We start from the raw sequence: 72,089 nt of genomic DNA on the forward strand, positions 1-72,089 counted from the left end.
GTAACACTGGTGCTTCATTCATCATCTCCTGAATCAAAAGTAATTACTTACACCACACAAACACATAAACCATCATCAATTAGTATCGATCGGTAACTGAAAATAAATAATGTATAGTTTTGAGGAGCTCGGTGGCGCAGCGGTAAACGCGCTCGGTCTGCGATTGTTGAAATTAAGCAACTTTCGCAAAGGCCGGTCATAGGATGGGTGACCACAAAAAAAAAGTTTTCATCTCGAGCTCCTCCGTGCTTCGGAAGGCACATTAAGCCGTTGGTCCCGGCTGCATTAGCAGTCGTTAATAACCACCAATCCGCACTGGGCCCGCGTGGTGGTTTATGGCCCGATCTCCCTATCCATCCATAGGGAAGGCCCGTGCCCCAGCAGTGGGGACGTTAATGGGCTGATGATGATGATGATGATGATGATGATGATGATGAGTTTTAATAAACGATATATAACAAAAGTAAAGAGAGAAGGAAGAATTCTAATGTATTGCCGTGCTGCGTTCAGTACTGTGCTGTGCGTGCAGTGTGCAGGGACCATTTTACGAGACACGTTCTAATTGTTGTCTGTAATACCACCACATATAACGTAACAACACAAATAGCATCACACCTGAATCATTGGGGTAGGCAGATGTGTATAGTATACATAGCCAGCAAAGTCAAATAACACCTTGTTAAACATTCTTATTGAACCTAAGCCCGACTACTACTACTGATGTCAGGGGCCTTTGGCTAAAAAATAACCCAGACACCAGAGTTGATGAGGATGGTAATTTATTTATTATTTACATTTACCTCACAACCCACACGACAGAAGAAGAAAACGATTGCACCGAACATCACAAATTATAACAATGCCTACGACATAATTAAAGCATACCTAATCAACCCATACACTGGGTAACGCGAGTGATCTCTTCACAAATAAATTAAAACTTTACTCCTTGTTATGCAAACAAACAATAAGCGTATGAATTCATAACTTGTATCGTGCGGCGCCGCGAAAGAGATTCTTCATTGATTACAACATTATGAAACAGCTTCACAAAATGAAATTGATGCGAGCAATTTGCCGGAGGTTGTGCATGCCTCTCGCCGCTTCTCGTTCGGGGATTGTCATTTTCATGGTTAATGAAACTCGCTCCGTGCTCCCTCGCGTCACCCCCTCGCGGGCTATGGGGGGCGCGGGCGGGGGCCAGGGGGGCACTTCATTTCACGAATAAATTCATCACGCGCCACCCGCCGCCGCGGCCGCGCCCGCGCCTCCCCGGCCCGCCCTTGCCTTCTTACAAAGCTTGATGGCGTGAATAATTGAAGAATAAACAGTATATTTTAAAAGCACCTAAATAGATTAATGGTCTGTTACTAAAAATACAAATTGAATTAACAATACGTGACCGAGAGGTGAGCCGGGATTAACACGCGCTGTGTCGTCGGCGACGGGAACGTCGCAGTGTTTATCTAGCTAATGCCCGTCGTGGGGCTGCTGTAACGCGCCGTGATCCGGGGACACGGCCTGCCCCGGATTAACCCGGCTCAACAGCTCAACACGCCAACACTTCACTTTTCAAGAAATGGGGCTACGGAGACATTCTGAGTTCTTGTTCCAAATAATGAACACAGCGCACATCGTCTCGTCTGTACATAATATAATACAAAGTTGCTTCCCACTCTCGGTATGGTACTTTCAAATTACGCAACGGATTTTAATGCGGTTTTTATCAGTAAGTAGATGAAGTGATTCAAGGAAATAGTTTTAGTGTATACTTAATTCATTAATGAATTTGTATAAATTGGTTTAAATAATATGACGAAATCTGTTGAACATGTTTTAGCGAAGACTTTATGCGTATATCCTTTGGAGATACAACAACAGAATGTACTTACCAACTTGTGGTAAATTATTCTTCTTCAGTTCTATACAAAAGTCTGAGGATACCCGTGTACACACAAACCTCGGGCTAGGGAGTTGTCTTAGAGCATTGATATCCAACGATCTAGAGAGACGTTTGAGAGAAGCGGCTCGGATTGGGTCGATAGTGATGAACGATGAAAGAGGGAAAACGTCCACCACGCCGGCGGAGTCAAAACCGGGCCCGATTTATTTGCTGTCGCGAGCTGATTGGTCGCCTATATGGCCCGACTAGAATAATACACATACATTACGACAGAAAAAATAATGTAGGCATAGGTATTAGGTTACACCTAGTATCACCAGCCTGCAGCCGGCGGCGCGGCGGGGCGGAGTCGCAGTCACACACAACACGTTAGTATTTTAATATTTCTTTAATTATTCTCTACAAAACTGAGATTTCTTATAAAAATGTGTGAAATGAATTGATTGTTAGAAACAAATCGGCGTTATATTCGCGTCGGCAATATCACCTCGAGCATCCGTCGGTTTTTGCGCCCCCGCGGGGCGGGCGGCGGCGGCGGCGGGGCGGGCGGGGACACGGGACGACCTGGAATGCATTTTATGACAACCATTTTACCATTATAACAGCTTTGATAAGTTTGACTCGTTATGAAAGGGAATCTCTACCATCAAAGCATTTTTCATGAAGACGGAGCTACATTGTCACAGCGACTTAGATGTCGGTACATCATCTGGGTTGTTGGTAATTTATTAGCCGAGGCTAAATATAGTGTTGTGAGAGCACACCGGAGTGTAATCCGGCGGCGAGTGTTGCCGCTACAAATAACGCTCGATAAATCCCTGAAGAATGCGCTGTTGTCCCCCGCGCTCCCCCCGCGGCGGGCCCGCGCCCCTCTTAATCTCCGGAGAACAATTGAACGCATTTGGTTATCCATTACTCGCGGGAGATCGTTAACGTCGCGCTCGCCGTCCATCACGGCAGGCAACGTTTATATTACACCACACCTCGCGGCAATAACTCCTCAAACAAATGTCCTTTACGGAATTTACTTATTTGTAAAAATCTTACAGGCTAAATTTAGTTAACAGTTAATTTCCAATACAGCAGATGGCTTGATGACTCGTCACCACCTTGTCACGTCACCCGCAGTACAAGCGCGGGCTATGCACTCCCCGAGCCACCTCTAAGTACAATACTTGCGCGTCACATGTTTTATCAAACTGACCTTTGTGTTTTAATAACCATTTAAGAAGACTGATAATGATAATGATTTTAATGTTAAGTTATTGGGTATTTGTTTTTGTTATTTTTATAATTAAATTATTTAGAATAAGTAAATAAATAAAATATATACCATAGTCAAATTAAATATCTACACCAAAATACGCTAACACATACAAATACAAAGTAAATTAATTAATAAATAAACTTTTAATTAACAATTTCATTCTATTCTATTCTATTTACATATTTCTATCTCATACATTTTGCTCTTCATAAATTTGTTATTAATATACAAAATATTTGGTAGTCATAAAAATAAAAAAGCAACATTTGTGTTTGTTTGTAAGTAGGAAGTAATATCCGGTACAACTAATCCGATTTAAAAATGCTTTCAACTATTTTAGAATAAAAATGCGACTTCACTGATTATTAAATTGCAACTAGAAATAAGATGCTACCAGACAGAGACAAGTGTAGGTTAGGTTAGAAGTGTGACTAGAAACTAATTTCTAGAATTAAATTGTTGATAGATTATAGTATAAATACATTAAAAAACATACCAGGTTAAAGACAAATAAATTACTGTGTTATCGAGCTCCTCCAAAATAATATTTCGGAACTAAAATATAATAAAAATAAAAATATGTATTAAGAGTATTCTGAGTAAAAACTTTATGACGAGTAATTTTATAAAGAATGTAGGATATGAATAACAAAATTAGGAAAATAATTTTATGACAAAAAAAATATGAACAAATTTTTTATGGTGATGATTATGAAGAAAAAATATAGGAGGAACAATTTTATGCGAGCCAATATGGACCCATAAACAATGCATAAAACGGAATTACAAGCAACGTGTAGGCATACTTGTAGTCTTAACGTTCAGATATATTGTTCCTCGGAATAATACCTACTTTATAACAAGTAGAATGTTTAGTGTGTGTCCTGCCTTGTAGGACGCATTTACGGCATTTACACTACTTTTGCTCATGGCTTTCAAAATAGTTTTCGATACACGTGTAAAGACATTTATGTTTTTATGTCGCATAAATACAAATTGTAATTGTAAATGTTATTCAAAAGAAATGTTGTACGCAGTACACGATTATAATAAATAAATAAAAAAATAGCGACATTGCGAAAAAAAGCGTTGTAAAAGTATCTGTGGAATTTATGATTTTATTACTAGGTACTCCATAGTACCTACCTAACTAAGACACAGAACTGTTTTGCTCGCTTTGTTAGATGCTCCATCGAGATTCGGTAGCGACGCGGCGTCGATCACCTGTCTGATGCGGGTTTTAGTGGCGCCGATACGGTCCCGCGGGCAATTAGCGGCCGATAGAGTGAGACTGATGTATGCGGACCAGTGTGCGCTGACAGGGGCGCATGAAACACATATGGTTACACGAGTACGAACAAATGCACATTCATTTATACACGGGGACCGTTGTCGTCTGTCCAGGGATTTATCGGATGATCGCTGGTATCGTCGGCGTAACTGCGTGTTGCTGTCATAACTTGATAATAATTGTGCCGCGCCAATAATGCACGCTGTGGGCCACAGCCACAGCTGCGCAGCCGCAGTCACTACTACTTGCGAATCGTTAGTATCAATGTTAACAACGGGAACAATACAAGACCAAATATAAATGTGTACTAGTTTCGTAATACAACAGCTCGGCGGTCGCGGCGCGCGCGGCATGTGGAGCTGAGCTTCGATCTTGGTCTTGCACACGGTGCGGCGCCGGCACCATCCCGGCCCCAACGCTGATTACTCTGTTGTAATGAGCAGGGTAGTAGGTGCTTTTATCAAATGCTTGGTGTGATATATGGATGCATTTTTCATGTGAAGGTGTGCTCGTTACGGGTGCAGCACGTGCGCGATAAATCTCGTACCGTCGCGCGCGCGCATAAATTACAACCCCGCCCCGTCCCGCCCAGCCACCCCGCGGGTAAATATAAACTAAGTATTGTGGTGTCGGTGGCGGACGTCTTCATAAACGCATTATGAATGAGCCGTGTCGTCCGCCGCCACCGCCGGCCTGTACGATACACTTGAAATAATCTGTGTTTGTCCTGCAATCACGTCCTAAAAACATTTTGATCGCACGATCATACCTAACTGCTCATGACAAATTTAAGAGCCACGCTCTTGTCGGTGTAGCATACCACTTCATGATACTTTAAGGGAAAAATAGGGCAGTAGTTTCTCTCTTGCCTTCTGCCCCAACCTTAACCTAGCTGGCTAGAAGTTAAGCCAGAAAAAAACATCTTGAGACTAAACAGAGATTCCATTGTGGAAAAGGTCCAGTTTGTGGATGTCCTACACGTTTGTGACACTGTGAGGGATGAATAAAGTTTGCGACTATTGTCTATGTTAGGTGTATTACAAAACAAATATTGTAATTGAGCGAGCCTGGCGCGGGCGCAGCCGGCCGAGATTTATGGCGGCAGTTCCGCGGCGCGGGCGCAGCGCGGTCCATTCCTGCGCCGCGCGCCGCTATGCGCTCGGTCTACAAAACGACCGCCAGATAATGGCACAGGACACCAGCAGCACTCACCGACACGGCTCGATGATGATGTACTTGTGGCACGTACTCACTACATTAACAATAAATAATACTACATTTTACCTAACAAATTTTATGAAAATTATGACAAGTTCGAAGTTAGGATAATATTGTTTTTGTGTTCCATATCAATTTGAGGTGTAAAGTTCTCAACAAGCATTTCCACTGTACAGTTTCGACTGCGGTTACAACTGTGGGTGTTTACAAGACCGCTTCACTCCCACGAGTATTAATAGTAAACATATTGACTAGTTTCATGTTCGGTAACAGGGATATCAACTCACATACATATTCTATACTAGGGTTGCTATTGCAACAATAATTATTACAAGCCCGTCGAGGTACACCGGCACAGACCCCAACCACGGTCAACAGGCGCACTAATCATCATGATAAATGTATTCTCGTTGGATATGTAGGTACCTACTTACTACCTACATTTTGAAATTTCCCCTCCTAATAATGGATACGGTGAAATGAATTTCACAAATGTACCGAGTGGATGGATAGCTTGCTCATATCATAACGATGGATTCGTTATCGTTATTACAGGAAAAAATACAAACTTAATAAAGGTAAATAAAAAGGTAATAAGTGAGTGTGCAGTGGAGCGTGAGCCGCGGCGGGGGCGCAGCCGGCGGCGGCGGCGGGGGCGGCGGCGGTGGCGGCGGCGTCTTTGAGCGTCTGTCGACAATTTTCATAGTTTCTTTCATTAATTACCCGCGATTCCAGCTCATGAAAAGAGATAATTGTTATTTATATTGATTGCGGTTCATTCTGTTAATACGATAATGAGAATGCTTCGAAGTCTCTATGCAATGTGGAACTAGGTATTATCTAGTCCTTATTTAGGTACTTACATAGTGTTCATCTTTTAAATTTAAAGAATAGATACCTATCTACCTAATATGATTAATACCAAGGCGAGAGCGAAAGCACCGGTAAGGGTAGGTACCTATCTAAGGAGTAGTATGACTTCCTTCTTTTAAAGCGATTTGTATTTTTTTTATTTGAATAAAAACAACCGAGTTACTTGACCCACCTACTTGGGCACTTCCTTTTCATAAACCTATTATAAAATGAAGCCACTAGGCTTAAATAATTACCATTTTAACGACATGTAAGTATGAACTTTGAATGATAGTACCTACATAATATGAGACTTGGGTTGGGAGGAATAGGTACATTCGGCTCTTCATATACCTACCTAACTTTTCAAAACAGGTAACTTCCCACGAGTTGAACTGAATTATTTTATAGAATGCATCGGGGAAACAGTAGTACTATAGAAGACATGATTTTACATTATTTTTTGGGTTTGAATTTAATCTCGTCATTGTTTGCCGTGTGTTGTACAGTGCCTGTGAGTGCCGCGCCGCCACGCTCGCTAACGAGTGCAATTAGCCGCAGTTATTACAGTATAACCGCCCTCCGCCACGCCGCACCACTCCACTCTACTCTATCACACAACCGCTCATTATACTAGATTTATGGCCGCACTTTTTGAACACATTTTTGATACGTTTCTACAGTTTTAGTCGGAAAGCAAAACACCGAGTGAAATTAAAAGTAAGTATTATGATCGCGATGATTAATTCTGTGAATAGCTGGCGTGCAGCAGCCGGCGGGCGGGCGTTCTCTAATTACCCGCATGGTGCATGGCGGCCGCTTTCCCCGCGGCTCTCTGTATCCGTTTTTTCCCGAAGTTTCCCGCTTTGTGCCGCCGCCGCCCGCGCACACGCCGCCCCACGTCCGCGCTGCGCCTGCGCCGCCGCGCCGGCTGATTACACACCATGAATAACATTTACAAGAATTGAGTATTTCTATTGAAGTTTTTATTTGCGAACAAAAACTATGATAAGTAGTTGTGAACAAGGCGGCTTGGTTTCACGTTATTATCAATGGCGGGGGTGTGATAGCGTGGGGAAAGTGTGACAGTGCGAATTAGCATCCCGCTTGAAATCTGCATATCGCCCGCATGTCTCACCTGAACTCCTGCGCAGATAACCGCGCTGCTGACACGAATGCTTCACATGTCGGCTATATTTAGCGCACGTGAGATATGGATGCGCCGCGACACTGCACGCAACAATCTCGCCACTCTTGGCTAACAAATACTCTACAATTTTATGAAGTTACAAGTTTGCTGAGAACGGAAGGAGTTTCGTATATACTTACTTGCTTTATTACGTTAACGGCTTGTGCCTATGTGTAGACTTCCGTTAATTAAAAATATGTTATTGTAATATTTACCGATATCAAGTAGATTGAAGGCCTTTTATGTGGTGGGTATGTTAAGATTTTGATATTATTTCTTCTTTATAGTTAGGTAAGACTCTGAAATGAAGCTAGCGAGCTAGCTTGAACAGTCGGTTTGGATCGATGATGGACACATGGGCAGTATAATGCGACATCTTTCTTATCACGTCATGTCACGTCACGAAGGTGAGCCAAAAATTAGTCGACGGTTGATCAGACGCGCCAAGGAATCCAATCACGTACCACACATTATTAGCATACTCGTAACAACATGGTCAATACGAATTACTATTAGAGTTTAGGGTTGGTACCTACTAGGGTGTGATTTATAGCAGGTAGACGTGTGAGCAGATAATAGTATAGTAACGCACACATGCGCGGTGTAGTGCAGTAGACGGGGCGAGGGGTGCGGCGCGGGGGCACGCGGGGCGGTGGGCGTGTCGCGGCCCCGCCCACCGCGATACCATCGCTCGACGCTCGCGTGCGCCGCGCACATAAATCCCGACTATAGGTACGCGCCGCCAGCCGCCGCATGCTACGCTCACTTACCCGGAGTTACTCGCTTCATACAAACCACTGTACTATACCTACTTACTTCCTACCGGGAACAACTACTTGCAAAACTCATTAAAAGTGTAATGCCGAGTGTTTAAGTTCCTAATAATCTTATTGAGAGCTGATGATCACGTAGGCACCCTATATCAATGCAACGTACGAAATATGACTTGGAAACCTTTAAAAATTCTGATAAAATATAATTAGATTAATATAATTAAAATTAATTAGATAAAATATAATTAATCGGCCGAATAAGTAAGTAAAACGTAAATTTTCATATCAGATTTTGAATTAATAAGGAATACGTGGTTCCATGAATGTTACCTACTTACTAATTTCATCTACTTTCACACCAACAACGTATGGCTTTATTATTTTGAATTTCGGCTTGTTTCACCATCAGGTTGCCTGCAATGTATATTTGGCAATAGACCACATTTTGTTTGTATTGTTTTGTACGTTGGCTGATACCGTAGAGTACTCTAGTTTTCGCTATTATAATCATACATGATAATGTGGTAGAGGTCTAAGAATGCAGGGGCTCCTCCCAGTGATGGCTCAACTACAATAAGACAAACTGTTTATTTTGAACCAAATGTTTACTCGGTGAACAATCACATCGAGGAGCTACCACAGCGAGGCGACGCAGCTCCGACTGAACTAATCGATCCTTATGATAATTATTATACCACATAAGCCATACTGACTTAAAATCACTGATTTAGGTAACTAAACTGCAATTATCTGTGAGTATTTGTCAAGCACTGTTCTAGGAACAGCGACGATTACTTACAGTGCGCGTAAAAAACACATGTAACGAAATGTTGGTCGCGTTCAGATGAAATATTTGTGTAATGCGTGTAAACACACATAGCTGCGCTTTGAGAGGCGGCCATTAATCGCGGCAGTACCAGTGGGCTGGGGGCTAATAAACAACATAGAACACGTTCAGCTCTGCTGCTCATCAGCCCCGGGCCTTTGGGAAAATGGAGGGATTGTGTCCTCTTTGACGTGATGGACCATTTATGGGCGACAAGCTAATCACCCGTCACAATTATGATTCATCCAATCACTTCGTGTCAAAACTTCTGCTCACTCCAATAGGGATTACGGGCGTGAGTTACCGTATGTGCGTCGTATCGAGCCAGCTGCTCACCGCTCCTAATGCATGAGTTCCTAGAAGCCTCCGCTCGCCGGTTACGCTAATTCACTCCATAAATCATTATTGGCCATTCCTAAACAGAACTAAACGCCGTCCAGCTACATTCATGTATGATGCAAGTATATTCCAGTAAATTCGTCGAAATGCTTGCACATACGTGGCTATAACCATTTACTTAAAATTAATTTAGTACTCTCATAAATGCATTTGCTACGTGAGCCTCTGTATAGAGCATAGAATTACCCAGCAAAGCTATATAATACGATTACAGGTGTGTTATGGACATTTGAGTAACTTTACGTCGTGGAATCTGAATTTTCAGATAAATGCGAATATATAAAGCTGGACTACACGAGCACAGGCGACCAGACTAGTAGAGGACCACTTTATAAGTTACTCGTTAGATGTAGCTGTGACTTATGTCTGCAAAATAATTCGTGTGCGCCGCCGCACAGCGGGCTGAAAATGAACGTTCATAGATATAGGTCATGAATATCAAGTATTCAATTTTGATCAGCGAAACACGTCTTCTAAATTAGGGAGTGCCGGTTTGAACTTCGGTACCGGACTTGCTCTAATGAGTTATTATTAGTTTTCACTACCTCAGTTGGTTCGATCATTATATACGATACGGCTCACCGCCTATTATGTTGCGCAAACAGAAAGCTCGGTGAGGTCTCGGTACTTAATTCATCTTGCGATGGATGTATCTTTGACTACCCTAATTAGGATATAGTCATGAGCTTATTGCACACTAGCACATGTAGGTACATGCGCAGCAGTTTATATGCAGGCCACTACGTCATGGAAACATTACTCAATGTTCCAATCCTAGTGGATCCTGTTCCGAGTTGTAGGAAAAGTGACGGCGCGGTTGTTCCGAGAAGCGCGACCCGCGCGGCGGGCGGCGGGCGGCCGCGGCGGCAGCGCGGCGCGGGCGCGGTGATCTATCACTATTGAGCTGGTGAACACAGCGATTGATGGTCAGACGTCGGATTGATGACAGCTGCATGCATCACGATCTAACTTCACTCTAATGGCGAAAAGAAGTTAAAGCTTCGATCGCCAAATGTTATAATGTCATTACTATAACACTATCATTCACTTGGACAAATGTGAGTTATTCTAAACTGATCAAATTCTCTCGGATTCTTCCCTGCTTAGATAGAGTGGCTTACCAAATGGATACTATGAATGAGGATAGAAGGCCCTGTTTGGAAGGTCCTGTTGTTAGAAGTGTATATGCGGCCGGGGGCAGTGGCGGCCATCGATCGACCACGGCCGGCCGCCGCCGCCGCCCGGCCTTTATTAAGAGCATTCCTTACACATCGATCCGCTCTCTATTGTGTACAGCAGTTTGTATGCCATACTGAAGGTAGCTACATGTATTTTGGTAGGTAGATGTGATATATGTAGACATGTTAACAGTAAAGTTGTTCTGTAAACGAATTTTTTTGTAAGGAAGTTTCCCGAACTTTTTCACGCATATGACGCATGACATGACACGTTAGCAGATGTCAATTACGATACTGAGCACAGGCTGTCCACGGTGTGTGCCGCTGCCGCAGTGCTGGACCGTGGTGCAGCCCGGCTGCAGCGCGGCGGGCACCTGTGGTGCGCCAGTATGGTGGCGTGGTGCGGGCGGGGCGGCCGCGTCTAATTGCGCGCTGCGTTTTTGCGTGGTCCGCGCCGCAATCTGTATGCGGCGGGCGCGGGCGGCGCGCGGCCGTTCCACGAACGCAATTACCGCATCCGCCGGCCATCTTGCAGCCCCATCGGCCCGCCGCGCCCCGCCCCGCCCGCACCGCGCCGCGCCGTGACTTATGTGCCCGCGCTGCAATTACCCGCAATTAACATAAAGCTCATTCAGCTCCATTGCCGGCAATTAACCCGCAACACTGGCCGACACCGCCGCCGCCGCACCGCCGCCCCGCGGTCGCAAACTCTCATCTCATAATTTCTTGCAATTGTCGCATTCATCTCATTTACGGATGTTGCGATCGTTGAAGTCGATGATCGTTTGTGATGCGACCTTTTCAAATATACAACACTGTGATCAATGACCTACTCTTCGGAATCCCTCTTATTGTGGACTCACTTCGAGTCGAATACAACTTATCCAGACAGTACAAATCTGTCTTTAAAATAAATGTTTCCTTGGGAGTCGAACACGAGACTTTTTGCCAGATCGGTATGTGCGTTACCGACTCAGCTAATCGCTCGTCATTATATTAAATGACTTTTGTTACTGGCCGGTTTATTATGGCGACAGTATCGGGGATTGTGGAAGAATATATTACAATGTGAATAAACTGAGAATAATCAGAGCGGAGGTTGCGGCGGCGCGGCGGGTGCGGGCGGGGCGGGCCGCGGAGACTAATTAGTCCAGCTTGTTGAGAGGACTGCGATAACGCTAAACGTTAATGTCGCATCGGGCGCGGGGTATCTCCGCGGCAGGCAGAACAACACCTTAATGTCTCCAACATAAGAATCGGTAGGTCAGGGCGCGCGCTTTTATGTCGCCGATAAGATAAGAGGTGGCGAGGAGCTGACACCGGCAGCTCAGCAGCCGCTTCACTCCTCGTTACAAGGAATTACTTCGATTCTTTTCTATGAATAGATAAAGAAAGATAAATATGCCGATAGAAGGTAATATTGAGAGTTTCCCGAACTCGTTGGAATGTTCGGGCGATGAGTCACGCGCACATTTGGGACTCGGTTTTTGTATCGCGGTTGCAGCTGTCAATGGAAATAAAACGGATATAGGTATATCGGCAATAGAATAAATGATTTCGATCGCAGTTCATTTCAATATGCACGTGCCTGCCGTCAATGTTGTCGTAATTATTCATTATCATCTATTATGGTGACGCGAGTTTTATAATGTTATCGGAGTGGCAGATCAAGTTCGTTTACCTGCGGCTATTTCAGACTTTGTAAGTGCTTTTAAAAGAGTAGGTATAGATATAGGAAACCTACAGTCGCGCTATGTTCGACTAGACTAGAATTGTAGGTTCGATTCCTATCCCGTTAACTCAGAATTGATTTTAGAAAAACAGAAAAAGGTCGTATTGAAGAGAAATGGAGATAAGTAACTACCTATGTAGGTGTGTAACCTGTAATTGTAATTGAAGTAATTTTCTTGATTCGGTAAAACAGCTGGTGCCTGTTCAAGTTACGAAAGCGGTTCCGGAATGGCAACAGGTACTCAAAACCTTATAATTATGTATTATTTATTTGTGATAATGTTTAGTTTGACCTATGGGTCTTCCTACCTACGTCTCGTGGCCCCGCTGCGTGCGCTGGCGCGGGGTGGACCGTAGATCACTGCATAGATTGGTATAGATCACATTATCGAGCAGTCATCGATAGCAGTAAATCAAGGCGACGAGGGTCGTGTCTGGTCCCGCCGCCGCCGCCGCCGCGCGGTGTGCCGCGTACTACAATCACTACCTACGAATACAGCGGCCTAATGGAGTATAGCAAACTGCTGTGTAAGTAGGTATTTGTATTTCATACATGCTAACTACGTGCACATTGCACGCATGCATTTACTAATATGCAAGTCTTACGCAATTATACATATTATATTAGTAACATACCAACGCAACTAGAATGCAATGAAAATAATGTGTATGATTAAGAAAGTAGATACCTATCTACTTTAAGTACCTACTTATGTATATTGTTAGTTTACAAGTTGTTGTCAATTTAGTTGGAGAATCCTTGTTCATTGGGTGTAAATGCTACAGATTAACGTTGCTCTTTAACGATTCCTCCTGCGAGACTCGTCGTTATAAATAACTCGTCGCAGTCACTGTCACGTGCCGCCCCTGGCAAGTACCAAGACAGATCAGTCCCCGGCGGCGGCGCGGTACTGTACAGATGCTCGCGGTCGATATCGTCTAAATCAATATAATTCGGTGGTATTGATGCTGCAGGCTCGACGTCGCGATAGCTGACCCGGCGCGGTTTTTGTGCGCCCTCCGCCGGGCCGCGGGCGACTCATTTAAATTAATTAGCGACTCATCTTTATAGCAGCGCAGCCCGGAATGCAGCGATAGCATCGGCCGCGGGGGCGCAGTGATTAATCAATTATTATATGTTATTATTTACGTGGCGGCGCCCGCGCACCGCCCGGCGGTGACCCGCGGGAGCCGACATCGCCGATGCCCGCGATAAAGACATAATTTACTTCCGCGCGGGAAGTCAGGTAACTCATAATAGATAGCAGCATTTGAAAGCATTATAAAAATGTCCTTTACAGATTAATAGAGATAGCCACAAAAAGTTTAGTGGCAGTATTTAATTTATTGCGGGTGCGCCGGCTTGCGCCGCGCGGCCAGGGTCCAGTACCTGGGCTTGTGTTTCTGCTTAGTATACCTATGTTGACATCACTTATTCACCAAATTCACCTTCTATACATTCTATCGCTACTATTGTCATTAGGTCAAGGAAATGAAATCCAAGCGTCCAATTCACGTTACTCTATTTGAAATATTGATATAATTATATACGGGGTGTTAGTGAAATCGTCACGAAAACTTTGTGGGATGATTTAAGCCATAATTCTGAGTTGATATCAAGTGGTATTTTCCGTAGCAAAAGTATGGAACGGAATATAATTTAAAAAAAAAAACACACAAAAAAATCCACTTGATATTAGCTCAATGAGCTGAATCATCCCCCTCAGTATTCATTACGATGTCACCACCCTGTATGTTATACGTCAGGCACTAGGTACCTAAATGTACTAATATACCTGTACCTACTCAGGTAAATGATAAAGCTTCCGTCAGTCAGTATATCAATAAATAATAATAAACATCAACAGAAGCTGCCACACAACAAAACAATCGGTTTCAACGGAACAGTAAATCAAATATGGGCTGCACATATAAAAGACATCAACGAGCACTCTTTCCCCGTAGCACTCGCGAGCAAAAACTAAGTATTTTAACGATTACATTAAGACTATCCACTCGATCCACGAGATTTATATGTGCGACCACCGCAGAATGAACTGCAATAGAATCACCCTCGCTAGCCGCGGAGTGCGTGCAAACAACGTACAAACAAACTTACAATCTATCATCTGAAACTACTAGTACATGTTAATCGAGCTCGTAATGGGACATCGCGATGCAAACTCGCAGACCTACATAGGAAAATATTGTTTTTGTCCAATTCTATTTAGGTACGTCGTAGTTTGAAGTGGGGCGGTGTACGGAGCTAATCAGTCGTATTGCTGTATCACATTAGGCCATATTGAATGTATGGAAAGCCGCAGGACACAAGTAACCGTCAGGAATTCCAGGAAGAACAAAAAATGCGAGTGAGTCAATAAAATTAGTGGTAATGTATGTAGGGCTCGCGGGCGACATCTGCCGGGCCACGCTACCGCGCCGCGCGCCACGCGGGGTGCGCAGCGTTATTGATGGCGGAGAGTATTCCTAGCGAAGCATTGTTTATGTTCGGCTATGAAGACGTCATTACCGGCGGCGCCCCGCGGCGCGGCCGGCCTGGCGGGCGCGGGGCGCGGGGCGCGGGGCGCGGGATAATGTTAGCTGAAAAACCTCGGTGATAGCGGCTGCGGGTCGCCATAATGATCGGCGACCTTGGACGGCGGCCACTTCATCGCAGGAAAAACCGCCGGTTCAATTATGCGCGGGACTAAACAAAAGGAGTGAGACGAGGACTACGGGCATAGCTCGACACAAAGTGTCCGCTTTTGAAACTCGGAGGCGACATTTTTTGCGAGGCGTGTGTTTGTGTCGGCCGCTTTGAGGCTCGCCGCGCCGCCGCCCTCCCCCGCGCCCCGCGCTCTTAATTGATGCCGGCCGCATCCCGCCGCCCCCGCCGCCCCCGCCGCCCCCGCCGCCCCGACGGACTCCGGGCACCGCAGCCGGCAGCGCGGGCTCCTACAAATTTGCCTGCCCCGCGCCCGCGCCGCGTTGTGCTCCGCCACTCCACTCGAGACATTTAATTAAATTTATCGAGCTTATCTGTGACATCTCGCGCGGAGCCCGATGAGAACCGGCCGACCCCGCGTTCGCAAAGATTTTTAGAATTCTGCGTTATCGTGGGAACAGTCGGCGCACCCCCGCCGCCGCGCCGCCGATGAAGCGGTACCATCCCGAGGGAACAGGTGAACAATTGAACAAATTGCTACAAAAACGCGAATGGAACATCAAAGGTGATTCAATTGGGCGTCGTGCGCCGCGAGCTCTCGATTGTTCCTGCCTCCCCCGCGCCCTCCCCCGCGCCCTCCCTCGCCTGCGACTCTCTCCTCTGCACTCAATTGGAACTTAATTAACCTTATCTGAGCTCAATTCTTATCCATCTGTACGGATATTGTACGGCAGATTAGACGCCGAGATCACGGCCCACGGCGCGACCCGCCGCAAGCAAAAAGAGTTCGAGTGTCCGTCATGCGAGCATCATTCTTTTGTGCTTCAATCATTTTTTAAAGGCGCAAGTGACAAATGGTGTAGTGTCGCGGTTGCCGGCGGTGGCTCGGACACGAAGATTGATGTCGCGGGCGGCGATACGGATCTAGGTGGTTTTTATCGCAGTGGATGCTGGGCTGGGTTCCCAGGCGGGTCGCGCCGGCGCGGCAGGGGGCGGCCGCGACACATTCGTCTTCGCTGTCACCACTCACCAGCCCGCACCAGCCTCCTGTGGGAACCTCTCCTCCGTCAACGTTCCTCATAACTTAACTGTTCGATGCTTACTCAGCAAATCTCATAAATAATGAACAATACCTGTTATCTATTATGCGGTTAGATTTTGTTTCCAAAGCCATGAACAATCGTGGCTGAAGGTTCGGAATTCAATCGAGTTGTCACTTGTGATGGAGATGTGAGGGATTACAATAAACATAACGATATTGCGAGTGTTAAAGTTGAGTATGTTTACATTTACACACCAGTAACATGGCGTGGAAGATCAGCTCCAAGATAATGTAACCTCAGCAATAAGGGCCATAATGTTTCCGTTCATTCATATTTTTAACCAATAAGTGTATCTTTTGTGCAATAAAAAATACCTGCAAGAGTGTGCATTTTTTTTTCTTTAATATGAAATTAAACTATAATAATAATAGCTATGCTAAGAAGGATTTTGTTAGACAAACATACTCGTTAGTCTAGACAAGGTGTAGAAATGTAAATTGAAAAAATACTACCTAGTAGTAGATGTGATGATTACGGTGCGTAGTAATGTGAGTACCTATTATTTGTCCCGGCATCAATAAAGCGGGGCTCCGCCGCCGCGCCGGGGTGCTCCGCCCCTTCACCATCGATTACCGCGCGTCGTATCCCTCAACGTTCAACCCTTACCTATACCTGCCGTGCTGTCGCCATTCAATTACAATTTACGTAATGTTCTACTACAACATTGTCTCCCTTATTTCAAAGTTCTTACAAAATTGTTATATTATTCTGTGTTTGTGGATTTTAATAAATAGTGCTTAATCTTTCGAACGCCGGAACGCGGATCTCGACCAGACACAATGTAAAATCTATTGTGTCTGGTATCTCGGCATATGAGAGGTTAAAGCAAAAAAAAATGTTAATTGATCTTTGATTTTTTAAATACTTTATACCTACGTTACGTACATAAAGTCCCGCTCATAGGTAATCCCTGAAGGGCAAAGCTACCGGTCATCAACAATACATCTCGCAGCTACTTACTAGATTTTTTTTTTCGTGGCTTATTGTAGATTTGCCGGAGATGGCATTAACTACTTGGCCGGACAAATGGGGAGCTCTGAAGGCTCTCACCCGATGACTACTTGTCAATGTCATGGATCATAACGGAACAGATTGTCAGTCTCTTCGCCCTTGTAGGTATTAGTAGGTAGGTACTTTATCTACATATTTATTATTACGGTTAATGATATAGAAATAAATAATAATAATTTTAGGCATAGGTCAACCTACGCCTATATGAAGCTGAAGGATGTAGGTAGGTGGCTCACTTATTTCTTTTTCAGTGCTAGTTATAGGTATAGGTACCTAGTTCACTATTATGAACCTCCATACAATTTAGTAAGGCTTTGCATGGAACAATCACCTAGTAATTTTACAACAAAATTGTTTATCAACATAAACCTAGTTTTATATAAGTACCCCTATAAATGAAAGACAAACCATTCAAATCCTTTTCTAAAATTACAAAGATTACAAATTGATGGTTGATAAATGAAGCTTGAAGTGCAAGCAGCACGGTGCCTGGCGGCAGGCGCACCCGCCGCCGCCGCTCCGGCGATATCGTGAAGACGCTTTTCATTAGTACAATCGCGGCGCGCGCTCCACTTCGCGCCTGAGCGACCCGCGAGACAATATACACCACGGAGACAACACGTCGATTATAATGCGCAATTCGAACTTATCGCTACTATGGGTGAAGAAGGGTTGACAAGCTATCACCAGTTCCTCATACTTACATCTTAACACAATACCTACCAAGAATGGCTGAAAGTTGTGTTATTATAACCTATAAGTAAGTAAGTTATTGAATATTGGGCATTGATTAAATTAGCAGCTGTAGTACGACTGGGATTACGCGCGGGAGCGTGTCTGTACACCTCACGCTCTGACCCTGCTAACGGACAAAGGCCTCCCCAATATCTCTACTAATCTAGTGCAAGTCATTAAGGTCATCATGGATCTTTTTATTACCTGTTCGCTTATTTATATTCTGAAACAATTAAGTTTTGGCCCGTACCTGACACAAAAAATACGGAATAAAATAAAATAAAACGTGATTCTATAATACGCACTGGAAAAGCAAACATTTTGATTCATTCAGTTTGCTCTTCCTTCTTGTTTGAATTTTCATTAAATGCAATATGTTTAAGAGGTCGGAAATATGAGGGCAATATTTAATACTTAATTGTTGTAAGAGCGATCAGATCTCTCTCATCCGTGTGATAGGGCCACGTGCGGGGGCACGGCGAATTAATTCGCGAGCGCGGGGTCCGGGCCCGGGGTCCACAATAGCACCAGCCACGCAAGTGTTCTAAAAAGATTAATACGTCGCTCGAGCTATTTGACAAATCGGCGGAGCGACGAGGGTGGCACGCGCGGGACAATATTAATTCGGTTTTATGACATGCGAAATTACTCTCAATAAATTGTGCATCGAGAGAGGGATGGGTCGACACACGTGCGGCCGTTATTAAACTTTTCATTACCCGCGGACCCGAGCTGACCCCAGCACTTGTTCGCCCGTGCCAGGGTTGAATAAGATACGCATTACACGCCACTTACTCGTATCATGTGCACTTCTCATGTTTGATGTTATGATGTGTAACTTACTGTTTGGGGAATTTATTTCATTTTATAAAGATACAAATAATGACTTTTTTACGCAATATGTCACATTGGTACCCACTTACCTATACGCAAAACGTAAACAAGATATGTGAAAGGTGGTGGGTATGGTTCCAACCATAAAAATGTTACACTCGTATCTAAATCATAATATTCATAAGCGAAAATTCATGACTTCAAAATGTATTTGTTTTCCCTATTTGGCTCACTTGAAATTTAAATAACGCACTTAATTGAAACGATCAACCCTACTGAAGCAGATGTGCAGGAGCAGACACGGATCACGCTCCTCTAATTCGCTATACACAACATTATTTGATTTTTAATTCGGCTCGGTGCAGACGGAATGCGCTTATTGACTCACTGGAGTGCACAGAGGGTGCCCCCACGGGCAGGGCCGGGGCCGGACGACGCGAACGGAACATCGCCGGAGAAAAGCATGAAGCAGTGGTACACTAGTGCAGATGATAAGTAAAGAATGCGTATGAGAGCAGGCCGTGGGGAATGCGTAGGAAGCGCGGGGCGGGGGGCGCGCACGGTGACACGAGGGTCGTGGGAGGGTTGCGCGCACCATATATTTGCGCGTGTAATATCGGCTTTTATTAGTTTTTTCGCGGCGACAGGGGCCCGCATATTTGCCCGGCGATCCGCATACTTGCTTTGATGCCGCGCGGAGGGCCGCGCCGCGCCCGCAGCCCGCCGCGCCTCTTGTCACCGCGGCCACGCTCGCTGCCTCTGACACTCATTCAACTTGTCATTCTGTTATTCTCTTTACATTACAAATGAAACTACAAATAAGCGAATAGCTGGTATACTAATCCGCGTGCGGCTTGCGTTCGTCAGAGGAATGTTTGAAATGGCATTCGGCGAATTCTCTCAATTAACGTCGTCGTTCGGCTGTTTGGCAAATTTCTAATTGAAACGGGAATGTTTGAGCCATGAGTGCGGTGACGTCACGTGATGTACGGCCCCCGCGGTTGGCGCCCCGCCAGCGTCCACTTACATCGGAAAAACGAGCCATGTGAAAACACGCCGGCCATTGTTGAGCACATTAATAATAAACGAGCTGTACAATTAACGGGCGCCGCGTCAGCGTCGCGCGGATAAATCTCCGCGCGTGGGAACTGTCGCGTTTAGAAATTCAAATTGTTTCTCAATACGCCGCCGCCGTCGGTTCCAAGAACGCGGCGCTCTATCGCGCGAGTATCGTGCCTCGTATAAGACACACAAAAACAAAACGATCCTAGTATCGGATTCCATCAAACTCCGCCCGTCCGCGCTGAGGTTCCGCGAACGGGATAACGTATCGCCGCTTCGATAGCTGTTTAACTATCAGTGCTCTATAAATCTGTCGCAAAACGAAATTAGAGTTGGTCGTTGTTGTGAGGAAGACGCGCGTCCAATAGAGTATCGGTAAGATACAATCGTGTTCGGGAAAGTGCCCGGTTCTGGGAATAGCCGCGCGAGCAACAAGACAATGACTCGTGTACTGCTAACGACGCCGTACATCACGCGGCGGCGGGCCCGCGCCGCGCCCGGCCCGCGCCCGCCAGGCTATTCTCGGCCACAACTAGAAGGAAACGCGCTGCGTGTGGCTTTAATTGTCACTCACAACGATCGTATTAACGACACTTACGACCACTTTCAATGTTCTTTAACTTCCATCGCGACGGAAGACTCGCGCATTGAGAAAACAACTAACGATAAAAGCTCCACTTGGGAACACATAAAATTACTTAAGATAAAGTCACGATAGTTTATATTGTTGACCGTCTCATGTTATTACACCACGGTAGCTTCTGTACTAAAAGATAAATATTGGTTTCATTCAGCTTTAGCTCGAGGTGATAGATGAAAAATGAAAAGCTTCAGGTAGAGCATTCGCAATAATGAAAACTTAATCATAATTCTTGGTTACATTGTAAACGTAAATTTCATTGTATTTTTAATAGAACTAGGTACATATAAGTTTTTTCATAAATAGAGAGTACATTATTAAGATCACATAGTCACGATAATAAAAATGTAGTCATTGTGGTCCTGTGTGCCGGAGTGTGGCGGCTTGCTTCTCCGATGGGGAGCGCCGCCGTCGCGTCGGTTCGATCCTCAGTATCGAACTTGCAGTAATGAGTTATTAAGTTATCTTAAACATGCAATTTTCAATATCGCAGTTGGCTTGACCTTTATAGACGGCGATACGACTATTCTTATTATTATTGCGTATGGCAAAAGTGTATCCTACAGCCCAGTTGGTAGAACGCTTAACTCTGAGGTAGCAGGTTCGAATCATAACTGATTATCACGTGCGGTAAAGAAAAACATCGTGAAGAAACCCACATTCCCGAGAAATGCATTTTCGGAGGTGTGGTTTTCCTTTCGCGGTTTGGAAGGTCAGACAGGCAGTCGCTTCTATAAAAAACCGGACCTGCCAAATCTTCAGGTTAAACGAGACAATGCTAGGGAGATGATGATGGCAAATATGTATCCTGCGCATCCTACCACGTATGACGTTGGTGTAACAGAAAACTCGGTGAGGCGCTGGTACTTAGTTCATATCAGGCGTTGAACGTACCTGTGACTACCCCAATTGGCAAAACAGTCGTGAGTTTATGTTTGTTGTATACCTAGTGATATTTTAGACAGGGGTAGCGTATCCTTACGATAAGGACCACTAGGACGATTAGGTTTTTGATTGAGTTTTTAACCGACTTTAAAAAAAGGAAGAGGTTCTTAATTAGTCGGGATCTTCTCATTTATATATATGTTCCCCGATTAGGTACTCCAAGACGCCTGAACCGAATTGGAAAATTCTTTTTGTTCCGATTAAGTATAGAGAGGTGCCTACATACACATAAGTATGTGATGTGCGCATTCATCTCAAGTGGGGTGGTGTTTTATGACGGCGAGGAATGCGCGGCGTATAGGAAATGTAGCAAGACAATGATCGAGCCGCGCTAGAATGCCAGCGACGCGCGTTTGAAGTCGCCTGACGTCCGTCAGTGCTGTCCATTGAGAGAGTGCGGGTAATTATAGCAGATGCACCGCGCCTGCGCACCGCTGCGCTGCCGCGCCTGCGCCGATTGATTTACAGCCGCTGGTAATTTATGCACGTTTAATTAAAGTATCAGCAGCCGGAAGACTGCGCCGCCGCCCCGCTCGCGCCCCTCGCCCCGCGCCTTTGCACGCGTCATCATACACCATATTGAATTTCTGTGAAGCAAGAAATACGCTAGTAAATCTATAGGAGACGGAAGGCCGGTGTGGTGAGACGTAAGCAGTCCCGTATTCGCGGCGGTGGCGGCGGCGGTGCGGCGCATTCCTCTCGCCGTAGCGGGCGCGGGAAGGAGAACCAGTAAGTCATAACAGCGTGTCGCTGCCCATGTACGACCACTGGCCGTATAAACGCCATATACGACCGTCATTAGTTAGGGTAATTGCCGGCCGCTGCGCGCTCGATATCTTATTTACATGGCCAGAGGTTGCCGGGAATATAGAAAACGTAATAATTCTAGATACTTTTTACATCGTTGCACAAGTTATCATAAATTGTGACGGATGTGGTTATAAACGAGACGGCCGCGGCATACCGAATAAGGAATAGTACCGTCAACAAATGGAAATTAGTTAAGTACAAATGAATCTTTACATACTTCATTCATACATAAGAAATATGCTACTGTTTTTATTCTAAAGATGTTACAGCTTTTTTGCTTTTTTGCAGGAAAATTGGAAAGCAGAACGAACTCTCGTTTAACATAATTTAGTTAATCTCACCAGAATCGATAGACGGATATGAAAAATGGAAGCCGCTCTGCTAACAGAGCAAATTGAGTGAAGTAACTGACGTAGTACGGCAGCTGTGTGTGCACCGCGGGGGCAGGGCGGCGGCTCCCCTCGCCATAGACTGCGGAACATGCGCGGCTCGCGGTGGAAAGCTGGGAAATCGAGATAGGTTCCCTAGGGGATGGAGATTAGCATGTGGCCCGGCGGGGTGGGGGCAGTGGGCGCGGCCAAATTGATCACTCATACTTCATAATCATTGGTGAGTCCCGCCGCGGCCGCCGCGCGCTTCTTCGTCGAACATTATTAATATGCGGGAAGCGACACCAGCGCCCCGCCGCCGGGGAATAAACACTGAAATATACAAAGAAAGTCTTGTGGCTGACAAACATCCAAAATGTAATTATTATAAATCCTATAATGGTCAGTGGACTGCTTTAAAATTTATTGTTATTGCATTACGTATCAGATTCATAGCACTGCGATTGTCATATAATTGCAATCGTTACGTTACATTAAAGGTGTAAGAATGCGGCAACGTCGGCAGGTGACGCGAATAGTAAGCGATATTATTTATTCAGTTTATTCATAGTGTTGCGGCGCGGTCGGCGACGACTATAAATTTTAATGCGGAGCAAAAAGCGGGCGCGGAGCGGCGGCAGCGGTCACCGCGCGAGTTACAATGCGCGGGTTGAGGACGACGGGTTGGTGTTTGATTTACAATTTGCAAATGGAATGGAAATGAGTATACCGGGGTTAGCTGGGGGAATGTTTAGGGCTAACATTGGAGTGCGCGGAAGCAGCAGTGAGTGTTTGGGCAGTTGTGGGCAGTTGCGGGCAGCGGCGGCGGGCAGCTGTCGTCATTGTGTGCTAATGCGGTGCGCACGCGGCGGCGGCTGATGAGTTGATTGCCAAATAAATACACAAAATGTCCGCTCATAATCTATTGTCCACACTGCATGTATTGTATGAGTGAAATGTCCCACAATAAACAAAACTTGACTGCAATGTGGCAATGTGGGGTGGTTGATAACAATATCTGTAAATGGTTGTAAAAACTTTTTGTTTGCAATAAAAATTGCCCATAGGTATGTATATTAGATTTCTTTGTTACTGTCAGCTACAAAAATTCCAACCGTAATTTTTTTAATGGCAGCATCGATAAGTTCAGCATTAGTAGATCCCTTTGAAATTATGTCTAAATCAATTATTTCATAATTTAAATACTTCAACACACAACAAACTGGCTTATTTCTCAAAATGGGATTCCCCCGGTTCGATTGCCGATTAGGTACGTGCAATTTTTACCAATACAGTTGGTTTGCCCATTATAGACAGCGATACGGTTCAACACCTATCTTTTTTGTTGGTCTAACAGAAAGCACGGTGCAGCGTGCGTACCTACTTAGTTCATCATGCATCACGTACCTCTCGACTACCCCAGTTGTTGGGAACATAGTCGTCTTCTTCTTCTATCGTGTGGGTTGTGAGATGGATTACCAACCCCATCAACCCTGGTGTCAGGGCCATAACATACCCGTGAGCTTATGTTATGTTGTGTGACGTTAATACGAGTACATCGCCATAGCTGCGCCTATGTCAGTGATGACCATGTTGATGCTTCGGGATCAGTAGGTAGATTTTTTAAGTTTAAAAGCAATTACAACTCTTTAACAATAGAATAAGGAATAATGCTACCTCACATTTTATATGTCTCTTACCTCACCTCCATTTGCTGGTGGTACGCTATAATAAGGGATAAAATCAACTTACTTAAACCGTAAGAATTATTGATTAAAAACGTAAGTTTTAGTTTCGCAGTACTAGTTAGAAACTAGGTATAGCAGCCCAGGTGTTGTTCACGAGGGCCGGCACCGGACACCGGCCCGGGCCCCGCCAGCGGCGGCAGCTGGGTGACGCGCGCCGCGTGCTGGACGGACAGTGCACGCGCTGACAGTCGCGGACGAGGCCGATTTAAAAACAATAGAGTTCCGGTTCCGGCCGCGGCAGACCCCGCGGCGCCGCACCTGCCCCGCGCCGCGCCCGCGCTGCTAACATATTCTATAGCCTACCTTTTTACCCGCGCACTTTCCCATGTCCGCGTTTCCCTTGTGACATATTGCAGTAACTTCTGTATAAGTTTAACATACCTGTGTTGCAATCATTTGCTTCAATGAGATACTTTCGAGGCTACGTTCCTCAAAATAATATAGATAGCGCTGTATAGATTTTCCTTCAATGAACCTTCGAATTTTATGAATAGCAGATATATGCATCTTTTATCTTTGTTTTTGGGTATAAATGGTACACTCAGGCACAACTACATCTTCCACCCATTATTATTGTGATCAAAATAAAAAGAAGCAATATACATAGGTAGCAACATAATTCTTCTAAACATAATATGCTCCAAATATCAAGCGACAATTATTTTTTACAATATTCTTGTGCCATTACATTGTATGTTGGAATAATTATGTACCTACCCGGGTAATGAGAAAATAGGTAATTATCACCTTAAAGCTGTACAACAGCATCTACTTATATAGTTTTTGATGAACGTTGCCTGGAAAGTCCTTCCCATGACATGACATAAGTAAGTAGGTAACTTATGTCCTCGAACTTGCAGCTCTACAACTGTTAATATTGCGTAATATCCTTTAACTTATCGGTAACTTTATGTATGAAATACTTAACGCACTTAAACTTAGCCGGCAAAAACAATTAGGCGGAATATGAGTTTTAAAGTATTCATACTCGAGAAACAATTTCAAAAATTGTTCGCGTTAATATTTTACCGGTATGAATAGATCACCCCGTCACCGCCCGGCGCCGCGGCGCTACGCTCGCGGGCGAAGTTTGCGCACACTGCCTGCACTGAAGTTAGATGATGCTCGCTAATGGAGCGCGAGATAAACCCTCACACATTTCACGTGACTCGTGTGATGTGTAATATGTTACCATAGTAACATCTCACACACCTTCAAAATGCGCTAGACACACGGTAAGATCAACTTCTGTTTTTTTATGTTCTGCGTTTTGTGTCTACATAAGTGTGCGGTAAACACTACAATTTCTGGTTTTTTTTTTGTATTCAGTATGGCAACATCGCATTTTCTCTCTGTCTTCTACCCTATAACATGATGACGACGGGTGTTGCTTTTTCTATAACATTGTTTGTATGCGTTTTCATTTATATAAATCCAGCGACGCACAACAAGTTCATCCCCACAAAAGTCAAAATAATGTAATTATTATGATATCAAAAGTTGTCGTCGGTTTAAAACTCAGCACGGTGGTTCGTAGTTATGCATTTCCACATCCAAGCGGAGGTAAAGTTATTATTAACACGTAAAGTTAAGTTAGTAGGTATGTAGTAGGTACGTATTATATACTCCAAGTTACTTTACTTCCGTATATAGGTAGGTAGTAAATTAAGCAGAACATAATATTTGTTTGTCTAAAAGAAAGCTCAGTTAGGTGTGTATACTTTATGGACAGGCCTGCTTCTGTCAGGGAGCTCATAAAACACTGTTTCTGTGATAAAGTCACATAAACTCTTTATTTTTCACTTTCATTCCACCGACTGTAATTGTATTTAATTCATTTAATACCATTGTATTTAATTCTATAAATTATGTAATACAAACTGGATTTAAAAAAAAAATAAGAAAAGAAAGGAAAACATGAAACAGTAGGACTAGGGCCCTGTGCTGGGAGGTTTTCTGGCCACGTCTTTCCCTCAGCGTTACAGATTCCGATCTGGTAGTAGTTTCATAGCTAGTTACATAAATGTAATTTAATTTTGAAAAATAAATATTTTTGAATTTTGATGGTTCACGTCGCTATGGATGTAGGGACCTCTGACTACACACACTGGGATATAAGCGTAAGCTTGTTATGTAATTAAATTTCTCTAAATAATAAATGTAACTGTCGTGGCCAGATCATAGAATTGACCATTTCATGAAATGATCGACCATTTCATGAAATGGTAGTAATGGTAGTAACACTTATTAGGTACTAAGAGTCGTTCCAAATCAACCACGTCTGCTCTCCTGGTGTCAGGGTTACTGTTGAGCCTGAGTAATACTTAATTAGGTAGTTAAGTAAATAAGTAAATACTATTAAATTCTTTCATGACGAGTATCAGCCGTCACGATCAGGCAATACAAAATGTTTAATGAAACTCTGGGGTGCTCGGAGGGAGTGTATCCTAAACATCGCCCGGGTGAGGTCGAGCCCCTCCAGTTACACTCGAGAACCACTTCTGTACGGGAAAGGGTTGCTTTACCTGCAGTACGGCAAGTATGTTGTAATTAAAACGAAGTTTTCAATTATTTTTGGCTTCCAGATTGAATTATTTTATCTTAATTTTCGTTCCACTGTATTAAGCATGGAAGTGTATTGTAAAATATATTATGTAAGTAAAACAAAACCTCATAATTACATTGTCGCCATGATTGTAGTCGTATTTCAAGCTGCTCCAAAACACAGCAGCAAGCAGTTCCTAAACCGTTGTTGATCGGCTCCAATCAAAAGCCCTATAGGTACTTTGTTACGAGAATCTCTACGTTCATTAGTCAATAATCATTAGTTCTGCTGAGACCGATTCCCAGTTGGCCGATTTGCTTGAAGACAGATGTTTGTTTTTATTCCGGCGTATTAGTGTTCTTGGTATCGCCGTGTTTCCCAAGGGAATACTAATTAGATAGGTAGCTATTGTATAACGTTTGGTTCTACGCAGTAGGGAACCTCAGCTTTTTTGCTTAGAAGTCTTATGCATTCTTAGTCATTAACTCATGCCTATAAACTTAAAAATAAACTTTGATAAAACGGTAAGCACAATAAATAGTAAGTAGTTGGTCGATTGCTCAAGTACCCATCAGGAGCGCGCGGCGCGGTGTGTCTCTCTCTATGGAGAAATGTTTCGCTTTGACAATACCACTTTATTCACCGCCAATTTTAATCACCGCCATAATAACGGGCTAATAGGAGATTTAGACATAAGATTGAAATGCGTAATGTGGAGGGTTCCCGCGATTTCGCTCATTGTTGGAGGCTTGCGGGCGGCGGGGCGGGGCGGGGCGGGGCGCATTGTGTCGGCATTGTCGCCGCGCGATTGTCTGCTGCCGCTGCTCCTCAACATCCGATAATGAACCACCTTCACAGCCACAATGCCTCATTATCCCATTTAATATCATTTTGTTACTCCTATTAAGCTAGGCTTGCGCCACCTAAGTGTCTGGCCTAAGTTAACCCAACGATTATCTCGACCAAAACATCTTCCCTACTCCCTAGCATTGTCCCGTTTTCACAGGTCCCGAGTCCGCTAACCTAACCTGAAGATTTGACAGGACCGGTTTTTTACAGAAGCGACTGCCCGTCTGACCTTCCAACCCGCGAACATCTTCCCAATTACCTAAAGTTGCCATGCCATTCGTTTCATAATTTGTATTTAACTGTCATCAAAATATTCATTAAGTATATTGTTTTATAGTAAGAAATACAACAGCGTAGCCTATAATTCGTTTATCTTAATTGTTAGTATTAATCTGAGTTAAGTGAATACCTCTGAAAAGTTATTAGTTCCATGGGTATTTATTGCTGGTCACGTACGAGGTAGTATAGAGATGAGCGCGATACGCGGCGGTGTCCGCGGCGGCTTTGATTGCCGCGCATGGACGCAGCTGATACAGCACACAGCGCGGCCTCTGTGTGCGGGGCTGCGCGCTGCGGGCTGCGGGTGCGGAGAGCAGGCGCGGCATTCCTGCGCGCGCGCACCCGGCCACGCCCCCGCTGGATCGTGCTGTCGTCGAGGTATACTTGACCACTACTAAGTAGTTACAGATCTTACAATGCGTACAATGTTACACTACCACTACATAATACAACATACATAGAATACCTAGAAGTGCGCTAAGACTCTACAATCCCACTTCGTTATGCAATGTGAAGCAGTAATTTGTAGTAAGTAGGTGCCTACGAATTTGCGTAAAACCAAAATGTAGTGATTTGAGAATTAGTAAAGGAGAATAGAGTTAACTCTTCATGTCGTAACATGCCAATGGATATTGTAGAGACATCTAAACATTTAAAGCTACATATTACACTACACAGTACGCCTTATACTCTATTTTATTGTACTTTAAGCTAAACGACGTGAAAACGTGTAGGTAAGTAACTATCGTCACGTGTGTTTATATTGTTTGTGATTAATTAATACCTGCCTCAAAAAAACTTTTAATACTTAGCTACTGTAAGCAAATAAGTATAAGTACTTAAATGATTTGTTACCGTATTGAAACAAACAATTTCATGTTGCTAAAAAAATATAGACATCTCCTGAAATAAATGTCTTAGTTCATTGTCATCATCCGCGGTAAATCTATTTTATAAGTCTTCCCGTATAAGTACCGTACCACTGCAGTAGTCTACTCACTCCTCTTCACAAATTTCACTGGTGTTCCGGCCTGTTTTACACGAAAATCATACAATGTGATTTCATCGCCTATCACCAGCTGTGCACATGCTGCTATATATCAACATACAGATTTTGTGATGATGTATACAGACTGTCCGTTTTGTACACCTCGCTATGCGGAATGTTTACTGCTGCAAAAACAAGTGACACGAGCACTAACAAAACACGACTATGATGACAGTTATAATTATAATTACAATTGTAATAAGTACTTTTTATTGACAAGGGTACCTATACTATCATGATCGTATGAATATGCAGCGCGCGTCCGCTGGCGACGCCGCACATAAAGTATTACTTGTTATCTACAATCAATTTCTATTTAGATAGTCAATAAAGCCATTTATAATACTCCGTGAATAATCCTGTTGACTAGTACGTAATGTTATATTATAGGTAGATAAGGATGCATAGCAACCTGATTGTTATCTCTACGTGGATGGGCAGGAATTAGACTCGAGCTGGTCGTCAAGGGACGAGGACAACGTCAGTGACGATGGTGTGAAAGCCTTATTTTGATTGAGTTTCCGTTGTATCTCTCAGATATTCTAAATATGTACTCATAGGTCATATAATTACCTACCCCAGTGATAAGCATGTCAGCTATTTTATTAGTTATACTCTACCTACATCTCCTACAGCTGGAGAGAGCTGTCTATCAAAACTCAATATTTGTCTGCTTATGGAGAATATGCCGTCTTGACTTGCATTCGAATCGTATCAGAGCCATCTTGCACCACCTGTGGCACTGTTGGTTGTAATGGCCGTGACTGGTGTAATAATATTTAAACGTGGTGCTTACTATAATGGCTGCATGCGGTTGTCTCACCGGAGCCTCGTCTATTGATCAGCAGGGTGTAGGCAGTACTGGTAGATGCGCCTGCGCGGGATGAGACAGGGTCGTTCTTGTCCTGTAGGTATTTTCTTAGGCTCACTTAGATAGACCTGAAGTAAACAACTCAAGAGTTCATAGCTAACACGAGGTCAAATTGATAATTGTCCCTGCACTGTACTTATACTCCTATTTTAATTATTTTTTTACTTCCACACCTCACCGAGGTGATAGGTGATGAGCCGTATCATCGTCTGTAATGGTCGAGCCAACTAAGCCATCTAACTCCACGTAGGTAACTTCTATATGACATCACCAAGAAATACCTAATTTTAGTTCTACTAAAATAAAAATCAAAAAATTAATGATTGAAAGGTTTCTTACTCAATAATACACAAAACATCTAGTAGAGAAGGGCAAGTACTAATGAATACCTAACTAAAAGCATAGAATAAGGAATCATCTACGTACTAAAAGTACCGTTTTGTACTTAGCTTCCTTGTATTTACTTAGTTTAAATTGTTCGGTTTAAAGTATTGCCGCAATGTTTATCTTGCGACGTCATTTTATTCCTTGAGGCAGCGCCATAATACAGGGATACAGGGTAGGCAGAGTGTACATTTTCTACAAATGTACTAACTGAAAATCAGCTTTAAGTACCTAACTAACTTTAGCCAACTTTACTTCTAAATCAAGGTCGGTACCTAATTTTAGTAGACCAATTCATCGGAAGAAAGTTATTACTTTGTTGTCTAAAAACTTCCATCAGCTTGCTACTCACATAATAGGTAGATTAATTACAAGTCTCGAAAAATGTGTAAGTACCTACTTAGGTAAAATTTAATTAGCTCTAAGAAACCATTTGTTCATTTCATTATAGATTTGCTTAGAACCTGAAACGTGAATGATATAATAAATAAGTGGCTACATCTAGAAGATAAGTGGGCAAGTACGCGGTTTAGGTATAAAAGTAGTAACACATGGATTATACTAAATTTATCGCTCATGCAATGCAAATGTAGTCTCTGTGCGTAGCTAAGTACTAACTAGATTCAGACATTCTTGAGACTCAAATGAAATACAAAACATGTTATCGCTACAAAGTATCCGGTGGTCTGTTACTGATGACGATTTAGCAAACATCAATTATCTGCCAAGATAACAATAAGAGAGAATGGAATTCTTGCAATAAAAAGTTTTATATATTAGCTTGGCACAGTGTCGTGTGCGGCGGGCGTGAGCCGCGCCGCGAGTCGTCATATTTTACTCAATTTGTCAGGAATATGAGGCGGCGTCAGATGCCGGCGTACATCACGTAGATACGGCGCCCTCCTAAATCACGTTATCTACGTGGCAGCCGCGCTGCGGCCGCGCCACGCAAATTGCGCGTTATTTATGTCCGCACTGCGCCCGCTTGATTGATGGCGCGCCGCGAAATTGTTGCCGCATAGAGCGCACACTTGTGGAGAATTCTATGACAGCAGTACTAGGTAAAGTATTTACGTGTCTGTCCAGGTGAGCCGCGCGTTATCTCGGCCGGGGCTATCGCGGCGGCAGCGTCGTCCCGCCACTAATTAGGGCCCGCGCCCACCCACCGCGTCTCCGCACTAGATTCCACGCTCGCCGCGTTTTTTACACCCTAATTAAGCTAATTTATCGAGACAATAAGAGAAATTATTGGTGACGGCGGCGGCTACTGCCCGCTTTATGAGAGGTACTAAATTGTTGAATTTAAGGCCGCTACCGCGCTACACCGGCTGCGCCCGCGCCGCGCCCGCTTGATGCCCCAATAAATTCACAACAGATCCCATCAGATAACGCCTGAATGGAGCCGCCTCGCTTCTTAATGAAAGCGCGGCCTCAGACCCTGGGAATGCTCCGACAATCCCTTAAAATGCTAATAACACGAGCGCGCCCCGTCTAGAATGTGTTCTGATAAGGAGGTGCCAATCCCGCAGGTGGACACATTAAATGGCTAGTTTATGGCAAATTAACTTAAATATTTTTTTAACTGCCGTTTTACGGCGAGCCTTTGGGTTTTACTGCTCTTAGTGGGCATGTAGGTGCTAACGACAAAGATAAAACGTACAGATATACCTACCTGCCTGGATATAAATAAAACTGGAATAAATTAAAATTACATGGATTCTATTGCGCTATTTTTCACAAAAAGATTAGTTAGTATACCTACCTAGTTAATTAAAATCAGAGCGAATTCATGAAAGTTTTTATTTTAATTTTATTTATTGCTACGTTTTGTTACAACAAGAGAAGCAGGTTGATGAATACCACTTACTTATCACGTGTTTTACACTGCCGGAAATATGTGCCTACTCTTGTCATCATCATCATCATCATCTACCTAGCATTATCACGTTTTTCACAGGGTCCGCTTGCCTAATCTGAAGATTTGACAGGTCTGGTTTTTTATAGAAGCGACTGCCTGTCTGACCTTCCAACTCGCGAAGGGAAAACCAGCCCAATACAGGTTAGATCACATACCTTCGAAAATGTATTTCTCGGGAATGTGGGTTTCCTCACGATGTTTTCCTCTATGGTTTTCCTTCACCGCTGAGCACGTGATAATCATTTATGATCCAAACATGAATTCGAAAACAAATTCGACAATCATTGGTTTAGGCATGTGCTGGATTCGAACCTGCGTACCTACTCTTGTATGAATGACATTTTTCGTACACGTTAGCGATGTTAGAAATATTTAGATACGTTTGAATTACGTTTACGCACTAGAAATATATAAAATTATCAAAATATGCTGCTGCTGATTTAGATATCAGTACTTTATTGAAAGTTTTAATACCTACTTACATAAATAAACCGTTTCATAAATTCTCATTACGTAGGTATTGCATGCTACTTAGTACCATGATGATACCGATCCATTTGATAGTTTTATTTTCCTTCACAAGTAGGTATACTCTCATTCCTATTACGTTGGACAGGGCCCGTAACAGGGCGGACAAGGCAACTCTCTCAAAATCTTGGGGCTAGATACCTAAGTACTTACTATTGGAGTTCGAAGATAAATTAACGAACTGAACCTTTCTTATGCGATAGGTTGGTTACCAGCCCATCGCTTACAAGTTAAGTCATGTAGGTACAAGGTAGGTACGTATTATCTCAATATCAAAGGGTAGGTAGGACAGTGTTGTTAGTCACGCATGCCCAACGAGGGTGATTAGCAAGTTGTGTGGAATAGGTATTGTAAAAAAATATTAACCCAGTCTCTGGCCCCTAACCATGAGTAAAAAGCGATCAAACTAAAAAAGAAAAAAAAAACAAAATACAAAGTGTATGCGTACCTGCGTGATAAAATCCCGACCCCAACCCAACCGAAAATTGTATGAAGTAAAATAGTGACAACTGACGCCATCTTGCGTGCTTTTTAGAAACGAGACGCTGCGTTTGTGACAGAATATATAATATTCATTCATACACGTCGTCGCGTCGCATCGTTGCTGTCATTTGGGTTCTCTGGCAGCAATCTGCCAGGGTTTTATTTTGAAAAAGGGAAAAAAGAAATATTATTCAAAAATCAAAATAGGGCTCAAATGTCATTGATCTACTCTTTAGAAAAAAAAGTAAATTTTGACATTGACAGTTGATAGATATCTTCTATCTTCTATTTTTTTTATTCTGTGGCGTCACTCGCTCGGGACGATAAACTTTCTTTACCTACTTTGAGTTCCTAATAATTCGCCAGGTGCATAACAAACATTGGTCGGTGGGTGAAAAATGAACGGTGGTCGTCTGAATGGCTAGTCTTAACGTCGCAGAATGGACGCCGGAGCAAGTGGCGGAATGGCTATCAGGTAATATCAGGCATATTTCAGTATCAGGAGGTGTGTGTTTTAGTGAAGGCGGTTGGTGATGTGGGTGCTGTGTGGTTGTTTGCAGGGTTGGGCGAGAGTGTGGAGCAATACGCCGCGGGGTTGGCTGCGCGCGGCGTGGACGGCGCCAAGCTGCTGTCGCTGCGCTGCGACGACCTAGAGTACCTCGGCGTCAGGCTCATAGGACACCAGGAGCTGCTGCTGGAGGCCGTAGAGCACCTAAGGAACTTTGTGAGTACTGACACCACTTGTATGAACTTGAAACTATATGTATTGTGCAGTAACAATCATTAGTTTGCTGGTGTAGTCAACACAGCATAGTTGTTGACACTGAAAAATGTCTTCTCAATTAGGTACAATACATGTAATTTCCTTACCATTAAAAGTTTACGCCCCATTACGCATTACTACTAGTATACATCTTGAAGCTGTGTGTGATATCATATGTAACTATCGTTGTATAATGTTCTCAATAGAATGGTACACTGAGTTTGTAAACATCTTGTTATCATCACAGTGCGGAGGATGTCTGATTACTAACATGTCAGTTTGATTATATTCCTAGAACAAGTGATTTGGAATGATAATGAATTTGATACTATTTTTAGCTGAATGTCTGAGGAAACAAACTTGTAAGTATTTTACACTGTGCCTTGTATAAATCTCATTGTTTCCTTCTTGGTATAGTCATACAAGTCTATATTCAGTAATGTATGGTGAGACATCACATAGTATGTGTGTATTGAGGCATCACAATAGTAATGAGTCACTGCAGTTGTGTGGTCCTTATCAGGTGCATGTTATCTGCTCCGCCGCTGGTCGACAGTGAGTAGCCAGGGCGGAGTGGAGTGTGGTTACATCACATGTTGAGCCTCCTGATAACTACTGCATTTACTGTGCAGTGTGTACTCTACATTAATGAAATATGGCTTGATAAAAGTGGCAGTATAGTAAGTTATAAACTTAACATAGGTTAAGTATTATATGCAACCAATACTTGTTATATGTGGGATGTTAGTCTTCAAGATAGCCTTGCCCATGTGGCAAATGATATAATTTATCATTTTTATATGTATCTATACATACTTTACTATCATAGCCTGAGATTTTTATTTCATAAACTAACGCTAGGCAATTTTGAGATTAATAGTTAAGATTGATTAGTTATGTAACATGAGGTGTTTAACTGTCTCTGGATTAAATATCATCATCAGCCCATTGCAGTCCACTGCTGGACATAGGCCTCTCCCAAGGAGCTCCACACTGCCACAAGAAAAAAGCAGAAATAAAAGTGGTTTATTTATATTATTTTAGTTTAGAAAACAGTTTCATAAAAAGCATAGAAATTAAGTCAGGGTCATGTGATTGAAGTGGCTCCAGTCCCACTGTTACATTGTTGACCTTGAAGTATTTCTGCCATCGAATGAATACTGTCTAATGTGTTTGATGTGTGCAATAAGACTAAAACTAAATTCTCGGTTTACTGGGCTATGGTGGCTGTGTTGTACATGCTGTGTCCGTGAGTGAGTGCGTTTGTCCGTCGCCGCAGCACTACGAGAGCCGCCGCGAGTGCGTGCAGCAGCTGGCCGTGCGCGTGGCGGGCGCGGGCGCGGGGCTGGCGCGGGCGCTGCGGCACGAGGCGCTGGAGACGCAGACGCTGGCCGACGTGGCGCGCCTCGTGCGGGCCATCAAGCCGCTCGTGTGCTGGCTCGACCGCTGGCCGCTCTGCTCCTCGCCGCAGCTCGCTGGTCAGTACCCACGTCAGCTGCGCCGGCCGCGGGCCGCGTGCCCCTGCCGCCGCTGCAGCTGTTGTAGTGCCCCGTGTGGTGTTGCAGAGCGCAAGGCGCAGCTGCTGCAGCTGTCGCTGGAGGCGGCCACGTGCGCCCAGCGGGACCGCTTCGCCGAGCAGCCGGCACGCAGCGTGGCCGCCAGCGCCGCCGCCGCCGCCGCTGCCGCCGACTACATCATACAGGTGACATACATTTTACATTATATACAATTTATGAAAACATGATGTATGATACATCATGTTTTCATAAATATATTGACTTGCGACCGTCAGTATATTTATTTCTTTAAACAGCTCCCTTAAAGAGACCCGACGACGCAGATTATAAATAGTGCGAACTGCTCTTTTTTGAATGATGAAAATAGTTTCTACATCAGCGGCTCGACCCCACAGCTAAATACTGTAAAACATTATAGGCAGTGGGTACATCTGTGAGTTTTCGGATCCTTCTGATGGCATATGCTGCTGAACTTATCTTGCCCACTAGTGATACAATATGTGGATCCCATTGAAGTTTTGAATGTACAGTAATTCCTAAGAATATGGTGTGTTCAATCTAGTTTCTCGTCGTTAATTTTATTGTTATTATTTACTTTCTTTACGTTTGGTATTTTATTTTTTAATTTATTAGGGAAATTTACAGCGTCTTAATAGTATTATAAAAACTAAAGTATACATTACAAACTTCCACATACAATTATAGATGTAAACAGTTACAACAAATTTATTACACCTCGTTTTCTTCACTAGGTTATTTGCACTGTTTGCCTCGTCAAGTTTCTGTAACTTTCTGTCGATTTTAAATATAAGAGAAGTGTCATCCGCGAACAGTACAATGTCAGCTTGGTTCTGTACTACATAAGGTAAATCATTTATGTGCACTAAGTAGGCAGTACTACTTACGAAAGAAGTTTTTGTAATCATCAGTTAATATTTATTTGTTAAATTGCCACATAAAACACAAACAAACAATTTTGAAGAATGTAGGCGTAAGGGGGCACGCGACGCCTCCACTTCCTATTAGAACCGATCATCGCGAACACATGTACAGCGCATTTCAATTTCGTGTGAGCGGAACTAGGTGCCCAACTAGTTGGGTCCTTTACACATTTTTATCTTGTACCTTTATCGCTTACAGTAGGTTCTCCATATAAATAGATAGACTTAAAACTTGACTTCAAACTTCACTGAACTAATAAACGAGGGAGTATCCAGTCTGCATTCCCCAAAACATACAGATGGAGCTGTACAGATTTAACATGATAATTATCTATTTTCTCATTGCTCGGGTACATAATTATTTAAAAATATAAAATATAATATAATGTCGGAAGCATTTATATAAATAATTTTTGCTTGATATTTCGATCAGATTTGTATAGAATCATGTCGCTACTTATATTGCTTCTCTATATTTTGATCAAAATAGTAATGTATTTTAGTATCTAGAGTTACTAAGAGGCGCGCTGGCCGCCAGCGAGCGAGTGTATGTGTGTGGTGTGGTAGGACGTGGCGGACCCGTCCATCGTGACGCCCGCGTCGCTGGAGGCGGCGTCGCTGCGGCAGGGCGCGCGGCCGCTGGGCTTCCACGTGCGGCGGGCGCCCTCGGGCCACCTCACGCTGCAGCACATCCGCTTCGGCTCGCCGGCGCACGCCTCCGGGGCCGTGCACGACGGCGACGAAATCGTGCAGGTGACCCGGCTTCTTCGTAGTAGGACGGAGAGGGTTTTATTTTATTTTGATATTCGGTTGTAACGCCTGCCGCGTTTTACTACTGAGTGTAATTGCTCTTGTTTTTCTGTTAGGAACTATCAAAAAGTTATCATTGAAAACACTTAAAAACTACTGCTTAAAACTAAAATATTATTACATAAATAAACTTACACTAATTAATTTAACAAAACATAGCTATTTACAAAATAATTCCGTTAATATTGTACGACTTTAATAATTATCACATTGCGTAGGTAGCCGTACCTACATTCCACAGCCGAGCCGTTACTCTTCCGGTCGGATGTTCGACACAATCCTTCTGCCTTTGTAGCGAGAACACCTCGATTACTCGTATATTTTTTAAATACGTTTTTTTACTAATTTTGTCTACGATATAATAATTTATAGTGTTGTGTTATCCCCATTGATTGGGTAAGTGTAGCAATTACTATTTTTATTAGTTTAAATATCAACGTGACAATGGCGCCCAACTAAGGAAATACTGAGCTGAGTATCCTTTTTGCTGGTTTTAGCATTTTTGGTCATCTTTGGTGTTGGTCTGATTATTTTGTCTAGCTTTAAGTGAATTGTAACTGCAACTTTTGTGTGCTGTGGTTGCTTTGTGGGAATACCTAACTAATTCTCTTTCAAGGTGATTGCATACAATTAAAAACTCAAAATCGAACCTACCACATCGCACAGAAGGAAATATTTGATATTGCACTGCCAACCTCTGTCTATCCCTGTGTTTTAATTGTTGTGTACTTTTGATAGTAGCATTTGTTTTCTTGTTATTTTCCTTCTGCCGTTTCCTGTGTTTTAGTTATTAAGACTTCAGGTACTTGCAACACTTACTCAAAAAAATAACTATTCAACTAAACTAATTACAATTTGAACATAAAGTAATAGAGATGTCTCGTCCAATTAAATATTTATCACTTCAGAAAGATGAACTCCTTTATGAAGAGGTACATGGCATGTCAAGGATATTAAACTTACAAACTATTCTAAATAATTATATCTAAAAAATTACCTAACTAAAATAAAACTTTCTATATTTACAAAACTTCCTTGCTGGGATGGAAGTGAGAGAAAAACATAGAACCCCCCAGCTGCTTACTAATTCTCGAGCAGACTGTAAGAGTCAGTCAAGAGATTGATGTGTAATACCATCAAACGCCTTAGGCCTGCCAAAAACTTAAATCTTGAGCATGGCATGCGTCTTCTAATATCTTCTAATATTCTCTAAAAATACCTTACATACTACCTTAAAAAAAAAAAAAAACTAAAACTACACTTACTAAAACTATACTAAAAAATCCAAAACTAGCCTAAAACAATGTCTTACTTACTAAAACTACCTACCGTCTTAAATATATTTACTTATATATAGTATTTCTAATTTTTTTTTTACAAAAAAAAAATATTGAATCTCCAGGCCCTACCCCTAGGACATTCTATTTATTTTATCTTCGGCCCTACCCCGAAGATAAGAAAATTATACTATAAAAAGAAAAAAAAAAACGGTTACCTTAAATCTCCTATTGATTACGTGTGAGTACTAAGCTGCGGTTAAAAGTCTAGTACTCTTTTTGGAAAGGACGCAGTCACTTAAAACTAAATAAGATAACTGTTTGTGTGTGAAAGGGATGAAAGAAAGTAGGGGGGTGAATGGAAGGGTTGAAATGAATGTGTACCACGTAATTTTTAGAATGGTCAATAGTAAGAAGGACAGACTAGGTTACATTTTAGTCAGCGGATTTTCTTAGCGAAAATCCTACCCAAAAAAGGGGGGTATGTAACGCCTGCCGCGTTTTACTACTGAGTGTAATTGCTCTTGTTTTTCTGTTAGGAACTATCAAAAAGTTATCATTGAAAACACTTAAAAACTACTGCTTAAAACTAAAATATTATTACATAAATAAACTTACACTAATTAATTTAACAAAACATAGCTATTTACAAAATAATTCCGTTAATATTGTACGACTTTAATAATTATCACATTGCGTAGGTAGCCGTACCTACATTCCACAGCCGAGCCGTTACTCTTCCGGTCGGATGTTCGACACAATCCTTCTGCCTTTGTAGCGAGAACACCTCGATTACTCGTATATTTTTTAAATACGTTTTTTTACTAATTTTGTCTACGATATAATAATTTATAGTGTTGTGTTATCCCCATTGATTGGGTAAGTGTAGCAATTACCATTTTTATTAGTTTAAATATTAACGTAGACTAGTACATGTTTTCTTTGTTCATTGCATGACTGTCATTTTTCATAATCATCGTGTAAATGTATTTTCACGCTTTAGTGCTTATTTTATATCATAATTAGCAATCTTTTATGTTCAAAACAACATTTAAATTGTCAATTTTTCTAAATTAATTCTACTTAACCAACGTAAAGTTATCTTTGTACCTAAGTACTTTCCTTGTTTAAATAATTCTTAAATGGAACAATAATAATGTACAAAATACGTTTAATATCGTTACTATTAAAATTATTCAGCTTAAAATATTCAATTTTACTATTTTGTTAGATAGTTTTTTAAAAAACAACTACCTACCATAAATTTATCTTGTTCTTTGTTCTTTTTCTAAATTTATTTTGCTAAATTCACTTTTATTGTGTGTAATTTGCTGACAGCCACATCTTAGATTGCTAAGCTTGCTTGCTATCCACTTCCCATCTTCAATCAAGCTAAGGAATCGGCATGTGGCAGTCAGACGGGGAATTCGGACAATTCTTGAAATGACTAATTCCGGGTTCCAGGGTTCACCCTTCGAGTTCTACAACCGCAGGACCCACTACCGGTCCTGTACTTACCTCTACCGCTTCACCTTTCGGGTTCTACAACCCGCTGGATCCACTTTCGGTCCTGTACTTACCCCACCGTTTCTGCTGCCCTGCTGCGCGCGCCGGTGTACCCCGTGTCGTCGTGGGAAGAGTTACAGGGAAGTGGTAGTTTTCCTACTGCACCAAGGGTGCTCAGCCAGTATCAATTACCTGCGACCCAGAGATCCGATCTATGTACTTGCTAGGGATTTAATGTCAATAAACTTGGTTTTATTTCTATATACCGTTTTATTTACCCTAGTAAGTACAACCTATTTGATTCGCGTGATAAGAACGTGACACGGTATGTCATTTCATCAAAGCAATGTTTCCGCCGGTCATTCAGTATTTCGTTAAGGACACCGTATGTCATGATTCCGTGGACAGGTGGGGTCCCGCTGCGTGGTGGGGTGGAGCGGTCCGGCGGTGATGTCCCTGTGCACGGCGGTGGGCCGCGGCTCCGGCGAGCTGGCGCTGCGGCTGCGCAGGCGCGGGGCCCGGCCTCCGCCCCCGCCGCGGCTGGCGGCGCCGCCGCCGGGGCCCGAGCCCGCCTCCGACAGCGACAGCGAGCCGCTGTCCCCGCCCGCCTCGCCCGAGCTGGCGCACGCCCGCCACGCCAGGTACGCCGCGCCCCCGCCGCCCCCCGCCCCCCCCCGCCCCGCCGCCACCCTCGGCACCGCAATAATAATCCCCCCCCCCCCCCGCAGGCTGTACCCGCCCGCGCCCCGCGCCGCCCCCCGCCGCCGCCACTCCGTCAGCGGCGGCAGCCCCGCTCCGCGCCGCGCCGCGCTCGGGATAGAGCAGGTACACGCACACGCCATTGCTAGGCTGTTATTATTCCTTATCGTATGTTATTCCGAAAGATATCATCAGACACGCACGTGAATTTTGTCGAGTATTAAAACAATAAACAATTTTTTAAACATTGTGTGTTTCACTTGCAGTTTTGGCGTGAACTGAAAGAACAGAAATGGATTCGCGGCGGCGGCAGCGCCAACATGAGTCCTGAGCCCGACGACTGCGCGCTGTATCGCCGTGATAAGGTCGGTTTATACCGTCAACGAAAAGTGGAAATCGTTCCAGGACACGACCGGTGCACACGACATGCTGAAGGTGAACCGCGAATGCGAACTGAAAAGCGCCTGTGTCCGTTGCAGGCGGTGTCGTGCAGCACGGGGCTGGAGCTGTCCCCGCGGCCGCGCACGTGCCTGGGCGTGGCGCTGCCCCCGGCCTCCCCCGGCGGCTCCGGCCCCCCCGGCCCCCCCGGCCCGGCGCCGCCCTCCCCCGCGGCCCGCGGCAAGCTGGACAAATGCCACTCCACGCCCGCGTACGACCTGGGCGCCCGCGAGTCGCCCGGCCCGCTGGCGTCGCAGCCCATCCCCGAGTCGCCCACCACGCCCGGGGACAGCCCCACCGTGCTGGTGCACTCGGCGGAGAAGACGGACACTATCCTCGACTTCAAGAAATCCAGCTCGCAGATCGGCGAGGCCATTCTGCGCACGCGGCGTGATGAGCCCGAGGCCGAAGCGCTCAACGCGGCGCTGCTGCAGCGGCTGCAGCCCCCCGGGCCCCCGCCGGCCAGGCCCCCGCCGCCCGGGCCCCCGCCCCTCGGGCCCCCGCCGCCCGGGCCCCCGCCCCCGCCACGCCCGCGGCCCGCGTCCCCCGCGTCGCTCACGCCGTGCCGGGACTTGCCGGCGCTGCGCATCGTGCCGCGCCAGCCTGAGACCCCCGTGAAGGTGACGTAGTTGGGAGGCGTAAAGAATGCTCATATAGTGTCGCGCGTGTTGCAGGCGCCCGCCCGCTGCAGGTCCCCGGCGCCGGCCAGGCCGGACACTTCTCACTCGGGCGGGGTTGCAACCCGTACCCACTAAGATCCTTCACAGGATCTGCAGATTTGATTCCCTCCGAGTTAGAGTTTTCAACCGGTTTTGTGAGATTACAGCAAATCGAAAAAATAAATCTGATGGAATACATGAAATTAGTGCTAATTAATCGACTTTCTTTAACCCGACGTCGATACTAGGAGTAGCAACAATGATTCAAATTCCAGGTCCATCCGGTGAGCAATAGCGGCGGGACTGGGCGCGGAATATTTCCTTCCGCTAAAACTCGTAGTCTCAAAAAGAAAAATTCTTTGTTGGCGAGTGAGTATTGGCGTTGGATTATTATTATTTCTCCTCCAGCTTGAAATGTTGCTTTTCCGCGTTAAAACACAGGGTGTTAGTGACATCGTAACGAAAACTGAAGGATGATCGAGACCATGATTCTGAGTTGACATCAAGTGGAATTTGGAAGAACAATAATAAATGGTTATTGTGAAAAAGTTTGTTTTATCCACTAGAGACAAAGTCGCTTTTTAACTTTATAGGGATCATTGCCATACAGTCTGCAGTGTAAACTTGCATAATTTTGTCATATTTTTAAATTAAATTGGGTCGTGTACTAGGTTCAAGATAAATTATGAAATTCTGATTACTAAATAAAGACACATCTAAAACTAATGAAAAACATTTTCTTTTTTCTATTAAACTTATTTATGAATTTTAATCAAGAAAAACGTAATAATAAGTCCCACATTTTGTCACGTTTTTCTATGACGTCACAGAGTGCTTTTTCATACAAATTCCATAGTAATTTCGTGTTTTGACGTTTAGTAAAAAGTAACTGATTTGACTAGTTGGAAACTAGCCTATTTAATGAGTGGGTAGTTGACAAGTATTAAAAATTACCGGGTTTTTTCTTTACAGAGCGTCGCTGCGTGGCGTGGCGCACGCTGTACGGGCGCGGGGGCGCGGGGGCCGGCGGGGGCGCGGCGGGGCCGGGGGCGGGGCTGGGCCCGGGGGCGGGGGCGGGGGCGGGCGCGGGCGGGGCGGCGGCGGGCTTGGTGTGGCAGCGGGTGCGCGCGCGCGGCGCGGCGGGCGGGCGCTGGGCGCGGCGCCACCTGCTGCTGGCGCACAACCTGCTGTACGCCTACCGCTCGCCCGAGGTCAGACTGGTGTCAGACACTTACCTGCTGAGTCGGGTTTTCCGATATGGTATTTGGGTGTCGTGTTGTGATACGCGGGCGGCGTGTTGCAGTGCTCGCGGGCGGCCTGCATGATCTCGCTGGCGGGCTTCACGGCGGCGGCGGCGGGCGAGGTCAAGTCGCGGCCGCACGCCTTCAAGGTGTACCACACGGGCACGGCCTTCTACTTCGCGGCCGAGTCCCGCGACCACATGCTGGCCTGGCTGCACCTGCTGACCAGGGCCACGCTGGCCGCGCCCGCCGCGCCCGCAGCCACGCCGGCGCCCATGGTGACCTATATCACTTCATTTTTGCTTAATAATGGTAGTTTTGCCAGGAATTGACCTAGTTCCTAGTTGACGATCCATAGCGGATAGCGTCGATACTTTAATTGGCTTGTAAAGTATTCTTCATTATTAAGAAATGCATTTTCACGGTACCTGCATAATTATGTTTTATCTAGTTCTCAGAGACGGACTATTCAGACACGGAATCGGATAGCGAGCACACGGAGCGGCGCGAGCGTGACCGCGAACGAGAGCGGGAGCGAGATAAGGTAATATCCATCAATTTCAATCAATAGTCACTCACTTTAATATCAGCTTCTATTTCTATATAACATGTATTTGCCTCGTAACTGTAAAATAAACAATGACGTTCTGGACGCGCTCCCGCATATGCGTATACATTTGTGGGTGCATGAACATACCCGCATGACACTATCGCTCTTATGTCGCATAAATAAATAAATAAATTACGTGAGATTTATTGTATTAGGTGGTATTAGGTACCTTTATTGAGTTGCTTTCCCTTGCCTATTTCAGTCTAAGCTTTTTCTTTGTAAAATAGGTGCAATAAAGCGTTTATTTATTGTTTTGAAGGACCGGGAGAAGGACAAGAGCAAGTTCGGTTCTCTAAAGAAGCTGACGAGCCGCATGACCCGCGCCGAGTCGAGCGAGGCCGTGGCGGCCGCCAGCCTCGACCGCAAGTACCTGCGGTTCTTCTCGCGACACCGCGCCAAGGACGAACACAAGCCTAAGGTGTGTACAATTGTTATTTGAACATGGGGTTTGTTATTTGAAAAATAGTTTATATGTAAACTGACTGGGACATGTTTTTTTTTTAAATTCAAATAGGTTCAATAGTTTAAGAAAATGATAGGATTTGACGTGAGTCGTACGTTCCACGGTTTCCGTGAAATAAACAATGATTGTCTTCACAGAGTAAGCCCGCCGGCGGGGTGGTCCCCGCGGAGCAGCCAACCCTGGCGGTGACGGTCGGGGGCGGCGGCGGGGGCGGCCCGTGGGGCAGGGGCGGCGCGGGGGCCGGGGGCGGCGCGGGGGCGCGCTCGCCGGCGGGCGCGGGGCCGGGGGCGGCGCGGCGACACAAGCCCGACCACTGCCTCGGCTTCGTCACGCTCGAGGAGTTCATGCTCAAGAAGCAGGAGGAAGAGCGCAAACAGGTACCGCCCTTATGTTGGCTTGAGTATTACCAGTATTACCAGTGACTTGAGTTTTGTTACCGTGGGGTTGTTTGTGTGTTTTTATGTTAATTATATCGCATGATGTAGATTCATACCTAACTAAATTGTTTTTCCATGAAAAGTTGCTGCAATCTAAGATGTTAAAATTTATTCTTCTTTCGTATTTACGCCGCTTCTTTTGATTTACGTCTCCATTATAACAATAAAAAAACTGTTCCTTGCATCCTCGCCGATCACTGGGAATGTACGGGACTCGATAAAAACCGATCGCAACTCAAATTCCATCGATCTGGAATATAATAAAAGCTTCATGGCCCGTTGGTGTTGCTTGCAGATGTACAGCAACCGCGTGCTGATGGGCGTGGAGCGGCCGGCGCTGCACCGCCAGCTGGAGCGCATCGTGCCCGACGTCATCTACGGGGAGCTGCCGCCCGCGGCCCCCGCCCCCGCCCCCGCGGCCCCCGCCCCCGTGGCCCCGACGGCCCCCGCCCCCGCCCCCGGGGCCCCCCGCTCGCTGCCCGCGACGCCGCCGCGCCCCGCCCCCGCGCGGGCGCCCCCTGTCGGCCCCAAGCCCGTATCTGTCAAGGGGAAGGATGGGTATGTATTTTATATAACCACTCTATTGCTGTAGTGACATTCTCTCTTGGTTTCTTTTTTAGATTATTTAAGGATTTAACAAAGTTGCACTCGCGCAAATCGAGACGCTTCGCAGGAATATATATATCATCCATAAGGGTATTCATTTAAGACTTGGCTATGTGTTGCAATTTGTAAATATACAAACGTTTGCGATTCGACTTAGTTCTCTGTTGAATCTATCTAAACAAATCCGTAATTTTTGAAATCAAGTTTATTTCTTCCCACGATTACAGGTATGAGAAAATAGTATACCCCGAGGAGCTGTCGGGCTCGGCGGCCCCTCCCCCCGCAATCGCCCTGCCTACCCCCGAGCGGTGGCGGGACTCGCTGCGCAGGAACGACAAGGTACACTTTGATATTATAACATTTATTTTAATTATGTTAATGCCTACTTCTCTAGGTTACCACTAGAAGTAAAATAACTAGATATGTTTTTCAATTTTCAGGTGCATTCCGGCAGTACAGGCCTAAAGCTAGCCGTGCCAGTGTCCACGCCCCCCGCAGCAGCGGACAGGTATGCGTTACTAAATTGACAATTTTATTTGATCGTTAACTCAAAGATTCGTTGAAGTAGGTTAAATTGTTTATTAGCGCTCGTGGCTAGTACGTATCGTTTACGTTGAGTGACCGTTTCACACTGACGCACGCGCAGCTCTGCCAAAAGCAAGGCGCAGCGTTTGCAAAATATGTTCGGTTGAAGACCGTATAGTTTACTTTATATTCATTTTTCCACTTATTCTTCCTGTCCCGATCGCTTTAAAAACTGAACTGGTTCTCTTTACTTTTCCTGTTCTTTATATATCCTATGGTCACATACTAGAATTGTCCTTTCTGGAATGATCTCGGGGGAACCTCCTTGACTATTCTAGTAAAGAAAGACAAGGATGCTGCTATGCGTCAGAAAAGGATGCAGTTAACAGAAAAAGAGTAAGGATTTTACTATGATATTCAAGAAATCTCTGGTTGCGGAGTTTACGTGATGTGACATTGTCAATCCGTTGCAGTATTAAAAACTTAAAGGAGAGACGACTGGTCGAATCTAACCCGGCCCGTGTCTCGGTGACGTAGTGGTTCCATGACAGGGTGGCCATGGTATAAGAAGACCAGGTATGCTCATTCCTATAACAAGCCGCCATTGTTAGCCCTTTGTTGACGTAAGTGTTACCACTGTGTTGGTATCTATAGCATTCCATGAACGTAAATTTTATTATTGAAAATTAAGTGAATTTCTGACTAATGTAATTAATTGCTACGACTTGTCATATATATAAATACATTATATAAAAACATCGGTCGTGGATAATTTATTTTTTACAAAATGGCAACGCAATGGGGGATGACGTGAACTGGGCTTGTAATGTTAGCTGTCACTTTTGAGCCAACCAGGTTTTGTTGTACCATGAGGGTGGGCAGGTCGCTATATAACAGCTCTCACTGGCCAGCAGCGCGGCGGCGGGCGGCCCGGGCCGCGGGCGGTCCCCGCGCGGGCACTACCCGCACCTGCAGTGCCCGCCCACCTTCCAGCCCGAGACCTACTGCCTGGCCAGCCTGCAGCCCGCGCCGCGGCCCTAGCGGCGCCGGCGCCGGCGAGGGCCCCGGCGGGGGCCGCGGGCGGGGGCCCCGGCGGGGGCCGCGGGCGGGGGCCCCGGCGGGGGCCGCCAGTACCGCAAAGCGCCGCGCGGGACGATAACCAACACCGCCCAACAAGAAAAATCGAAAACGTGCATGTAAAACTCCAAGGTCCCGGTTTGAATGTCTCTTATGAAGTGATCGTCTTCCCTTAAAAATGTTTATAATAAAAGAGCGTTAGAACGCCGACCTAGTGAGTATGAATATGTTTAATGCATGGGATCGATTGGTACGCTCTAAATAGTTTACGCGTGCGCGATCGTATTCTACGTTTTTATGGTAATACAGTAAATATGCTTCCGATGCAAGGTGCTTCCGAACTACGCGAACTGTAGTAACTGCTCCTCACCTACAATCAGTCCACGATAAACGTAAACCCGTTTCAATAGCACGACGATATCGAAGCAAGATCTGCTACCTATAAAGTAATTTTTCTAATCAATATAATCGACAAAATAATGTATGTACATAAATTCATATAAACAAAGCTGAGCATATTAACAAACATGCACCTGATGCAATTAGTTAATAAGTGTTTAAACAATATTAACACGAGATATAAATGCCACGGATGTATTTTATAAATAAATAATAATTGTACATCATAATGTATATTTAGTTGTACTAAATATTGCTCACTATATATTATTGCCTTCCAATCCTAAATGTTCCATTAAGTCAGCATGGTTGTTGTTCAACGATAGCGTCCATTGTGTACAATACGGCAGAAATGCGATACGAACATTATTGTTGTCAAATTTGTTCATATCTAGATGAAATGTTTGTTAATTTAACTGTTTAGGGAGAGTTTATTTACGAAGTGCTTTAAAATAGACGCACAAGTACATAAGTGTTAGTCCAATGTGAAAAAGAACTAGTAAATGACTTTGGAATTGTAATTGTATATGGAATGCGACGTGCGCTTCGTAGGAGCAAGGTTGTGAAGACACGTTATACTCACACTATATCACCTACAATGACGTAGCTAGGAGTTATACGATATAGGAGCCTCGGAGTATGCGAGGATACTGGTGCGTGTTATGTAAGACTTACGTACGTTGTGCTGTTCTCAATAAAATATAATAAAATGTTTGTAACTAGTATTAAAATTTAACATATTTCGAAGAATGAATTATATTTTTGAGTGTGTATATTGAGGTAGGATATGTCGGAGACTGTGATGGAACTGTGAGTGTGGTGTGCGACGGCTGCGGCCCTGGAGCTGTGCAGCGCCGCGGCCTGTGCGGGCGGCGCAAGGCGCGCCTTAACCTAAGGCCGTCGTACGGTGATGCTATTACAATATCTTACACAGGCGAAACAAAAGCAGAGGTTATGCATAATAGCTCACACGAACACTTAAGACTATTATAATTAGCCTAAATTAAAATATTGTAGTGTATTTACTGTGTGTGACATGTTTTTTTGCAATTGGGAACAACATTCAATATTATTAACAGCTACGAATGTTGAAAAAAAGGAGAGGAAGGTAGTTGACCCCAACGTTAATTCCTCAGGCGACGAAACTTTGCCGTATAATAAAGTATTGTGAAATAGACATACTTTATAAATATCAAAAAATAAGATACCGCAAAAACTTGACAGAAATTTTCTGAAATAAATGACAGACAAAAAAGGCATATCTATATTTAAATAACAGTTCTTTTTGAAGAAAGTTTTGGATACAATAAACGCGCAGAATAATAACTAAAGAATGAACCCATTAACCCTTTTGGTAAAATAATTTTGGACTGAGAAATTATTCATTGAAAATATTGAGTGTAAATACCTAACTTCCACGTATTTTTATTATGTTTTTTTATACAAGTTTCAACTAATGCTATACTTATGAGGATTTAATGTTAGGGTCTTCATACAAAAAAAAAAATGTTTCATTGTCTACACTAAAATATGAAAGATTGTCTCATAGTAAAGGAACAGAAATTCAATATCCTTGAAGTACTTACCTAAGTACTGCTATATAGATAAATGCCCCTTCCACTTCGTTTCGAACATTCGATATTATTAACAGCTACGAATGTTGAACGAACCGTCACGGGAAACTAAGTCTTATGGAGTATGGTGCTCGGAGAGTTGGCGTTATATGGACGTGGCCTTACGCTGAGGGATGAGGGGGGCGGCCGGGCGCATGGAGGTTAATCATGTGTGGGTTTTATTTTTTATTAGCCGATGGTGACTCACTTCTGCACATAAGCGTCCCTTCTGTCTTATACTGTTTCGCACTGTACCTCAATGAGTCACTTCTACAGATCAGTCACTCAATCGTTTACCCAGATCCATAACCCATGAACGCAAATTCGAATTCATTTGTTAATTTATAGGTTTATTATATTGCGGGTTGCGGCCCGTGTGAAAACGGGATAACACTAGAGAGATAGATTATATATTATATCAGCGCCCCCGCCCCGAAGTGAGTTGCCTGTAGCCAGTCGCGGCGCGTGATGAGAACTGCTTTAACTCTAGATAGATATTACTGTTTGTAGCTGGACTGTACCGCGTGGCCACATTGTACACCTCGTGGCTGTACCGATACACTTTTATACAACTTGTTAGATATCTAATGGAAATCAAGGTTATGATATTACATATTTTACCGGTTAACATTTTAATTGTATCACTAAAATAATTACGTAAGTTATCCTATTAGATTATAGTCGAATAATTTTATGAGATGTATAGATTTTATTGAAATAAATTTTATATGAAATCAAATTAATCGTGTTTTTACTTAATTTGTCTGCTAAGAAAGTACAATTCCATATCCGAATAGTTTTAAGGCGCACTACACTTTTCGAGGAAGCTTTGCCCTTGCAAGGGGGTACTTATCGAAAGATGAGGAACAGTGGTGGAGTGAACTAGACAACTTACCAGCCAATCTCATGAAATAAGAACGTCTCCTACAATAACCGTAATAAATTTAATTTTATTTTTAATAAATGTGTTGGAACATTAAAATAACCTTAATTCTACTACGACATTTCTTTATTACTTAATTCTAAGCTGCATTATCGACTATGATAGTATAGAATATAAGAAGGTACCTAGGCCAGGTACAGTTCTATACTATCACCACCCAGTAACAAACCCCACCTCATACGCACTTCGCACCTTCGTCCGAATTAAGTTCTTGTGACAAATATTTAAAAAAAAATCTGCCTATCGTCCTACATTATATAAGTAACATAGCCCCGCATTTTATAATGAATACGCATTTTCACAATAATTATGGTTGGTTAAGTCGACCCATCAAAAAATGTGTAGGAGTAGGTAGGCAGTATTTCGCATGTAGCGGCGCGAATAAAATGTCACTCACGCGCGTGACACGGTCAATTTATGCCGAATTTATTCAAAAGAGCGTTTTATTCATGTTTACCTTGTTTGCCCTGCGATACGATACGTCGGGCAGATGCCAGTCACGTCGCGATCGCACGTCTCAAATATTGAGAATAAGTATTCACAACCCTTCACGTTTACTGAGTAACATCTCGCCAGGTGAACAAGTGTAGGAGAGGAAGGTAGTGGACCCCAACGTTAATTCCTCAGGCGACGAAACTTTGCCGTATAATAAAGTATTGTGAAATAGACATACTTTATGAATATCAAAAAATAAGATACCGCAAAAACTTGACAGAAATTTTCTGAAATAAATGACAGACAAAAAAGGCATATATCTATATAAATAACAGTTCTTTTTGAAGAAAGTTTTGGTTACAATAAACCCGCAGAATAATAACTAAAGAATGAACCCATTTGGTAAAATAATTATTCGTTGAAAATATTGAGGTACTTATTTGTATTTTTACGTGTAAATACCTAACTGTATTTTTCTTATGTTTTTTTATACAAGTTTCAACTAATGCTATACTTATGAGGATTTAATGTTGGGGTCTTCATACAAAAAAATAAAAATGTTTCATTGCCTACACTAAAATATGAAAGATTGTCTCATAGTAAAGGAACAGAAATTCAATATCCTGAAGTACTTACCTAAGTACTGCTATATAGTTAAAATGCCCCTTCCCCTTCGTAACTTCGTTCCTATAAAACGACAATCGGTTAAGGCACAGATCATATAATACTAACGTAGTTAAGGTAAACATGGACATACTTTTTTCTAGGTTTCCCTCATATGGCATAAACTAGGTACTTGGTCGGGGATGGGCATACGTAGTCACGGTAGGTTCTACTGCATTTAAGTGATCTAGGTAGGTATTAACTGTTTGGACAGCATATCGTACGTATATGCGACTAGTCCCTTTTGACCCTGGCATGTTCTGCGCATCCGTAAAGATATTATAACCTGTAAGTACCTACCTATGCAAAATTTTGATAAAAATGCAGAAGTTTATTTAAATATAAGTAGTCAAAATAAACTATAGTGTGAATTAATAAAATTCTCATTTGTTCGACCATTGTAGGTACGTACCTAGTATTATTATTTTCCTTATTCAATTCTATGCCATAGTACAAATGAGAACACTCTTCTTATCGTGTGGGTTGTGCGGTGGAATACCAGCCTCATCAACCCTGGTGGCAGGGTTATGATAGAGCCGCCAAAGGCTCCTGACGTGGCTCATGTAACGATTACTCACATCAGTAAATAGTAACTGGGACCAACGGCTTAACGTGCCTTCCGAAGCACTGATCAGCTTACTTTCGGACAATCAGGTGATCAGCCTGTAATGTCCTAACCAAACTAGGGATCACAAAGTGATTTTTGTTATGTTTCCACCGGGATTCGGGATGAGAACACTGCAAACGTTGGTATGTACCTCGTACGCACGTGACGTAGGTGAGCTACGTAAGGTACCATGCACTTAAAAGCTAGACAAATCGTTGATATAGAAAGGTATAATGTTAGAACAAAATTAAAGAAGTATGAAACGATGCGTCTCTATTGCGAAATGCATAAACCCTTGTTATCTGTGCAGCCCTGGCCGTAGACGTAGGTACAGCGGGTACATTCAGTGAGTTGATGTGTGAAGTGTGAATACGTAGGTAAGGTACTAACGGGTACATAGGTACATGTAAGGCGTGTGCGGGCGGCGGGGCAGCGCGGGGCGCGGGCGGGTACAAATCACAAAACAGGCGGATGACGAGATATCAAGCACTCTCCGAGATTACGGTTCAGATCCGAGGCGCTGTAGAGGGCAGTATTTATGATTCTCGCTCGCTTTCATCTGTGTAGTGACGTGGCTGACGGCGTGCGAGCTGGCGTGACGTGCTGACGGCAGCTTCAGGCCCGGATACGTCTGTCTGTTCCACCCTACTTGTATTTCAATTCATCCCTGTTGAAATAGACGCGTAGACGTTTCAGTCAGATCTTATATAGATACCTACCTACATCTAATAGTCATTTACCCTTACTATATTACAAGCGCTTATAAATTGTATCTAGACAAATAAAAAGTATTTCTATTACCTACTAAAGTACTAACACTAAATCCTTGGTGGGTTAGGTATAGCCTATAAATACATAGGTAGTAATTAATACTCATTAAGATGGTGATTGACATTTCGATTGTCCTAATGGATTTCGGCCATCACAACAAATGCTAATTATCTCAATTATCAAAATGACGAAAAGGTACATGACCGGCAACCCGGCAACATCACTGAATTTCATAATTTTCAATTTCCTTCCCAGTGTACCTACACGCGTCGTAAAACGTCTGTTGTGTTTTTCGCTCGATGATGAGGATGTATTGCAACCAAGATGCGTTATATTCTAGTGGCGGGATCCTTAAAAGCTTACCCCAATAAACAAAACAGGTTACATTACTTACATCTTAAAATTAGATAATACATGTATAAGCTCATTTGGAGCTCATTTTGAATCCTTATGTGGATATTCTTAAGATACTACTTTTATGTATGATTTATTTTATTTATTTCAATACTTGTTTTGTATGTGTGTGTGTATAGTCTATTATTTATTATTATAGTTTTCTTAGATTATGGTTAGGTATATTTTTAATATATATGGATTATATTATATTGAGTATTTATTAATGTAGTATGTACGTATAGTATTAAGTATTTATTATGTTAACTGTAGTTTTACTTTTAGATATTTTTTTTTGTTGCACCATCCCGCATCCAAGTTTGTAAATGTTTATTTCCTTTTGGTGGTTGCCTGGAAGAAATTGCTCTAGAGCAATAAGGCCGCCCAAATTGTACTGTATTCATGTGTTAAAGTCTGATTGTTTAAATGTAGTTCTGTGCAATAAAGTATATTTGATTTGATTTGATTTGATGCACTATTTTTTTAAGTTGTACAGGTTGTTAGTGACATCGTAATGAATACTGAGAGGGGGATGATTCAGACCACGATTCCGAGTTGATATCAAATGGAGTTTCCTGTTGGAATATACATGAAAAGTTTAGGATATTTTAAATTATTTTTAGTTCCATATTTTTGCCATGGAAAACTCCACTTGATTTCAACTCAGAGTCATGAACTGAAACATCCCTTAGTTTTCGTTAATGTCACTAATACCCTGTATATTGAAAAAAAAATACGGCTAACAAAAGTCCACAAAACCGAAACATAAACTAGCTCGAGAAAGTTCTCGTTATAGTTGAACGAATTGAGAGTGTTTTCAATCTAGCTAAAATAAAAATATATTGGTATACTATTAACATGGAGTTAAGTACTCATCGAATCCACGGTACATCTTATAACTTGGCGAATGTTCACTAAGTTCTTAGTAAAACTTTTATGACCTGTAATTTGTAAGGAAATTTAATAGCACACAGAAATAATGCCCACTGATAATAATTATAACCAAAACTACAAACAGGGTCCATAAAGAGGTATTTTAGTATTAGGAGATTTTATAAATCAAGAAAGTTGTATGCAAATAGAGCCGTGGTGGGCGCCGTAAAAATAATGCCGCGGCCGGCGTGTGCGTCAAGCTAGCGGCCTCAAAAAAAAAATGGGCACGAAAAAATAATTTGACCATACCAAAAAATAGTACTCTTATTGAAAAAAATAGTACCTGTTGTAAAAAAATTAGTACCATCACGGTTCTGGATTTATAGCCATGTTTTATTGCACTTGCTAGCTTGACGGTGAGCGAAATTTGGCGAGAGTTAACGACAAGGTCTTTCGCTTTGATTTAAACGCCAAAAAATAGTATCGAAATAGTACTCACCCCCTGCAAAATACCGAAAGTAGTACTTCAACGGTTCCAAAGTTATAAAGGTAGTTCTTTGATCCCGCTAGCTTGACGTTTTGAAAATACCTATTATCTGGGGAATGCTTGCATACTTCAGTTTGTAACTAATGTCAATAAACTCGTATGAAATAGTACTCCCTACCATCATAATTTGGACCTGATTCTCTTTGTAGAAATATGTCAAAAAGTCATTATAACCTATGTCATACATTTATCAAGACGAGTACAGTCGCGAACAAAATTATTACACATGGTCAAGAATGTTGTCAGATTTCAGTATTTTTCCCCATTTTTGGGTAAAAATTGGTGAAGTGCCAGGGTTGTTAGATGAAAGTAATATCATTGTTGAAACTCTTTGAGTTATTCTACAAATACTGCAAATTGTTTATTAACAAACACTTCGATCCGTAACAAATTCAACATGAAGGTATAAATTATAAAATAAAACAGCAGATTAAAAATGTATTATGATGTATTAAAATCACAGATTGTTTTCGATAAGAACTAGACCCATGCAGCCATTTTCTATTAAAATTAGTGCATATGGGTGTATGCAATAGGAATTTTTTGTAATAGCAGCACTGAAGTGCAAAGAAATGGTAGGGTAGACCTCCAAAATGGCAATACTTACGAATAAATTGTGAGGTTATGTAATTGTCTACGTGACTGTATCAACAACAAATGTATGGCATAGGTTATGATGATTTTTTAACATTTCTACAAAGAGAATCGGATCAAAATTATGATGGTAGGGAGTACTATTTCATACGAGTTTATTGACATTAGTTACATACTGAAGTATGCAAGCGTTCCCCAGATAATAGGTATTTTCAAAACGTCAAGCTAGCGGGATCAAAGAACTGCCTTTATAACTTTGGAACCGTTGAAGTATTACTTTCGGTATTTTGCAGGGGGTGAGTACTATTTCGGTACTATTTTTTGGCGTTTAAATCAAAGCGAAAGACCTTGTCGTTAACTCTCGCCAAATTTCGCTCACCGTCAAGCTAGCAAGTGCAATAAAACATGGCTATAAATCCAGAACCGTGATGGTACTAATTTTTTTACAACAGGTACTATTTTTTTCAATAAGAGTACTATTTTTTGGTATGGTCAAATTATTTTTTCGTGCCCATTTTTTTTTTGAGGCCGCTAGCTTGACGCACACCGGCCGGCGGTTATTGCAAACGAGCCAAGTTTTTCTATTTCCTGTTGTTGTTGTTGAGTTTCTACATTTTCAACTGGATTTCGTCATTGTTAGCTACGGGTTACTGTTCTTATTGGAAATACCCTATTTTCTTACGTTTATTTGTTTTTTGTTAGGATAATTATCTCATCTTCATTCAGAATGCGTACATATTTCGAAATAACTAATTTACGTCGGTCCGGCAGATGGCCTATCACAAAGCATGGGGTCGACCGCCAGCACATGTGCCGCGCGGGCGCCGGCCGGTGGTCGGCTTATCGCTGTAATCGGCAAACACAACAGATCGCCGCACCGCCTCGTCCACGCTCATAGAGCTGCTGAGTGGCGTGAGTGGCTGAACGGTTGGGACAAATTCACATTTAGATAATGAAGGATTTCACGGGTTTCAGTAAAAAAATAAAGCTAAAGTCTTAAATAATTCAAACCACAATTAGGTAGCAAAATACCATATAAAACGTAACATGAAAAGTGCATTATCTTTCGTCTCTTTCGCACTAGGCGATGTAAGGCGCCGACGCTGTATCTGTCATTCTATCCACGACACGTTTTACAAAATAGATTGTTTCTAATCTGGTTGGTATGTCTCGGCTAGTACGTAAGTTTTAAGCAGTTATGCATAGCTATCTACGTCCTGCTTACGGATATGTTTTTGCATTCTTCAATCAGGAGAACAAAAGACCGGGACACGAAGATATTTGCTGGGTACGTAAACCATTACGCCACGCCGTCGCTTACCAACGGGTGAGGTGAGAGTGAGGGCAAACGCTCACGTATTACTAATAAATAAAAGTATACACTTACATGTCCCGTAGTACCGGGACGCGAAGCATCCTTATGTAAGCCCCCATTTTGGTAATCTCTGTTTGTCTAGGGAGGTTCACTCGGAGACAAACACACTGCGATCTTCCTCCCAATGTTACGGAGATTAGCGCAATTACTTAAACCGTGTGATTACATACCATTTAAGCTATTTTCTGGAAAGATAAAAGGGTCTGGAACGTTTTTCATACAAACGGATTATGATAATTGTTATTCTGATCACATTTGGCCTAGTATACATTCCATTTATCTACTGTTTGGTATATTGTTTACTTTTCCTCACGTCATTATCTCTTATCGCGTCTTATTCCAAGCAACAGTAATTTCAGTAGGTAAGTACTTTAATAAACAATCAATTACAACAGGTACTACTATTCTGGTGCCATGAAATTCCACGATGTTAATCTTAGTATTACTAGCAGCTTATCGACCTACCGCTATTGTTTAATTAACACGTTGTGATTGTGTTGAGATACGGCAAAGCGTGTAATTACTGCGAGTACCTACGATACCACCAATATAGATTAGTAAGTTCTTCATGGTAGGCCCTTCTCTAATCTGCATTAGATACGTACATACCCACTCTTATAACAGCACTGGTCCAGGCGCGCAACTGCAGAAGTTGTTGGCTGCATGGCCGCGGGCGTCGCAGGAGTTGTCGTTATGTGTCGCGCAGTCAGTTATTATGTATACGTGTGTCGCGTCGCCGGCGCTGCGGGCGAAGGAAACTTCACCGGCCGCCGCGCGCCGCGCCGGGTGGACCACAGTGGAGACAGAACAGCAGGTATGGTAGCGAGTTATATTATCCACAATTTTCAGATCTAAAGTGGTCAATTATGATAAAGAATGAATTATTATCACGTGCTTAGCGGTGAAAGAAAACAGCGTGAGGACACCCCATTCCCGAGAAGCATTTCTCCAGAATGTGAGTATGTTACCTAACCTGTATTGGACTGGTCTTCTTTTCGCGGGTTGGAAAGTCAGACATTCAGTCGCTTCTTTAAAAAAACACACCTGTCAAATCTTCAGGTTAGGTAAGCAGACCTCGTGAAAAAAGGAAAACGCTAGGAATTAAGGTGATGAACTATGTCAAAACCTACGGGTTAGGTAAGCGGACTCCTTAAAATATAGGATAAAACGCTAGGATAAGTATCTTTATATGTAAGGGTTTCACAGAGTGACCAAGGAACCTTTCTTTTTGGATGGCAAGAGTTCAATATATAATTTCACAAGCAATCTAAGATAACAAGCAAATCGTTATTCATACGTTTACATGCCGCTATTTGTTTTCTGTTACTTTTTACTATAGGTACTAGCAGTGAACGGCGGTACACAGAAGCAAGATTATAATATCATAGGTCCACTCAGTCATGTAATGAAAGGTAATTTATACATAATGGAGAGCTGCTAAGGTGCGCTTATCGATTGCTAACAATTAACAAAGTTTCAAACCTCTACCGCGGTCAGAGGGTAGTCGGAGGTTCCTGGTTCTCTTGACTTGATTAACTTGAGATAGTGTTGATTTTCTAGGTAGAGCTTACACAGCATGAAATGGGATGGAAATACAGGTCTTGGAGACTAACATTGCGAAGCTCTAGTTAAACCTAATTCGGTTGATGCATGGAGGAACAAACGGAGTAAATGCAGTTTATTTTCATTCACATTCAAACTTGAACCTACCATGTAGGTACTTATATCTTCTAATACCGCTTGCCTCAAAAGAGAAGCGTGAAGATAATACGAGTGTCGTCGCATTAACGGTCGCATGTTAACTGGCGGATTAACTCGGAGCGGCTCGACACCGCCATTAATTAATTTGCTCGAAAGATCGGAACGAGTGCGTTTACACGATGAACCGACAAACAAGCCGCAACCAGCTGGGACAAGCCCGGATATGCCACCGCGTGCCACCGCGTGCCGCCACGTGCCGGCTAATGTCGCTTAGCTTTACGAACGACCATCATTGCGCGCAGCAATGCAAACCTCGTATAAATTTCCGAGGTTTCACACTCCAAATGAGCGTGTTTGCTTCACTATAGTTACACGAAAATCCTCGCTACAACGTTTGCTGACTCTAATATCTTATCTCTTTACGTATTGTAGTAACATTTCTGGTAGCTTTTATAGTCCAAGCTTTGTTTAAGAAATTCATTTAAGTACACCAGCATGCAATTTGGTGTCAACGTAGTTTCGGATAGGTACCTATGGAGTTCGTTGGCATAGCTTTTGACTGCACTGTAGTCACTACAAATAGTTAGTACCTATTCCTACTTTTAAAATATAACTTTTTATAATACTTTCTAGATCGAATATCGTTAAAAATATTTTAGTTTTGTTCTTTAATAAGAAGTTATGTTTCCCTATGGACTAGAGGCGTGGGGCGGTGCGGGGAGGTGGCAGGAAGGCAGCACTATCGTCGTCGAGTAAACAGTTTATGCAAAGCGGGAATTGAATGAAGGGTCGGGTCTCGTCTGAACGTCGCAACACTCGCCTCTCACACTCGCACGAACCTGCGAATATTCTCACAAAACGCTCAATATTTCGGTAAGAAATACCTTTAATTATTTTCACAGCGGCCAAGTATATGTCATACGTGGCAGATCTACAATTAAGTTACTTAATACATTAAAAACAATCAAGCAGGTGGGATATGTCTAAGCTTTTAAGTACTTATGTCATTCATTGGTGTCATCTGTGTATAGGAAGCCTGCGGTCGATTAGAAATCCAGCAAGAACTGTATTCAGTAGGTACTTACCATAAATAATTCTAAACAATTACGGCTGAGTGGTAATCTTAGAATTGATCGTATTCTGGCGTTATAGAATATTTATGTTAAGTCAGAGGTCACACCGATAGATAAAGTTTTCTAAACTTCTCTAGAGGCAAATACTGTAGTACCATAGAATAAGGAATATTACTACATATAGAACGGCAACTCTCCGCCCCGCACCAGCGGCTGAGCTAGGTTTACCTCACCCCCTCGGTCTTACTTTAGTCGTCAATCGTATGGCATCAGACGTCACACACACAGATGCGCGTGTACGATAACGTCAATGTGTCTGTGTAAAACGGGGTGTTTTGTAGTGATGTGTCCGGGGTGTGGCAGTACCTTGAATAAAGTGATCGTTCAAGAAGTAAAGGTGCGAGCTGCAAGTAGGTAGGTATCTAGTTTGCATTATGCAACGGAACGTGAAACGAGAAGCTGCTCGCGACTTCGCAAAGGGTAACATCTCTGAAAAATATATTATTATATTCTTAGTAGGTCCACTTAGACTTAAAAAAATCTGACATAATTTATTTCATGTTACTTGAGTGATATTTCGATTGACCTAATGGATTTCGGCTCTCACAACAAGTAAAAATTATCTTAACCTGTGACGATAAATGGTCGAAAAAGATTAAACTGATAACTTCTGGAGGTAAGGTACTTACATGAGCGGTTAAAACGCGAGCGACACTGAATATACATTATTTTGAGTTTTATGAAATTACCTCACGTGCGCCAGCGGCGCGCCGCCACCGCCGCCGGTGGCTAGACTTGACGTCTGATGCGTTTTGTTTTCTTGAAGTTGACGCACGACGATAAATAGAGCGTTTGTTGCCATTTCTTTAAGGGTGGTTTTCAATGTGTAACAAATTATTACGTTTCATTTTTGTTTCTAAGGCGAGAAGGTATGACATGCGACCGTTTCCTATGATCACACTTTATCCCTACTATCTAACGTAGAGGTATATACCCATAAGAAACAACATACTCACCTACCAACACCTGCTCACCCCACATCGTGCACCTGCCGCGAACCACTTGAAGGAATGATCGCAAAGCACCGTAGCGCGAGTAATTTACAGGAACAAGATTAATCTTGTTCTTGTAAATTCGTTATAGTATTCAGGATGTAGGCACTTATAATACAATGTAAATTTGGTTATAAGTATATTCAGGGTGTAGGCAAACCTAATAAAATAAATAAATAAATACGGTGTAAAGAATAATACGGCGCTTGTTATACCACTTACCTTAGTGATTATGATTTAGACTTGACAGCTCTGAAAAGTATCGGCGTCCGAAAGACGTAATATATGATCCCGACGACCCTATTACTCTAGCCATAGAGGCAGCCAATCAGCTCGCGACACCAAACACTTCAGGACCCCGATACCGACCCCGCCGGCGTGGTCGACGATTTCCCTCATTCAGCGCTTATCGCTATCGACCCACTAGGGTCGATTAATTCTTTCAAATATTTTTCCTCTCAGACGACGCCCTGAGCCGAGGTTCGCGCCCAACTGGGCACCCTCATGCCTGTTGTTTTAAACTTTGTATCGGGTGAGAGCCTTCAGCGCTCCCCATTTGTCCGGCCAAGTAGTTAATGCCATCTGCGGCAAATCTACAATAAGTCACGTCAAAAAAAATAAAATTGACAGCTCTAAACCACCATCCATCACTATCACCACCACCATCTACCACTGACCATCTTACCAATTAAAATGGTAGCAACACCTGGTCAGCAAATACATCAAGGATTATCAGCAAGATTTGACCAGAGTTATAATCTAAGTACATATTTAAAAAAATAATATTCGTAACGTATTCGTTCGTTTTTATTCAATCAGCATAACAAACTTAGAGATAATCCCTCAAGACTCGTATTTAAAAAAACCATGATCCAATAATTGTTGTGTGACGTGATTCGGTTGTGGGCGTTGTGTCATTGAATTGGGTAAGTAAATAGAGGGTAAATATTGGTAAATAGATTTGTCAATCCACGGTCATTAGTCATCTATTTCCATCTTTCTTTATGTCTATCCATATCTTTATCTATCTCTACTTTAACCTTGTTACTTAAACTTGACTCGAATGGCATTTCCTGCTCACCAATTTAGTATTTTTTCAATTTAGCAGCAATAGTAATGAATATATGTATTTTAAAGTTACTGAAACCCACAAATAATCAGGAAACAACTTGCAGCCACTTTTGGTGCGAAGTCCTAAGATGGATAATATTATTATATTACACCATCCTCGTATTATGATAATACAGCCATGACAATGGTTAATTATAACCTAACACATTTCTAAAACTTCAGAAATGCCCTAAGTCCTAAAAATCGCCATCAAATAAATATGCCTGCCTGTCATTATTCAGCGGCGCGGGGAAGAAGTCAGTAAGAGCTACGTATTTGGCAGGGAAGTGATTTCTCGGCGTGAGCAGCCATCAATTGCGGCGGCGCCGCGGGAGCGGGCGGTAATCGCGCTAATTGGGCCCCGAGTGCCGATTGACTCGTTCTGGGAATCACCGCGCCTACGAGTTGCTAAATCTCTTGCCGAATGAACCTGTGTTTAGCTGTCTTTCTAAAGAAAATTAACACAAAGTAAGTAATATAGTTGGATACTTTTTATTATCTCTTAAGATTTGTGGTTGGTATCGAAGCGCTGAAATGTTTGATTGTTTGCTATTACAATAGTTTAATTATTAATTTAAGCGCTTAATTTATCTACTGTAAGGATCGTATTTCCTAAGACACCATTTTTGCGTCATCAGCGGGAAATTATTCGAGGTTGGATTGTCTGCAATAAATTATTAGCGCAATGAAGTCACATAAGAATGAGCGCAATGAGTGAAAAAGTCGTTGGATCTCCACTTCTTGATCTCTTACGTGAAGTTAAGGACTATCATCAGCCCTGGTGTCAGCCCCCTACTAACAATATACCATTTCTCTTGACATCGTCCCACGGAAGTAAAGTACGCCTTCGCCTCTTCAATTAATTTCCACTTTCGTCCCTTCTATACTTAACGAGACGTGCGATCTCGCAAAACCATCGGTTGGCCCATGTGACCGTCGACTGGGGATTATGAGGTAAAGATGGTCGCCGCTATCAAGGTAGGTAGGAAGCAGTTTTCATAAAAATAATTAACAATCGGTAAGTACACTGCAATAGCGCTCATGTGTTCCGGATGCTTCTTTCCTGTGTTTTCGTTTGATTACAATCTCGCCAGATGATAAATGACGATGGAGTTTGATGGATGGGACACGTTTACATAAGAAACGCCTAAATCGTTCTAGCTTCCTAGAAATAATACAGGCAGTAGGACAAAGTAATATGCGTGTGTCATGAATACGACGCAGCACTCGGATCCCTTTCGCATAAAAGCTTTTTCAAAATCTCACATGCGATGCTTTGAGCGTGATGCACCAAATATGCCTACATCCCCTCCAGTGTGTTCAGTATCTCTCTAGCTACGGTACAGTATCAGCTATGGCAGTATAGTAATTATGGTACGAACACCCTCCGCGCCCCTCAGCCATAAAGGTGTAGTACACAGTTTATCGCGTCGCAGTAATTATAACAACACGCTATAATTACCTGTTTACAAACTTCATACAAACTTAAATTACGAAGATCGACGCGCGGCGGATATCTTCGAGGTAATTTGATCTGCTTATGTTGTAATATAACGACATAATATAGCATCACGCCTGTGGATATAAAGGCGTGATAAGGGGTAGGCAGAAGTGCATTTAAGTTCCACGATGTTGAAATATTGATGATGTTATTGCAGTTGGTTACTCTCTATTCTAAGTTTGTTTCCCGTGAATTAAGGAGACGTTTTTTTCTGCATAAACTCCAAGTACTTACCAAAAATGTAATTAGTAAGCTATATTCGTCCTTGCAATAAAAGTCATTCGGGTACAAGATTATGTATTGCATCTCGCGCATATTAAGCGTATTACTCTCAATGTATTTACGCACGGCCGCGAATAGGAACCCAAATTAAACTTTACTGCTGAGCACTACGGTCTACAATCTAGAATGAATGGTGTCAGCTTAATTCCCCTTCCCCCCGTGTTATCTCGCTGTAATGAATGAATGAAAAATGCAGCGGAACCGATTCATTTTTTTCATTTAATTTTCTTTTTTATCTGTGACCTGCGGTGGTTAATTCTTTATGCTGTTTCTTTGTGACGGTTGTGAAAGGAATTCAATATATTCTGCACCCGCGGATAGCTACATATTAAATATCATAGACAAACAATGTAAGCTGCTAGTAACTTCCTTGTGCAAAACAAACAAATGGTTGGTTCACCCGGATATGCCTCTCCCGGGAATTTTCCCGTTTGCTAATGTCGCCACCGTTACCGCAGGATAAAATCTTACATTCTAATCGTGCATGAGAATTAATTTTATCATGTCTTACTTTTAGAATTAGCTTAGTTTTATTACTATTTAATTGAAGCATTAAGGGCGATTTGCTGCAGCGACTAATTTGAAGGCGTCGTTTTAGTAATAAAATACCGTTTCATATTCATTATTATATCTACATAAAACACATTGATACATTGTCTATAAGGCTGTAACCACAGTGTAATAAGTTTATAAAAGTCTTAATGTAAACATCGGCACTCCGTACCTAACAAGCAACTGCTCGTATGGGAACCAAATCAGCTGCTGCCACTTCATTGGTTTACAATACCAACAATATTTCCCTCTCGTCAAATACCTTTTGTTCTAATTTGTACCTTATCGCTTTGTAAAATGAAGTGGGAGGAAATTTGGGAGGTGCGCGGAGTGAGTTGTAAGAGTTTGTAAGTAAAGTTTCTCAGCTAATATTTGTGGTACATTTTCTGGGAATACGTTTAATTCAATGATAACAGCGATGTTGATGCGGAGTTGAGGCGTGAAGGAACCGCCGCCGCCTGCGAGGAGGCTACACTTGCTCATGCTGATGCCTTTTAAGGCGTAAATATGGAGAATGGTGCGCAATTTATTCCAAATACAGTGTTAGTTAACTAGCACATGACATGCATACTTAATATGACTTTTCTAAATCATAACAACATTTTACATCCAGTCTTTCCTTAAAATGAAAAATAAAAGTTGTCATCAAACTACCTGCAGTCGTTCTTAGACATGGGACAAGAACGCCAATGCGTTCTTGAGAGAGAGAGAGAGAGAGAGAAAAAAAATATTGATTCATAGTTCATTACATAAAAAAAACATTTTTAGTGGCTAGTTAATAGTCTGTATTATGAGTACTTGTTACCTGATGTATGATGTCAACACATGATGATAGTGCGGGCAGAATCAGTAATCATTTTATTCGCTTACGAACAGAGAACAATTTAAGTTTATCACTTTTATCCCTGGTTTATATGTGAACACATAGTTTTCATAAAATATTTCATCGAGTATTTTTCATAATAAATAATTGATGTGAGATAAAATTCATTTCCACCGATTCGTAGATCATCAAATGTCAGCGTTTTAATATCATTTATTTGGAATTGTACCGTTTATTTTGTAAAAATGCGAAATAGTGATAGAGTGATGTGATGTGATGGGTGTCGATGTGTCACCGTCCCCGCGGCGGCCGCTGCCGGTGACACATTTATTATTATTGCCGGCCGTTGTCGATATCGCGCCGTCGAATACTTTATTTATACGTGTTTGTTGCGACAGCTTCATAATGTTGCAACGATAGTTTCTGAACATAAATCGTTACTGCCATCGTTATACTCTAACTCATTCGTAAACTCGTGGTTAGTAATAGTATTCATGAACTTCATCAGATCACACTGATGGGTTATGGTGGTAGTAGGTACAAGAAGTAGTCCATCATGTTACAGGACGCGCACCCTTTCTCGACTAGTGCGAAAATGTGTACTAGCCAATACTGCCCTATTGCTGGGCAAAGACCTTCCCTTCATCAGCTTTCCTCCTTTCACAACATTGCATAGAGTATTCTAAAACTTTCTTTACAACTCTCCTTGCGCTGATCTCAGTAAACCACTCAGAAGTATTCGTTGCCAGAGGTAATATTAAAATATAACTTTAGTGTTACACCGTAAGTACGACGTTACCTGTATCCGAGAGAGCCTTTGTGCTAACACTGTCAACCGCCGTGATCCGGGATGATGGCGTGCGAATATGTCATCACTTCGTGAAGTACACGCGTCATACCACTTGTGTGCCCAGTCGACATAGCTGTTATCACAGAAAAGAGAGAATTTACACTTAATTTCAGTTTTCAAATTGAAAATTATCTTTATAGGTTTCAGATAGTGTTTGAAGCAAGATGATGTGTTTTCATATAATTAGAGGTAAATTTGACTATAGTGAGTCAAATAAATCAACTGATGAAAGTTTTTATGTATTCGATTTAACTAATAATGAATTATAATTTGCATTACTAATGTCTAGATCAACTTTCATAAAACATGTATTGTTTTATCGTGGTTTTCCTGTAGTAGGTTGTTGTGGTCGTGGAAAAGATTTTAACGCGTGCTGTCTGGATGGTGATACACAAGATGATATTGTAATATTAATTTGGTATGAAATGGGCAGGTTTCTTCGGAAGTAAATTAACAAAATGAAGCAGAATTTTGGATAAAGACCTCACTTTTCCCACTTCAGGTCTCCTCTCAATCAGCCTAAAAAAATAAAAAAAACCACTCAGAAGTGGTGTGATAGCCCAACAGATTATTTTTCTACAAACAAGCCTGTAAACTGTCTCTTTTTGTTATATTACGTACTACCCTAATATAGCGCGTAGGTCTATACCTGTATACTTTTAAAGTGTTAAGTTCTTGTTGTTCTGAAATGTTAAGTGATTGTTACCTGAAGTCTTTCTAAGTACTTATTCTATTTTATATAAAGATAACTTTGTCTTGTTACTTTCCTACTATCAAAGTCGAAATTGTATGAGTCTTTCACTCTCTGATATGTATTTGTGATCATCTTTAATAGGCAATGTATTTATTAGTTTTAGTAACTTTATATAGCACAAAAGCTGTTCCAAAAATAATAAAAACCCCCAATGTTTTCAAAAGATTAATTGGTCTTCTCTTTCAATATCTGCCAGGCAGGTCCCTTTCTGTAACTGGAGCATCCCTGAGGGCTACCTTGTTAGTGTGGCGTGTCGGTCGCGTGTCGTCGCGTCGCGCCACCTGCGGCCGGTGTCGCATGACACTGCGACATGCGATAGCACGCGGTGTGCGTTACCAATTACTGACGTTACCACACCAGCCTCTCGTGGAATACCGGACATTTTTTTTTACAAATATGATTTGAAAATGTGAGTGAGTAAAGAAAACTCTTATATGTACTCGTAATAAAGACTAGCAGCCAAAGCGCGACCATGGCCGCGCCACCAACTACCTCATGCTGCATCACCTATGTCTTGTTGGTTGCACATCCAACAAGACATCAGGTATCAACTGCATACCTTTTGTTAGGAGGTCGACCGTGGTTTCGCCACCATGGTGTCCCAGTGACATCAGGCAAAAAAGTATGTGATCACATCTTCAGTAGACATGTGGCCCGTGATGACGATGATGTGGTCATTTAATTAACTTTTACGATATTTCTTTCCTTTTGCAACTCTTGGTTCATGCTTCTTGCTTGTATGGTGAAGTCTTAAGTTGGTATTTGGAGGTTTAATTCTGAAGTCGCACCATAACTGGTACTCATGGTATCTCGGGGCGCTGTAAATCCCCGCGGTGACTTAACGGCGGCATAAATACCCAGCGGGATGAGGGGCGGGTAATTTACTGTTTAATTGCGCGCCATCTATTAGCCGCGGCGGGAACCTCCCGATACTACATCTGAACTCACGTACCGTCCGTCATGCAACCCTTTTGGGGAGAAAAGGAGATCATCGGCTCTCCATACTTTGGCCGGCCCAAATTTGAAAGTGCCGGCCAGAGAAAAAAAATGTGTCCAACCTTTCGAGTAGATTGCTCTGAACATTTTTTACTATGACACCAAACGTGTATGACCATTAGTTTGGCTTTAATTGGATTTTAAAAATCACGATTTTTCATACATTTTGTAAAAAAAAATATTATGTCCGTTTGGAAAAAAAGGGATACAGGCGTATTACAAAGGACCGTTAGAGCATTTATTAGTATGGCGCCAAACTTCTATGACCATTATTTTGACGTTTACTGGACTTTCCGTTTTGGTTAATATGTTAAAATGCCGGCAATCAAAAAAATACGTCGAATCTGTCTAATAGTTGCTTCTCAATATTTTTTAATATGACACTAAACATCTATGACCATTATTTTGACTTTTATTGGAATTTACGTTTTAGTTCAAATGTGAAAAGTGCCGACCAGCAAAAATACCATGTATCGAGTAGATGCCTATTAACATTTTTTTCTATAGCACCAAACGTGTACGATCATTAGTTTGGCTTTAATTTTATTTTAAAAATCTTGATTTCTTATTTATTTTGTTTAAAAATAAAGTGCTTTGGGCAAAAATTGCGATACGGCGGATTACAAAGGACCTTTAATACAACTTTGAACATTTAATAATCTGGCGCAAAACATTTTTGACCATTATTTTGACTTTGGCTTTTATTGGACTTTTTAAAAATCTTTATTTTTTTATACATTTTAACAATGACAACAAGCAGAGCTTTCCCAATGACTAGTTAGTCAGTTAGTGTTAGTAGTTGGTCAGATAAATACTTTGTGTTTTTGTTTTGTGTGTTGTTAGGTGAACTTCTATATTAATACTATCTAATCTTAGATATGACGTAGGCTGTAGTTTTTGCATTCCACTCAACGTTACGGCCTAAGTTTAGGTTGAATTATTATGACCGTAGATGGTTACCACCCTCCAAAGATAAGCTTGCCATCTAGTGACGAAACTCGTATTTTGGTATGACGTCTGAAGTAGCTGTTAGGGAAGACAGGAGTCGGGCAGTTGTACTTTTCATGTATGCCGATCACAATGTCCTAGTGCTACTCGGCCAATAACGTAGTACCTCTATCACCCCACTGTATTTTCCTTGTATACACACTTTTCTTAAAAAAAGTAGCTTCTAAAGCGTAAACGCAAACCTATTTTTAATTTATAAAAATGTGTCAAAAAGACGACTATATTACGCCTTTAGCAAGATAGTTCCATTATAACCAGATAAAAGTTTTTTTCGCCAAAGTGTAGGTATCTATGAAAACACCAGATTTTTGAAAAATCGAATTAAGTTCAAAATAGTGGTAATAGACGTTTAATTCCATTTAAATAAAGCGCCTGTTATGTTTTATTTTTTTACAAAATGAATCAAAAATCAAGATTTTTTTTTAATCCAACAAAATCCAAACTAATGGTCATACACGTTTTTGTCATAGTGAATAATGTTTACAGGTATCTTCTCGATAGCTTTGACATGTGTTTTTTGCTGACCGGCACTTTTCACACAGAAACTATACCGTCCAACAAAAGTCAAAATAATGGTCATAGACGTTTGGTGCCCTAATAATAATTTGTCAAACGGATAAGTTATAACGGAGTATACCAATATTGTTTCTTGGCCGGCACTTCACATTTTCACCAAAAATGTATGAAAATTCACGTTTTTTTAATTTGAATAAAACCGAAAATATTGACCCTACAGCTTTGGTGCCATAGTAATAAATGCTCAGACGGATAAGTTCTAAGGATATATACCATTATTGTTACTTGGCCGGCACTTTACATTTTGACCAAAAATGTATGAAAAATACAGTTTTTTTAATTCGAATAAAACCGAAGATATTGACCCTACAGCTTTGGTGCCATAGTAATAAATGCTCAGATGGATAAGATCTAACGGAATATAGCAAAATTATTTTTTGGCCGGCACTTTGACTTCTGGGCCGAAATCCGATGATCTCCTTTGACTACTCGTTACGCAGCGATGAAAATTAAATTAGTTAATCGTAATTTTGCTTGTACGTAATTTCTTATCCCTAAATGGGTATATAATAAGACAAAAGCGACTGTCGGACATATTATGAGCGGCACACAATCAAGCAAAACGAGATTAGAAAGTTTATGCATTAAGCTTTGCAAGCGGCCTGTGCAATATTTTACGTGGACGAATGTCACGACATCAGCTATTTAATTTAAAAACTAAATAAGATTCAGATTTTGTTTGTATTTCATTGGTGAGGATAGGTCATGAGGCCTCATAAATATTACTCGAGGCTTTCATCCAGCTAGCTAGATATTTGCGGGTAATCCGGCTAATGGCGCGTTTGAGACGCGCGTGACGTCACCTGTGACGACAGCATGCAGTGTGACGTCATCATGACACCCCGGGGATCATCGGTGGCGGATTGTGAATACTATAGTTTACAGGTGAATTATGATTAATAGCTGTTTAGAATTTATTGTTATAATTTTAGATAGATGTAAATTTGGGCACGCCCCTGCTTAGTAATAACTTCTCTTATGTTTTATCTATGCTTGGTTGGAACTTTGTCCAAAAATAAACAAAACCAAGCAAGAAAGATGTCTTTTCCTTATAATTTTATGCGAACCCCTGCACACTGTGTTGCAGATTTTAAGTAAGGGATTCTCCAGAATTTCAAAAACGAGGTAAAAATCTTGTGTGCTCAGCAGACGAGACAATATGAATAGCCTTTACCTGCGAGGCTGTCATTCGTGAGAGTGTCAGCGGAGCAGGGGGGCGGGTGACGGGGGGGGGGGTTACACCTTACGAGATGAAGGCCTCGCAAGTACCATGACGCGCGGTATGTGGCGCGATGGTGTTATAACGCCGGTATAGGAGACACCGCCACAACGACAGTACGCTACGCATTGAGTGCCGCATACGAAGTCGTTTTGCCGAAGAAGCAAATTGACATGTAGTTTATATGTGGAATTGTTTCTTTGTGATGCAACAAAATATATGCAAAAAAGAATTATTGATTAATGGATTTTTTCTACTCCTCTACTTTAATCTGGCATTTAAATAACCAAAAAGTCTAATATAAGTACATACATAATTAAACTCTTTGAAAAAGTGTACGCTCTATGGCCTATAAAAGCATTGTTTACAAAGTGTAACTGTACTATAATGTCGCCAAAAAAGCATTGTTGTTGTTTTTTTTTTTGACCTGGAAACTGGCACCTTTACTTTGTTTGGTGCCATAGATATACTATAAAAAAAAGTATACATTTGCCGCCATTTTCCCGCGCGTTGGAAAATAAATTGGAAAATTTTTGTGTTTCGTTTCAAAACACTAAAAAGTATAAAATAAAAAGGAAAAATGGATGAAGAACTATTGATTACCATATCACACAATACCATTCAAAATTTACATCTTCATTTTTATAAATAAAATTTTTCTTTGTATAATTTTTGTTTCATTTAAAATTACGTCGTCGTAGAAAAAGTATTGTATGCAACGTTGTATAACTAGGTCAAAAAATGCTCGTGGCGTCTCTTATTGCGATGTTCGCCAAGGCTCACATCGCAACTCACGCCACTCGCATTTTTTGACCCTTCTTATACAACTGTTGCATAAAATACTATAATATTATTTAAAGAATATAATTTACTTATTACAAGTGCCACTTTGTCATTTCCGTGGTTGCTTCCACGCCCGCTTTTAGATTACCTGGGTGGTGACAGTAGGTATGCATGTGTGTACCTCTCAGCACGCTGCTCACCCCGCTTACGGGCGGGCGACGTGACGTGGCGGGACGCGGCCGCGCAAACTAATGAACGTGATCTTACGAGGCAAGGCTTCGTAGCATGGATAAAATGCTCGTGCTAAGTTACATGAAAGAAGTCCATCACTTTGTCTACTAAAATATCCCTGAATTGTTATTAGGTACTTTAAAAATGTTACTTACTGATTTATGCAATCAATACTTTTTACCTTATTTAATATTTAGTCAATATTCCAGTTGAAAAAAGTTAAGAATTTACAAACTATTTTTATAGCCTATGTATTCTGATGCACAAGCTTTCTTACTGTCTTTAATCGAAATATGTTCAGTAGTTTTTGCGTCAAAGAGCTAAAGTGCTTTTCACGATTATACTTAATAATGATTAGTGGGATGAATAAATAAAAACACTGAAGGAAAATGAAACGATACACAATTATTATTGCATCACAGCCCGTAGTAATACTACGGCGTAGCAAAACTACGACGTAGCAGGACGATTACGCGTGCAATCCGTCCGCACCTGCGGTGTAAAATGACGCGATTTATAGCGCGAGTGCTTGTTTGCCCCGCTCCGCCGCCGCCAGAATAGCTTGATGTATCGCGCTGCACAAATGATCCGTTTATCTCCCGCTCTCCGTTAATTTACTTTGCTGGCTGGCTGCGCTTTGTGTTCAGCAATGCCGTGCCGCAGTTCAACTATGTGCGCTTCCAACGATTTCCGACTAGTTCTCTCAAAGGCTTGAATGAAAATAATACAGCGTACATCTATGTAGTGTATAAAAGTTTTAGAGACAGTCTCTTCACCAAGTGGTCCATAAATCGAGTGTGCGGCGTCATAACTCACGACACGCGCGGCGGGCCGGCCAATTAGTACGTCTCTCATTTTTGCCGTGTCTCGTCTGAGTACAATACGTTCATTACCGGCACTAGTGTAGGCCGCGGCCGCTCGGTAATTTCCCGCGCGGCCCATAAATTACGTGCAGTTTGTCCCCCGCGCCCCCACTGCGCCCCCCCACCCCCGCACCCCCCGCACAGCCCCGCGCGCTCTCATGCAGGATCCACTGCGAACAAAACTAATAAGAGATGAACTAGGCTTCTACTTCCAGTTACAATATGTAAGCTTTTAGGAAACTTACCAGCTTCAGGCGTGTCGTAGAAATACAGCATTAGAATACTTAGTGCCGAGAATAGCTGCGGCAGTCAATTAGTACGGCGGAGCAAGTTGCGGCTTCCATATTTAATATTGTCGTATTACCCTTTATAGAGTTAATAATGTACCTAAAGATAGACAAAATAACGTTTTTTGGGGTCATTTTATGTTTTAAACACTGATCTTTAAAAGCATGAAACATGTGTATAATTTTAAAATTA

The 72,089-nt window shown here is 42.4% G+C and overlaps 1 protein-coding gene and 2 long non-coding RNA genes across 4 annotated transcripts; 1 reads left to right on the forward strand and 2 right to left on the reverse strand.

The window, feature by feature from the left end:
• Nucleotides 1–2,272: 2,272 nt before the first annotated feature.
• Nucleotides 2,273–13,154, reverse strand: LOC126367225 (uncharacterized). The gene is made up of 2 exons (XR_007566454.1): nt 12,937–13,154; nt 2,273–2,467 (listed from the first exon to the last, which is right to left on the reverse strand). It is a non-coding gene; the product is annotated as an uncharacterized LOC126367225 (long non-coding RNA).
• A 14,713-nt stretch (nt 13,155–27,867) lies between these two features.
• Nucleotides 27,868–33,440, reverse strand: LOC126367227 (uncharacterized). 2 transcript variants are annotated; one of them, XR_007566458.1, is made up of 3 exons: nt 33,419–33,440; nt 30,066–30,208; nt 27,868–28,615 (listed from the first exon to the last, which is right to left on the reverse strand). It is a non-coding gene; the product is annotated as an uncharacterized LOC126367227 (long non-coding RNA). The 2 variants fall into 2 exon arrangements; XR_007566457.1 differs by lacking the exon at nt 33,419–33,440 and adding an exon at nt 31,599–31,999.
• A 302-nt stretch (nt 33,441–33,742) lies between these two features.
• LOC126366984 (uncharacterized) lies at nt 33,743–46,986 on the forward strand. The gene is made up of 19 exons (XM_050010328.1): nt 33,743–33,928; nt 34,014–34,177; nt 35,496–35,918; nt 37,242–37,427; nt 40,676–40,908; nt 40,996–41,092; nt 41,233–41,331; nt 41,446–42,024; nt 42,339–42,432; nt 43,036–43,087; nt 43,172–43,274; nt 43,367–43,582; nt 43,756–43,848; nt 44,174–44,332; nt 44,515–44,754; nt 45,110–45,372; nt 45,648–45,759; nt 45,861–45,928; nt 46,857–46,986. The coding sequence occupies exons 1-19, from the start codon at nt 33,871–33,873 to the stop codon at nt 46,984–46,986; spliced, it is 3,369 nt and encodes a 1,122-aa protein (XP_049866285.1). The 5' UTR covers nt 33,743–33,870.
• The last annotated feature ends 25,103 nt before the right edge of the window (nt 46,987–72,089 follow it).

This window comes from Pectinophora gossypiella, chromosome 5, assembly GCF_024362695.1.
Source record: "Pectinophora gossypiella chromosome 5, ilPecGoss1.1, whole genome shotgun sequence".
Lineage (NCBI taxonomy): Eukaryota > Metazoa > Arthropoda > Insecta > Lepidoptera > Gelechiidae > Pectinophora > Pectinophora gossypiella.

Excerpts from the sequence above, each read along its gene's own strand:
- LOC126366984 (XM_050010328.1), top strand. The coding sequence starts at position 33,871 with ATGGCTAGTCTTAACGTCGCAGAATGGACGCCGGAGCAAGTGGCGGAA. Across the intron at positions 41,332-41,445 it reads CGCTGTATCGCCGTGATAAG|GCGGTGTCGTGCAGCACGGG; the intron begins GTCGGTTTATAC and ends TGTCCGTTGCAG. Across the intron at positions 45,929-46,856 it reads CCCCCCGCAGCAGCGGACAG|CAGCGCGGCGGCGGGCGGCC; the intron begins GTATGCGTTACT and ends CTCACTGGCCAG.